We start from the raw sequence: 72,089 nt of genomic DNA, 5'->3' as shown, positions 1-72,089 counted from the left end.
CACTTCCACGCTGGCAAGTTGGAGATTTGCACCATGTCCTGCTTTGCCCCTACAAATACCAAAAAAAGCTCCACATTGGAGCTCAGTTAACTCTACAAAAGCAGTGAGCTATGCTTTAATCAGGGCTAAATACCCCTTTTTCCACTCTGCATACTGGTTTGGATTGGAAGCTCTTTGGAAAAATTTTTTGCTATGTTGCTAATATTAATTAAGTGAGGGCACAGATATCCTAGTAAGAGAAATCAAATGCAATTAAAAAGGAAACTGAACCACCCTTCAAGTAGGAATTTTTGTGAAAATATTGTGAATAATAATGGACTAAAAATCTGAACCCGTACAAATAATAGAAGGTATTTGCAATGCTGCATGAAAAAAGGATTTTTAATGTTTGAGAAACAGTTGTCCTATAAACATCAGACCAGAGCTGGTTGGTGCTTTTCCCTGGACAGGGAAACTCATAGGACGCTCTTGGTTTACTACGATGACTACGACTTCTGAATTCTGTGTTTTCCACTGCAGTGACCCCCAAATCCGTTGCAGCTTGAATGGCATTTCAAAATAAATCTTGTGGCTGAAGATATGGCTGAATGATTGCTTTATAATTGGGTTTGTTAATGCGTGTTAATAAGTTATCCCCCCGTACTGATGAAGGTGCAAACGGCGTGCTAGGAGGTTGCAATGCATGTTGTACGTGCTACTAGCCCAATGCAATCCTCAGTAAAATGGGTTCACTTAAACCCCTGCATCTCAGCCAAGGGAGTCGTAGCTAACAGTTAAGAGCTGTAAATTTTTGATTTGCAAACAGCATTGAAAATAACTGCCTTAAATAAATTTTCCCTCCATTTAAATTAAACAAGGCAAAAATCATTTCAAGTTTCTGAATATAGTATAGTATTTTAGTTATTTTTCCCCATGTCTTTTCTCCTTTATTCTTTCTCTTCTCCTTTCTCTCTCTGTTTTTCTCTTTTTTTCCAGTTATTTCCTACCACTATTAAAAAAAAAAAAAAACTGAAGGTTTCTTATACCTTCCCCCCCACCAAATAAAGTTTTCCTCACCCACGCGCATTATTTGTCTTTCCCCAAGTTTTTGCATTAAGGAAAAGAGTTGAGAAAGCAGAAAGATAGGGAAAAAAATGTTGCCGTCCCTAACCTGAGGATTTCACGTAGCCAAAATGTTGCTACATTTCAGTTTGAAGCACAATGACAATTGAAATTATATTGATTTTTTTCAAAGAAAGCAATAGTTTTTGAATTTTCAGTTCCAACTCCAAATAATTCAATTAAACTGTAATTTCTGATAAGAAGATTCATTTCAATTTGAAGTGATATGTTAGACTAAAATATATCATTTTAATTGAGATATCATATAACGTTTCCATTTTTTATATGCAACCTGGAAGAAAAAAAGACAATACTACCTCAAACTGTTGGTTTATTTGTCAGAGACCAACAGCTTACTTTTATTCTTGCAACTAGGTATACGTTGAAATTTAGGATATTGCTGTGAATCTATCAGTTTACTGTTACAAAGACACTGAGAAAAATAATCACGCGCTTTAGAAGACCTAAATCATGCAAAGAAAAAGATTTAATAATTTTTGGAAAATATACAGAAAAATGACTTCTTATAAGGGTCATCTTTTGATAAGGCTTGGTTGCTAGGAGACCATCATCAAAACTGGTTAGGGTAACAAATGTTTTATGTTAAATAAAAATGTTAATTAGTGTGCATATTTAACAAGTAATACATAAAGATATCAGATACCCATCGATGTAAAATATATTTGGAAAAAACAGGATGAAGTTAGAATTGGTAGTTGAAATCAAACAGCAGGTACATGGAGTCCTCTTTATTGGTCAAAATGTACCTAAAAAGCAGAAAAGAAAGAATTAATAGGGATCCTAACCCTCCATACAAAGCTCATTGTGCTTGTTGTAACATAGCTCCATTTACTTGTATCATTGTATGTTTTTTCTCCATTAAATGGCCCAAAAACCTTAAAGGCTTCAGTCGGTAAAAACTACAACTGCAGATTTTGATGGGCATATGAAGACTAGACCTACTCAAAATGGACTTTGGAAAGAGGAGACAGTGTATCATAGAAAAAAAAAAAGCCACATGAATTCTTATGCACGCTATGATGAGACGTCTTATGGATCTTGGTTCTGGGAACAGCACCCAAAATTGGCAAGGGCACCTGCAAAGCTACACAGAGGTTGCAGTTATGTCAACGGGCTGGGAGAAAATGACACCTAAAGTCTCATGTTCCAGTTGGGAGAGACGGCAGAACTGGGATGAAAGTAATCCGAGGACCCATCTTTCAGATCTAACGCAGATGAACGATTTAAAACCCTACTCAGTCCTTCAAAAATTAAATTCTCAGTGAAATTTTAATTTTCTGCCAAACCCGCGTAGGGACCAGGGCCTCTTACACCTTTCATGAATGGCAGTATATCCTGACATTTGAGCTTTACTCAATTATAATATTTCTATGTTTATTTACTAGGTATAAAGTTGCACTTTCTTTGGCAAATACAGAAAGAATATAGTTTATAAACAGCTACTTGGGCAGAAAAACTTTATATTTCATTCTCAGTGTCAGCTGCACCATTTTCAGGATAAAAAAACATACGGCTGGCAGATCTTAATACATATCTAGCAAAATTAGTAAAAATTTCCCAAATTCGTACTATGGAGAACAGTCCATTTTAATTAAAAATCCTATTCGAAAGATAGCTCAATTTTGTTCCAAAGTCTAAAGACTGTAAGACTTTTTTTTTACAAAAAAGCTTCTTTAGGCTTTAAAAATCTGCATAAAAATTAATCGTGCAAACAAATGTAAGTTTGCAATATTTGTAACACAAAGATTTCTGTCAGAAAAACACAGTTGGAAATAACATGCTGTTTGTCGTGTAATTGTTACTATTCACTAAAGCAGAAAAAGCAAGTGCAGAGAGCTAAAGAACTGACAGCCTAGTCATTTAAAACTACAGGTTGTCTCCTGGATGACAATAGTTTCCGAAGTACAGCCTAACCCATGCCGAGAAGTTGCTTGCTGGAAGCATATATAGGATAATATTTTAACACTTTAGTTGAATAGGCACTTTTTAATGTTTTTTCTAAAAAAATAAGGAAATATTACTCAGAAAATGTGGTAAATGCAGGAAAGGCGTATGATCTCTGTTTGGCTTTCTATTTCACAATATTTGCTTATGCACAAGTTCTCTGAGTTCTAGACTAATTATGGAAGTTGATTTAAAGCTCATAGTTGGGGAATGAAGAGCTGAATTTCCTGTTATGCTCCAGGAGGCTGAAACTGGCTATGTGAATTCATTTAATCTGCAGAAAAACAAAACCTATTGTCTAAGATGCGACTGCCTGTGTGGATAGCCTCCGTGCAGGGGTAAGTATTGCCCTAGTGACACTCACGTTCATGCTGCCCATTGTTAGACACACAATGAGATCTGCAAAATGCAAATATTTACACAGTGCAGGAAAGAAGATTCGTAATGGAGCTGTAAAGCAGTAGGGAGGAACTTAGGAGAGCTCAGTTCTTAGACCTCTATACTTGAAAAAAGCCATTTAATTTTTCTGGGCAATAGTTTACCACCTGAAAATGAGGATGATAATTCCTTTTTGTCTGACTGTTAAAATCTATGGCTAAAATAGTAGCATTTTTATCATAAGTTTACGGATGCAGGCAAAACAATGGTGTGCAGACGGCAGATGCAGCACATGTTTCTTAAGTATAGGTAGCAAGAAATACATCTACATTTTCATTAAACTGCCATAGATAGCCCTTATTTTTCATTTTTATCTTATTGGAATAAGAATACTTCATAAAATGAGATAGTTACGTTGACAATATTATGCCCTACAGTTTTGTATCAGTGTACACAGACTCTCAAGCTGAAGTTGTAGGCAAGTCTTGGGTGATTCAAAATGATTCTATTAAAATGACTGAGGATTAGATCTAGTGGAACAGTAGAGACTGAGTAGAATTAAAATTTCTTTGTTGTAGCTGGATAATTACTGACTGGAGCTGGGATACGCACAAAGACAGCCAGATTTCCCACTGTAACCCAAACAAAGCAAGCATCAGCAAGGGTGAGTTCATGTAGCTCAAAGAGACATCTGAAAAGATTTAACAAAACCTCAAACAGTAAACCAGAGCTTTATAAGTACAAGGAAATACTATCCCTTTGGTTGCAATGGAAAAAAAAAAACCAGTCCATTGAATATTGGAATTTTTCTTACTTTATGTTAACAAAGAACATGGTATTAACAAATCTCTAGAGATGAAGTAACAGCAACTCAATTTGAAGGTAAAACATAAGGTACATTAGATTTCAAGACCGTTTGCAGAGCCCTGTACAGTTTTGACCCAGCTACTACTACTGTTTTATGTATTTGCTCTTGCTTTTCTTTGCTCTTTGTTGCTTTTCTTTTCTCTTTTTCCATTTCCTTTTGTGTTTGAACCTCAGTAGTTACAGCCCTCACTTCATCCCCGAGGTCTCAGCACATCACAGTCCTCAGCCGAGGAATGGGGAATTGCTCCTGGTCTTCCATCACTGGCAAGTTACTTAGAGGATGCATGAGCCCACGTTCATCTCATCCAGCTTTAGGCACTTAGACTCCTGGTCGTGAGGCAGGTCCATGGCTTTGGTGCGTTAAATCATCATCTGAAGTTGCTGATCCCTTTCTGCTGACCATAGAGAAAGCTGAGGCTCCAACCTCAGGTATGCCAACTTGGATGATAGATCCAGTCTTTAGTGGTTTGCTCGTAGTTATATAGGTCATAGGTTCCTGATTATCATCTGTCTTTTATTCATGCATCACTTATCTATATTTTCCTTACATGCTGCAATAAAAGTAACACTTGCTTAGAGCTCCACAGGTGCTATCCATGTTTAATTCCATTGTTTTCTGTGTTTGAATCTTGACTACTGAAATTAATACATTTTTTAGCACTGACTTCAACGGCAGCAGGGTGAGATCCTATCCCTCCTCTGAACTTTTAGGCGCTACAAAAATAAGGGAATAATTAACAGTATAATAATAACGGAGGATAATTCTTTTCTGAACATGAGGGAGAGCAATATGCATCATCCCCTGAGCTTCATGAACTTTTATCTCTGGTATTAATAAAGCTTGGATTTGATGATAACCGCTTTTTCCTGTCAGCATTTGTGCAAATATTATTGCACCAGGCACAGGAAATTAGAGGGTGCGGTGAATTACAGACTTGGGCCCACTTGGGAGGTGCACAAGGACAGTTTTGCCTTTGTCATTCTTGTCTTCTTCACAGACTTAAATTCAAATTATGTCAGCCGTGCATATTACAGTGCTGTGCTGTGCAAACAGTGCAAAGTGAATCATATTTGTCACTTAATTAGGAAATGTTTCAAAAGCAAAGGATGTTTTTAATGGCTCTTTAGAGCCATACATGTGTATGTCCTTCTGACCAAAGAACTGAGAAATACTGTGTAACAAATATTTTCTTCTATGAAACATCAGATCTTACATCAAAGTAAAAGATGACTGACATGGTTTCACTTATTACAAGTATAGAAAAATATTTCTATATAATTAATTCTGAAAGTAAGGTTTATATCTGTTACTAAAGAACAGACGTTTGTTCCCAGCTTTATTCTATATATTTCTTTGCCTTCAGCTAGTAATCTTTCTTTGAAATACCATGGAAACAAGCAAATATGCCTCATTAAACTTTCCTTGCAGGGAAGAAGAGAAAAAAAAAAGCAGAAAAAGCAGAGAATTTTTAAATTGTGGAGCAGGAAAGAATAAAATAGAAAGGGTGATTAGATTGCTCTTCTTAATTCTTCTAGGTAAAGTAGGATAATTTTCTGGAAAAAAATCTTACCTTCTCTCTCTCTATTTGGACTGTTTTCCAGTTATATACTGTATGTTATTTTGCATTTTAGAGTCATGCTCATCACTGTAAGATATGAGTCATGACTAATATCCACCAGTCCCTTAGCATAGCTAAAATAACATTTTTATATATACATGGTTTTCTAAGAGATTTTTGTTGATTCTTGTAGAACAATATTCTCAAATGCAAACCTGGTATAAACTAACATGTAGCTGACAGCTTATAGATAGATACGTTTAGAAGTATTTCCTTCCTCTTGAAAAAGAGGGCCAGATTTCCAATGCGACTCCACTAAGGTCAGTCAAGCTATGCTGATATACACCAGCTAAGGACCCAGATCAGGAAAATTTATTAAAGCATAATTGTAACTATCCTCTCTAATAAGGGTTTGGAAATTGCTTTGTACTTAGAAGCAATTGCAGCTTTCAGCGATACACCCAGCTCTGCCTTCAGATGTCGTTGAGATCTTAATGAATTGGTTGTGGAAGATCCACACATCACTGTTAGTTAGAGTCCCCCGTCCACGTTTGCCCAATGTACGTCCGGTAGCCTTAACTAACGCAGCGTCTGTGAGGGACATGTCTTGAAATTAAACTCCGCTCTTTTGAACAGCCCCATAATCTTAAAGACAAACTTGGTAGCGAAAGGGGATATTGATTTGGCTGAGTTAGTATTTTGTACCCTGAAATCTACTTTAACAAAAGAAGGATCAATAAATGACTTTCTTAGATGTTTTTATTTAGCTGGCGGGCGGTGTAATTCATTTCCCAGCATGTTAATTTCTAGCAGTGCAAAGCCAAAGGCTCTCAAGATCCCTTTACACTGAGGCAGTCCAAAGCCAAGGGAGAAATAATGTGAGCGTGGATTCTGGTGGGATACTAGAAGCAGCCAGAGAACTGCACGTTTCCAGAGACTGAGAGCATGTACGGGTATATATTGAAAAACAAGCATTGCCAGCACGAGCCAGTTCCTACTGCAGCCCCTTGAACGCTTGCGTCTAGGCTGTGTCCCTGTTCACGACAACCCTGGACTACCCAGGCACTGTGCTTGATTTCACCACCCCCGTTAAAATGCCTATTTTTAAAATAACTATTTTATTTTAACCACGTTAAAAATAACATAACATGGCAGTTGTTATAAAATAACATGAGGTGTGAAGACAGCTCGCTGGGTGCGGAGGGCAAGGTGTACTTCCTGTGTCTGTGGCCTTCCTCCTGGTGTGGTTTAGCCCAGGAGAGGTGCCAGTTCATGGCAACCTGGCAGCTGGAGCTCTGCTGCAGCTGAACAAGATCTGGGCAGGGTTTTCCTATATATGCCCCGACATTTATATCCCTGAAGTAAATTCAAGCTACTAGGTCTGCATCGTTCAGTTACTGTATTGATCCCATGCCATTTCCAGAGGAATACAGTGTACGAGAGGGGCAGATTCAGCAAAATGTACTGACGAGCCAAATGTAGAATTTGACTTCCAATGAAGAGAGAAAGGCTTAAAAGAAAAGAAAGAAAAAAAAAAAAAAAAGAAAAACATCTCCCAGGAAGATTGGCAACGCAATAGCATTAACCTTGTGCCAAGAAAAGTGATAGATCCTCAGGCGATTGCCTATTCAAGCAAAAAAATAAGTCATGTCAAAAAAATATCCACACTTTGACAATCATTTGGTAAAGCATCTCAAGCTGTGCAGCCCTGCTCAAACTACAATACTAATAGGAGGGAAAGGCAATAATTGTCTAGGATTTCCTGCCATGTCATTGCCTTTTTGCTGACCCGCAAAATCCAAAATGCCAGTGTCTCCAGGAGGGAAACAAGTGCCCATAACAAGATCCTCGGTGGCCATAGACCAGCAGAACAGTGTGAGTACAGTACAGCCCTACCAATCATTAAAGATTTGGCTCAAGAAAAGATTTTTATGCAGAAAAAATATTCAGTGTTTATAATTCACCAGTGTCTTCAGTGAAGGTTATTCTTTTTGAAAGGCAAAGGTATTGTTCTGAAAATCTTAACGTTAGAATGAACTCTTGTGTTCTTCTAGATATCTGACTTCCTGTGTAACAAACATTACCTTATAAAGCCTGCATTTAATTTGAAGTTGAATTACAGTAAATCACTTAGAAGTCTTCCAGCCCTGAAGTGAAAATTTGAAGTGATGAAGATGAGGAGAGGCTGAGAGAGCTGGGACTGTTTAGCCTGGAGAAGAGGCTCCAAGGAATCTTATCCATGTATATAAATATCTGATGGGAGGGAATGAAAAAGACAGAACCAGGCTCCATTTGAAAACATTTTTTTATGTTCTAAGAGTGATTGAACACTGGAATGAGTTATGCAGAGAGATTGTGGAGTCTCCGTCCTTGGAGATACTGAAAATGCAACTGGACACAGCCCTGTACAACCTGCTGGAGCTGACCCTGCTTGAGTAGGGGGCTTGGACTAGATGATCTCCAGAGATCCCTTCCAATCATAATCATTCTCTGAATCTGTGATCCATGACATCTCCCTGTAATCTAATAACTAACAGCTATTAACAGCTAATTTACCCTCCAGAGTAAAAATCTGCATTTATTTCTTATTTAAATTTACCTTCTATTTCTAGCTATTGGTTCTTGGCTTATGTCTGGCCACTTGATTTAAGAGCTCTCTACTATCAGCTTTAGGTACTCTTAGATCAAGCCACCTGTTAACCTTCTCTTTCATAAACCGAAGGGTATTTCGAAAGTAAATACTCCATGTTCTCCTTTAAAATGGAAATTGAGCCCTTAATCTAGTCAATTTGCAGAGATGGATACTTTACTGTCCACTGTGAAAACTGTAATCTGTGTAGATTCTGACTACTGAACTCATATTTTTCATTTCCTTTTGCAGCTTGGAATGGAATCAATACAATAAAAAGCAGAAAAAACCTCAAATCCCAAACCCAACCTCAAACCAACATCCAACATGTTGGCAAGAAGCCAACAAACAGTGCTAGTTTTATGTTGTATTAGGTGTGCAAGAGTTTCTTTACAGTTCTGGCATGATATATAAATGACGTGAAAAGTGGTCAACACTAAAAAATTCCAATTTTAAGGGCACAGCATTTAGGTGACTCCCTCCCCCTCCTTTTTTGGTAAGGAATATACTGAGATTGTTACATGACTGCCTAAAATACTACAATTAGCCAGTATAGAGAGAAATAGCCAGTTTAATGGGAAAGAGACTTGATCAAAATTCAAAAAAGAATTTGCGATTGTTGGCAAATTGATTTGCTAAATTGTTACACTGAATACACCGTGCTCTAAGGCTACTCAAATCAATGGTGCTACGCAGCTTAAAAATGGAAAGAATTTAGCAATGCATCAAGGCAAGTAGATGACAGCGGATATTCTTTTAGGCTGTGCAGTAAATTTATCTGCCCATTTTTGTGAGACAGTCACAGTACTGGGCTTTTGTTGCATTTAAAGAGCTCAGGGCGTAAGCATTAATAAAGGCAAAGAAAAATATATGCTAAAAAAGCATTTATTTTTTGCTGAAATTTGTATTTAACTAGTTTTCAGAGCAGTGGGCTTCCTCTTGGCGAATCTGGAGTGCAGTGGTGAATGATGTTAGTTGTGGGAAGATGCAGAAGCCCAGCTGGCATGGAATAGCTTCTCTCCAAGTTCACCCCTACCTTTCTTGACCATATAACTTAGAATTCATCACATGGTCTGAAGTATGACAGTCCATGACATTGACAACAAATATTACTTCTTAAAGCAAAGTTTGATCACTTTCCTACATCTAACTGTCCATATCATTTCCGTCCTCTTAGTCTAATTTTTCTTTTTGTCTTCTACTATACTTAACCTTCATGTAACCTATTACATGACTCAACAAGAGTAACAATGAACAATTAAGTGGGATGCAATCACCTTGCTCACTATATCAGTATCTGTGGGCTTTTTTTTTTTTGCATCTGCTGCTATATCCTTTATCATTCAAATGTGGTAGAAGGGAATTTTGTTTGTTTATTTGCTATTGTCTATTGTTCATGCACCTGTATACTCAGATTTCTGAAAATAAAGTTTATGGTTGTTTTCTTAGCTTCTTTGTATATTAAAAAAAAAAAGTTCAAAAGATTATCTTTTCAGAATGGATAGAAGATATAAAAGTACAGCTGCTTAAGCAATTAGCAGAGCAGCATGACATTTGAAAGCCTAGAGCTATTGGAAGCTCACCTGGCTTTAGATGCCATCATAAACTCGGAGTTTTGTCCAGGTCAGTGGAAGGAACAAGAAAGACTGGAACAGAACCAGACTTTCTGGCAAGCTCCTCTGTTTTAAAAGAACCACTTTTAAGCCTTACGTACTCATAATAGTGCTATTTAAACATTCTGTGTGGGATTCAGCTCCAGGCTAAGAAATGAAAAGTTAGATGTCTATGTATTGCTCTTTAACTGTTAATAGGTGTCCTTATCTGCATCATTGTTGAAGCAGATCTAGCCAAAGCAGCCAACGGAGCCTTGGAAGATAAATATTCAGACGACCAGTTTTTGTGTGGTCTACTCTAGGGTGATCTAAACTGCACAGGGAGGCAGGACTACATTCTTCTGGGATGGCAGTTGGAGAGTAGAAAAGGATCCTGTAAGGAATTTTAAATGGCACACTCACGTAATGAAGACGATCACCGTCCCCATTCAGTTTGCTTCTTTCCTTGAGGAGCTTTCATTTGCTTAGCTTGCTTATCTAATTCCACCCAAGATAACAGATGATGTCCACAGCTGAAAACCTGAAAAATTTCATCATAAATCAATCAAGCAATAGTGAGAAAATAGTGGGTTTTGTTGTTGTTTTTGTTTTCCTTTGTTTTGTTTTTCCACTTTATGGACAGAGGAAAGGGATAAAGAACAATTAATGAACAGAGTCACCGAGGAGATTCCCAGTGTTGCTAGGAAGTGAAACGAGGTCTCTTGAAACTTGATCTCCTGTCTCAGCCACCAGCCCATATACTTCCCTAGACCTTTGATCAGCATCTCAGCAATAACAGCAATTAGACACCTAGGAAAAGCACAGAAATCACGTAATTAATCTCCGTAGAATTTTTACTGGGGAAGATATGGGGGAGAAGAAATAAGAAAAGAAAGATTATAAATGAAGGAAAGAAAGGCACAATAACTGAAAGTTTCAGGCAGTGGCTTAAGCTCGAGGGAACACAGGTTAAGTCACTGCTTGACCTAATTTGCAGTGACTTAAGGTGAAAAACTCTCCAGGCAAAGTGAATATTTGAATCTGACCTCCCCTGCTTTCAGGACTGACAAATTTGTATTTGGGGAGAAGATTTTGTGAAAATCTTGTTCTCATCCCACTGCAGAGCAAAAAAAAAAAAAAAAAGGGGGGGGAGGAGGTGACAGGGGACCTCAAATATTTTTGATAGCATCAAATTGTCATGCTCCATTCTCATCACCAGTGATGTGCTCTGCTACCAAAGAAGAGGTGAGTTTGCAGCAACTCCCACAAGTACTTATTCGGAAGCTCGTGCTAGGTCATCTACTGCTCTCAGCTACGGATACATTTTTCAGTGACAGCCAAACAAAGGTCACTTGTCAGAGCACAAGGGAGGGGGGTGATTGCTGGGCGTTGATTACAACTGTAATACAAATAAAGAATATTAATAGGCTGAATTTCATTCTGAGTCCTTTCCATGCAGCTCTGGAAAAAAAAAAAATCCACTAGATTGTGGAAGCGTTTCACTAATGGTTAATGAATATTTATTATTTTTTAAGAAGTAGGATGAAACTGTGTCAAGATGTTATACGGCCCTCAGTGTACATAGAGTTTACCCTTGCCTTTTCTCTCCCATCATCTGCGTCCATCAAGGTCTGAAAGAAACATTCCCTTGTTTTATTCTTGCTGCACAGAGGATGTGTATTCTGTTTGGAAATGCCTGGGAGAAAGTGTTACGTGTCCACACCTTGTGATAAACTTGAAGAAGAATCCCAAAGGTCTGTATATGGACCATCAGGGGTTGAGAATACTTGCAGATCACTACATGTAGTTAGGGGCACAAATGATCCTTGGGCCGTGGACAGCTTCAGAAATAACCCCAAGAAAATTATAAAATGACCAGAACACAGTCTCACAAATATTTGAGCAGGACCGGAGGAGTTGGCAACTTTGGATACCTTTGTCTGGAACTAATAAACTATCAAACCACCCTTTCCTCATTATTTAGAAACAGGTTTCAAACTTCTAGTGCCTCAATCTTTCCTGAGAATAGAATTATCTTCAATTGTCTGGATTGTGTCCTTATGTTGGATTTAAGATCTGATGATTTAGGGGGGAAAAATGAAATACAATAAAAAGGAGGGGGTATGCTTGTGCTAGCACAAACCTTTGTTTAAGTTTCGTTTTGATGTTTTGCGTGGAAAGAACTGAATCAGATGCTTTACATTGATTTTCCATGAGGTAAGTGCAAGGTGAATTTATCCCTTAGTATTTTTGTGTGTGCCTGTGTGCCGTTAGCATCCTTTTGTCTTAAAGGCAGAACAGACATGAGACTCACAAAAGATCTATTTTGCTATTGATCACACATTATTTAATCTTCTCTTTTTTAATAGTTCATAAAAGGTTAGTGCTTTTTTCCCCAATTTCCTTTAAAATCCTGTGTAGAAAAACCTGATTGAATTTTCCTCCTTGGGATTTCCATGAACGGGTTGAGTTTTCTTTAATTAAAATAGTAATGGAAGAGGCAGAAATAAATTTTCCAAGTTTCCCCTTTTGTAAACACCAGTTTATTAGATACTTCAAAAAAACCCACACTTTAGGTTCAACATTTTACTTTTCTATAACTGCCTCATGCAGTCATATCTATGACCCCTTAACAGCAACAAAAGTTCCTTTTGCAGGTTCCCCCCATCTATAAATGAAATCAGCCAACAATATAAATCCAAGCAGTGAAATGGCAAGGCCCAAAGCCGAGACAACTTAAATTCTTGAAGTGAATGAGTGAAAGTCAGCCTGGATACCCAGCTCTATTTGGACACCCTGTTCTAGGAGCTAGTCTCTACTCGCTTAGACATTGCAACTGCGATTCTTGGGGACCTACACATTTGACTGTCAGAGCCTGTATGTAATTACTGCTCATGCATGTTTCCTGATTTCACTCCACGGGGTTACTTACGTGACTAACTACTGTTTGCACAAGAATTTTAGTGGTTCAGACCATCAGCAGAGGTTGGCGTCTTTGTCATTTAATAGCATTAGATGACTTTTAATGCACTTAATGCACAGAGTGGTTTTTTTTATTTTGAGCCTTACATGGTTGCTCAGACATGAAGAACGGTATTGTACAAAGCAGCATCCTCCTCTTAGTATTCTATTGTATGTTTGTTCTTTAAGATCCAATCTCAGAGATTTACTGAAGCTGATGGTTTGTACTGTGCATCATAACATCCCTGGGTACCTTATATAGTTACAGAACAAAACACCAGTTTCAGAAAACTCCAGTGGGTCTTTTATAAATAGTGTCTACTTTTATTCGCAAATAAAAGGCTTCTGTATAAAATTGTATTGATGGAATGTGGAATCTTTCCCTACCGGCCTGCTTACATCTGTGACTGTCTCAATCTTAGAGGACAATGTAAGAAACTCACCAGTTTTTCATATAATTGTTATGGTCCTGAAATCACATCCGCTCGCCTCCACCTCTTACCTTTTCTTCCCTTCCTCCCTCCCCAAAGGCCAAAAAAAAGCTGTCTTCCCATATTAGCTTGATATTGAGGGCGCTTGCTGAGATTTGTCTTAAGTCTCTCTGAAGTCGGTGGAACTTTAGCACATGTTCAACAGATGTACTAAATTGCATTGTATGGGTTGGATCCAAAGCCTACTCATGTCAAGGGATTAAAACTGCAGTTGACCGCAGTGAGATTTGGATCAGGCTTTTTTAATGGAAAATGATTATGCACCTATACCTTTAAACATTTGTGATGAAAAGTATCAGCAAATAAAATTTTATGAATAGACTCCCACAAAACAAAAACGGCAAGAGCTGAAATACAAGGGCATATGGGCTTTCAAGTACTGTCACTCCATCAGCATTGTACAGTTTAAAGGCACCACATGTACTCAGTCTTCTGAGAGAGAGCACGGACAAGAAAACATTCTGATTCATTTTTTTCCGAGGGAGAGCGGTTTGATCTTGGAGCCAGATGATACTTGGGACCTTTTGCACAATGTTTTGCGTTCAACGTCTACTGCATTGATTTAATCCTTGCAAACCTTGTAAGAGAAGATTTTACACCTTTAATGTACTATGCATTCCTATTTAAAAACAAGGAAATTCCTATATGAAATTTTGCTGTATTTTAAGATAAAAGTAATTTAGATATTAATAAAGCTTAGTTCCTAGCATGCTTTTAAAAAATGTCTTAGTAGATCTCAAAGTGTTTTAGAGTAGAAGCGCTCATTTTGCAAGTTGAGAAGTAGAGAAGATAATGTCGACCAGCAGAAGAACTGGGAGTGGAGTTGAACCTTAGGAACCTTAGGAGGGGAGTTGAACCTAAGTGCTGAAAATACCCAGGAAGAATGTGGAGCTAAGTATTTGTAATAGGTATTTTATGGATGAGAATGCCCATAAGAAAAAAGGATTATCTCCACTGTTACCCACAAAGCAAACAGCGAGGATTTCGGGAGTGACATGAGCCATGTACTGGGAAGCCAATGTCACTGACAGAAGTCGCCTTCAGAACCATGGGGAAAAAAACCTGGTCAGGGATTTCTAAATACTCCACTAGAAATTTAATTTTTGATCAGTACCAGCTAAAGAATTTAGTTTGACTCTTAAATTTCCATGGGAAAAGACATGTTAATATGCCCAGTATTTATATTATGTGTTATTAAAAAAAATATAGACTTTTGCAGAGTTCATTACTCGAGCTGGTTACAATCTTAACTTTTACCCGATTTTCCTTTATTTGTTTTGTTTAACCTCGTTCCTGTTTAGAACAATTTTAATATAGCTCTGACAAATAGTAGGCAGTTAATGCACAAAGATGATACAGGACAGTTATTTTAATACAGTAGGAGTATTAATGAAGAAAGCCACATCTTAATGATATATAAATTTATTCAATACCTACAAAATATGATAATAAAAAAGATAGTGTTAGAAGCGTGTGTGCAATAGTCCCTGAAAGATTTTGTTAAAGTGCTGTGATGACATTTACAGGTACAATTATTGCAGATAAAGCTGAAAGAGATGAATAATGGTTGAAAACAATTTTTAAGTCTTTTAGGCAATTTCATGTAGTTAAAAAGTGGAAAGCTGTGTCGGTCAAATTTAATGCTTCTATAGAATTATTTGATATTCATTTACATTTCATGCTAGAGAATGCATGAACTGCCGTAATATCTTCATCTGCACCTTTTTTCAGTTTCTATTTTCTAATTTTTCATTCACTTTCTTTGTATTTTTTCCTGATGTCTGTGCTATATTACTTATTCTAGCAGCCTTCACTGTAAATTAATTAAAGGAACTGCTTATGACTAAATGCACATAAATACGGATCGCTTCTCCCTTTACAAAACAAGGTAAGTTTTTGTATTCACTACAGTATAAAATGTTAGTTTTTACTGTATATTATGAAAACTATTCAGAACATAACATAATCTTGAACTGCCTTTAGCAGTTTCCAACACCCACATCAATCTTGTATCATAAAAAAAATGACGGAATCAATATTGTGATGATAAACTGTAAAAAATTGCTTTTGTCTGGATTCAGTAGAAATCACAAGTGGTCTAATACAGCTTGGGAACACTAGAACCAGCTTCTTAAAATGAACAGGCTGTTTAAAAATAAAAGTACGTTTTGATTAGGTGGAGGTGATCTTGTGTTGTTTTTCGTTTCTAAACCAAACTTTTAATTCTCTTGCCCTTACAAGCACAGACTCCCCCTACTTCATCAAGATCATTTTTTCTTCTGTTTGGGTTCATTCTGATTTGTATCTGAGATACTACAGCTAATTCCCAGCCTAACACAAAATATCCTAGCAATATCCTGTAAGGAGATCCAGTACTGACTTTTCAGCACCTTCCAACAAATATTGACACCACCTGTGCCTAAAATGCAAGTAAGTGGATTTCCTCTCTGAAACTGAGAGGCTGATAAACAACTCTTTGGGAATACGGGATATGATTTGCCCGCTCCGAATCTACTGTAAAATATCACTAAATATGAGTTTTCCTTTTAGCCGTAAAAGACAAAAATAAAGGTAGCACCAGGAGTTGTATATTGAAGATGTTCATGATTCCTTAATGATGCACCAATGCAAAATTGTGAATGACCATGCTTGCAGTCTGCGATCTAGCCGTTAAACAGGTATAATGACCAGTGCCTGCAAAATGCTGGACCGTATGCTGAATGAAAGCTAATACTTTTTGGGATGCCCTAGGCAGCCAATAAGCATAATCAAGATATGGTTGTGGAGAGTACCCCATCAGCCATCAGGAGAGTGCTGGCATTTAAGATGAGTTATGCAGAACATATTGAAGGCAGAAGATATCTTTTATGCTTAGACATGCACCTTTGGCTGTTGGAAATCACAGAATCACAGAATCGTTTAGGTTGGATGGGACCTCTGGAGATCATCTAGTCCAACCTCCCTGCTCAAGCAGGGTCACCTACGTTGTGTTGCCCAGGATCACATCCAGGCGGGTTTTGAATATCTCCAGCGAAGGAGACTCCACTACCTCTCTGGGCCACCTGCTCCAACCCTCACAGTGAAGAAGTTTTTTCTCAGGTTCAGATGGAACTTCCTGTGGTTCAGTTTGTGCCCGTTGCCTCTTGTCCTGTTGCTGGGCACCATGGAGAAGAGGCTGGCCTCATCCTCTTGACACTCCCCCTTCACATACTTGTACACGTTGATGAGATCGCCTCTCAATCTTCTCTTCTCCAGGCTCAACAGGCCCAGCTCTCTCAGCCTTTCTCCATAGGAGAGATGCTCCAGTCCCCTCATCATCTTAGTAGCCCTTTGCTGGACACTTTCCAGTAGTGCCTTGTCTCTCTTGTACTGGGGAGCCTGGAACTGGACACAGTACTCCAGGTGAGGCCTCATCTGAGGCTGAGGAGAGGGGCAGGATCACCTCCCTCCACCTGCTGGCAACACTCTGCCTCATGCACCCCAGGAGACCACTGGCCTTCTTGGCCACAAGGGCACTTTACCAGCTCATGCTTAACTTGTTGTCCACCAGCACTCCCAGGTCCTTCTCTGCAGAGCTACTTTCCAGCAGGTCAACCCCCAGCCTGTACTGGTGCATGGGATTATTCCTGCCTAGGTGCAGGACCTTGCACTTGCCTTTGTTGAACTTCCTGAGGTTCCTCTCCGCCCACCTCTCCAGCCTGTCCAGGTCCCTCTGAATGGCAGCACAGTCTTCTGGTGTGTTAGCCTCTCCCCCCAGTTTAATATCATCAGCAAACTTGCTGAGGGTGCACTCTGTCCCTTCCTCCAGGTCATTGATGAATATATTGAACAAGACTGGACCCAGGACTGACCCCTGGGGGACACCACTAGCTACAGGCCTCCAACTGGACTCTGCGCCAACTGGACTCTGCGCCACTGACCACAACCCTCTGAGCTCGGCCATCCAGCCAGTTCTCAAGCCACCTCACCATCCACTCATCTAGCCCACACTTCCTGAGCTTACCTAGGAGGATGTGATGGGAGACAGTGTCAAAAGCCTTGCTGAAGTCCAGGTAGACAGCACCCACTGCTCTCCCCTCATCTACCAAGCCAGTCATTCCGTCATAGAAGGCTATCAGATTGGTCAAGCATGATTTCCCTCCAAAAAGAAGAAGCCTTCCTTCCTCCTATAGAATCAGTAAACAGTATTATTGCTGAAGACGTGGCATTCACAGCTCAATGCAAGGAGTGCTGGAGATGAGCAATGATATTGGTCCACATCTCCCTGCACTAGTGTCTCCGGATTAGCTCTGTTCTGGAACTGGCTCTGACCAAGAGCTGGCAGGACACAGGCAATATATGGAAATGTGGCTATTCTAATGATATACATCTGCAGAGAAACGCGCATCTTGGAACACCATGTTATCCATGCACTCTTAAGAGTGTCAACCAATACTATTGATCTATCCAGGCTACACACTGGCTAATAGCATATACTTGATTTTTGGAGGAGGAGAAAAGAACCTCCACAGAACAAACATACGGGGTAGAATTAATCTCTTACCTCTAGCTTTCAAAGAGTGATCTATCTAGTGTAAACTAGTCCTCTAATTGCCTTCTAAAGTTAACGTAAAGAGAAAATATATTGACATTTCCTATGTGACTCAGGACACATTATGCAATGTGAGACTGCTGAAACTGCTAGTTCGGTTATTTTCTGTTCAAATGACTTAGAAATTCTAGTTATCTTCATTCAAACAAAGACAATATGCAACAAACCCTTGTGTTTATTCTCTGAATGATTTACAATATTTGATTTGTACTGCTTTTGTTTTGCTACTAAGCCATTTAAAGAGAATTCATCTCCCCTAAGGTTAGATAGCTCTTTCATACACCTGAACTAGATGTCCAGACTTCATTTACTGTCCACACACAAAATCACACTTTTGGAGCATGTGTATATGGCATTATAGACACTTGCATTAGGACGAAATAAATTGCCCCCTAAAAAGAGCAGATCCTTCTCACTTGTTAGAAAAGAAGCATAAACATCTAGCTCAGATAGATGTAGATGGCCAAGGTTAGAAGGGATTAATCCTTCGCCTTAAGTTTGCCCTATGCAATGGTCTAGCTGTCATACTTTATGAACTGCTGACGTAACTTGCAATATGTGCAACCAACAGTAAAGAAGGGAAATGTGAAAACTTCGCTAAAGTCAATAAAGGGTGATGGAAGGAAATTATATTACTTACTTTTTAATAATAAGTGGCATTATGTGCTGACTCGTAACAGCTTTTTTAGGAATCAGTACAGTGTCAATTTTTCTTCTCTTCTTCCATAGAGCAGTTAACCTATGTGCAAACAAGGGATAATCTAAAACTCTACAGGGACCTTGTGGTTATTTTACTGCTTGCGTAGTCATGACAGCTTGTGCTCTGGCACTTGGGTATTAGCAAGGTTAAGACATTCTCTTTCGCAAGGGTAAATGCTGATGCCAGCAGCATGGAATCTGAGAAGTTTCAAAAGAAGTCTGTGATGATGACAAAACGAAGGCACCTTGGGTTAATATATTCAAGACAGTGAGCACTGTTTAGAGACCTGAGGAAACGTTTGCCATATTGTGCTGATCTTAGAAGGGCTGGTGGATCTCCAGGACCAAAATGGATTCAGCAGGCTTGCAAAGCTAGGTTTAAAATGTGGGCAGGAGGCGGTGAACCTTGAATTCTTAGTAAGGTCAGTGCAAAGTAGAATGCGCAGTAGAAAAACCCTCAGGAGAAACAAAAAATCATCTCCTATTCCCCAAAAGGAGCTTAAATTAGTTGAGATTAATAGCTTTTCAAACTGTGGAAGGAACCTGGATTGTTAAACCAGATGCCTAACTTTCAGAAGGATACAGTTGGATGAATTAAATACCATCCATGGTTGTGATATGAGAGATATGAGAATATGTTATAACTAATTCATAAAAACCACAGTTACTAATAGATACAATACAACGAAAGCAAATTCACATTCTGACATTAGGCCATAGACTTGCAACGTCTTACACACATCCTGAACTTTGCATACTATGAGTCTGTGTTGAAATCAAGAATGCTAAACTAGTGGAGACTATTCAAAATGAAGCTAAATACTTAGGGCAATCTATAAGGGATAAGAATTTGAAATTGTAATTGCTTACTGATGTGCATAATGTGACTGATGTGTCTAATTCCGGAGACCTAGTTGGGACAAATAACATTAATATTTATAAGCTTCTCATAGGTAGTGGTAGGTTCCACAAAGATTCTTGGATGCTGTGACACTCGGTGCTGCTCTGTCCGAGAATTAGCTGCCTAATGGATCCACAAAGTACCAAACAGCTTTTTACCATGTATGCAAATATACGGTGCCTGGTTCCAGAACTCCTGTTGGGTTGGTTGGACCTGACATGAATCTCCCAACAGCATTTAGTCACCTGAAAGTCAGCTATGTACCATCTTAGATCTCACCATGAATTTTTGTGGGATTGGGATATTGGAGAAGAAAGACTAATAAGAGAAAGATGAGGTAAAAAAGAACATTGTCTGTGGAAATGTACAGCTCCTCCAACAGGGCGTACATACATCTCTGTGCTCAGTAACGTTCTGAGAAGTATAAGGACACCCACGCTTTACGGAAGCTGCTGAAATCACTTCTATTTGCTTTTGGATGTGAAAGAATGGGTTCATTCCATGAAACTTATATGCCACAACAGTTAATGAAACGGTTCTTACAGATATGGATGGTCCATGCAGAAAGAACTTGTAAACAAATCTTTTCAAATTCTAAGAGCATGAAAAATAAAGACTCGTGACAAAAAGAGAGAAGAACAAAGTTTATCTGTGAGTGAAATACGTGCGGGTACTACCGCAAAGGAATTTAAATGTGTGTATAATGAGTATCTATACACGCACAAAAGTAGCTGTCACACGCTATATGGTATGCATAAAAGCTCCAACAAGTTGCATGGTATGAGGAATAGTTGCTTCTGGATCAGCGCACAGTCATTTAGTAGGCCTATCAAGCTGACAGTGAGTGTACTGGGCCTGATACACATGACTGCCCAAGAAGAGTGTCTCTGGATGTCAGCCTTGTGTGTACGTCAATGAAACAAGAGTACAGCAGAATCAAAACAAGTTAACAAACCAGCAGTGAGCTTGTTTCTGCTGCAATAACAGAACCATAGGCTAACCGAGGCTTTCTTTTTAAAACTTACAAGGCTATGTCCATGACCTTGGAATCACTGACCCACAGATGCTGGAGGCAGTGAGCATGAAAGAGTTTTTCCCCTCTCCCTCTTTATTATTTTTTTCCTTTCTGAATTTCTAGGTTTCTAGCATTCCGTTCTGAGGAGATTGAAACACTAGCTATTGTTCTCACTCAACCCCCTTGATAAATCCTCCTTTGTTTCCTTGTGTTGGTTAAACACCATTCAGGATCTGCTCTAATGAGCATTCTGTGGTAGTCACTTTTGATCATTTTAATGGTCTCTTTGAAGGCTGAGACTCATTTTATGTTCTAAATGTTCTGTATTTATCAAAAGATCGATTGTCTGCGATACCCTAGTTGTTTAATACATATCAGACACTCTAACTGTAACCAAAAATCTTCACTGGACCATTTTCATGATGGGCTGGAGAGCCAATGTTTAGTTTAGTTTGATTAGTACATAAATTCTCTAGAGAAAGAAATATGAATAGGTAATTTTAGGAAAAATGAGCCAAGAGCTTCTTCTTTCTCATATGCAAAGCCTTTCCTCCTGGCACAGTGGCAACCTAAGCCTGCCATTTGGTAGGGCTATTTGGGTGGAAGAACCTTCCCTCAAGAAACTGATATCTGCGAGGTTAATTTTTCCAATATCATTTTTAAAACAAATAATTTAATTTTCAGTGTTCACAGCTGTAAGTATACCTGGGGTAGATGTACCTGAACTAGCTGTAGACAAACGGTTTAATATAGTCAGCATGGAACTCAGTATGGACTAAGTGCCCAGAGCTCTTGATTTTGTGGACGCTGCAGTCAGCCCGCAAAGAATTTGAACTGCTGAAAGCATCAGGTTAGCCATTTTAGAACTACATCAGGGACTGAACTGCAGGTGCCACAGTGACCTCTGATTCAGCTGATATGTATTTCTAATGTGTTTCTCTCTTAAGAATGTGCTTTGCCTCTACTCACTGCCAAAATGCTCACAGTCCTTCCGGAAGCTCATTGTAAAAGCCAGAATTGTTCAAATCAAACCCTACTTTGGAATTTGATCTACTTAAATGCTTACAAGCTCAAGTTGAAAGTCTCTAAAATCGAAGTTCTGACAATACAGACATTGGCCCATTCTCCTCTATCTCTAGCTTAAATATATTTTAGAGGGTACAAACTCATTAAAAAAGAATGCTCTGTGTACATGTAATTTTAATTTTGAAAGCACATGGCAAACGCATAAGGCACCTTGTTCATATGGAAAACACTTTATTTTAAAGATCTATTATAGCACGTAAAATAGGAAGGATTATTATAAATTCAGACGGATAGACACAATCACAAATACATCTCCACATCTGCTCCATTTTCACAACTGAATTAAGGAACATTTTCCCCCCAATGAGTTTAATTAACTTTAAGAACAAGCTAAATTAGTTTAAAAGGCAATTAAAATGCAAGCATATAAATTGTAATTAAAACTGCATGCTGTTTATAGATATTTTTTCTAAATATTTAAAGAAGATATTTTCCAAATGGAAAAAAAAAAAAAGAAAGGACTACAGTTGGTGAATAACTCAGTTCAGAAAAATATGAAGAGCTCTTCCTAAACATGTAGAATTATTTTAAAAATCTAATTTGCTAGAGATGAAAATTACAGAATATTATGTCAGCGTCCTACTGGAAAATAATGATAGTTTGCTTCACAGATGTGCTATTGTGTCTTACGGTGAGATTGGCTCTGCTATTTCATTTATTGTGAGATTATCAGATTCATTCGGAGCTGTGGTACGTGGCAAGCTGGTGAGCCATGGTCAGGTTCCACTGACCTTTACTTCTTGCTGCACGTGATGGGGTCAGCTTTTCACATTGTGCATTTTTCTTTCTCTTCTATATCTTTATTTTCTCCCCTCAATCCGTGCTCATTATGGTGTGGAGTGGTTGCATCTTCTCTTCTGCCCGAATGCCTTTTTAGACTGTAAGTTCTGCAAGCTGGCGATTGCCTCTCGCTATTATTTGGAGTTTTCCTAGAATATTCGAAGCCTTGTCTCCGGTGGTGCCTTCAGGCACAACAGATAGGAACTGTTATGAACGGCAAATAGTGCTACGAGGCTGAGTCTACGTATGACAGAGCATGAATAATTGCATGAATATCCACGGTAAAAATATGGCACTGTGGGGATTTATACATATTTTCCTCACATATCACATAACTTTGGGGTTATATCTGGATAAGTAGTGGTGATCATGTAGTGTTGCAAACTAAAACACTATGTTATTTGTTCAGTTAGAGCTAAATTTTGATTCTAGCCAAGTCAAAAGGAAAATTCTTACTAAATGTATGCAGAGAGAATTTAAATGACTTGAAGGATTCACCAGCATTGTTCTTCAACTATAGCACAATTAAAAGAACTATATGTTTAATATATTTAATAAAGACAACATAAAAAGGTAGATTTTTAAAAGATAATTTTTGAATTCCAAGAATAAGTGTGAATAATTGAAACCTGATTTTGATTTTGTTTTTGTGTTTTGAAATAGAAAATGTGGAAATGCAGTCTCACCTAGACCTTGAGAAACTTCTGAAATAGATTTCTGACTGCAGTTACTTACTTTCAACCAAACCCATTTTGATGCTAGAATATGACTTTTATTGAAAGTCAGAAATTTGAGTTGTGAAAGTTCACCTAAAAATATATATCAAAGTTCCCAATTTTTACAGCTTCCAGTGATTAAAGTTCTTAAAGTGTAGGAGTTCTAAGAGACAGCTGAGACAGTTTAAAAATCTGTCATTTGTTACCTCTCAGAAGGATATATGAATATAAAGCGTAAGATAACAGCACAAAAGGGCTTTGTAACTGCCGATGAAACAAACCTGCCTATTTCATCAGAGATATAAATGTTAGATTTTTAAAAACGGATAGACAATGAGTGACTTGTTCTTCCTCTCTTCATATTGATAGATTTGAAGAGGTTGGCCTTGTTTCTGACTCAGGAGAAGCTTCTTGTTTGAGTTACATGATCAGAAAAGAGAAAACCTTTCCAGTGGAAAGATGGCTACTGACTATAACAGGAATAGTTGGATTTTTCAGCACAGGCCCTTTTCATAGCAGGGATACTTCATAAGAAGCGTATCGATTTCTATTTTCATCCAACGACCAATTTCCATTTACAACTATTTGCAAAGTGACGCAAGAATTCCCCTGGCTAGCCGTTTCACAGAAATCTGAAATACGCCGAACTGATTGCGATTATGCTCTGATTTAAGACTCATCTGCAGTTTGGGGAACTCTTCACCAGGCAGAATTTTGCATCTGGTCCATCTTTAAATAAAGCAGATCACGCAGGGCACACATGCAGACATCCAAGAAAGAAAGGTCCTGATTGCATTAGCTTATTCCTTGACAAGGAAGAGGATGGAATCAAGCACGTCTCAGCTGCCGTAGACTAGGGAAAAGCCAATATAGATTCAAGAAATAATGAAGCAGTGCCAATAACGTTATTTCATTTACGCTATGACAAAAGAGGAAAGAGGTCTTGCACTCAGGGAAACATTCTCGGTACTACCGCGTCAGAAAGAGACCTCTGCTGATTTCCAGATTTTTGGTTTACTCTACGCTTGGACAGAAGTATTATTGATAAGGTAATTGCCATTTTTCGAGGCATCAGATACTAGGTATTGTCCACAATAGTTAAACCAATAGACTGAATCTCTTGTAACATTTATTCTATAAAAAAATGCATCTTTCAGAATTAATTACCATAATTAAGTTGACAATAACGTATTGCTTTTGTTTATCATTAGTTCTCAGATGTGACGAAAGTCTTTGGAAAATATCCTTAGTTTAAAATCAGGCAGTTTGCTACCTTTCAAATGATGTTTTCCCGAGTGGTCTATTGAAATAGCTATTTTTCCATTAAAGGCAAGTTTTGAGAATTATGGAGTAAAAAAAAAAGAAAAAAAAGAAAAAATCAGGTGAAGAATTTTTTGGGAAAATAGATTACTTTCATATCTGTGAGGAAAATCAAAAACTAGTGTGTTTAGGCAGTTTCAGCTTCATTTTCTTTCTTTCCCAATTAATTTATTGGATGCCAGGATATCTGTCTTAACTTAGCCCATTCATTGAAGACCTGACTGGAGAGTAAGGATGAAATAATGGCTCTGTATTTCCAGAATGAGGAAAATGTCAAATGCTCCAAGGTTGCTCTCTGTAGTTATCAGAAATTCTTTGCTTATGAATTAGACTTATTTTTTAATGGGGACCTTTTTCACAGTGATCTTGTAATCGTGAAAATAAAAATATCCCCTTGACCTTCATCTGACAAAGTGAACGTTTCGAAGAAGACCTCAGAAAAGTGACATGAGCACACTTCTGCAATAGTAAGCATGTATACCATTCATAATTGAGAGAAAACTTGCATTTATTCAGAGCCTTATTTAGAATCTCATTATCTTCTTCTAGCCTTTGATAGCAGGGTCATGGGTTTCTAGAATACACTGTGAGTTTTAAAGTAAAATGCAAATTAACAATGTGCTTCCTCTTGCCATTGTCTGAACTTTATTCCTACAAGCACACCATAGCTGCCTAATGACTACTGTTCAATCTCCAGGAAAATTTTCATTCTGTACGAGTGTAAAGAGTTGAACCAAAAGGCCTAAATGGAAGTTATTTGGTGGAAAAACTCCCATCGATTCCTGTGAATTTCTGGAGTGTGATATACTGTACATATATCAAAGAAACTCACGGCAAGAGAAGACATATTGGCTCACTGTTGTGGTGCTTTTTGCTGAATTAAGACCTATGTGTCAATTATGTGTAAGAAATCCTTCTTCCCTTACAAAGCTTTAATTTATCAAGTGAAGTGGTTTTTCAAATTTGAAAATAAATTTGCTTTTCATTGAGAAGCTTTGAACTCAGTGCTAGGTTCAAAGCTTCTCAATAAAGAAGGACTCACTTGCCCAAAAACCTGTCTGTTATTTTCCAGCTGTGTCAGCTGGGGTGATAAGAAATATTATCTCTCAAGACTTATATGAAGTACAGTCAGAATGTCATACAGTGGGAAACTCGGAATCTCCATCTATTTAATTCTTCGAAGAGTAGATTACTTGCACTCTTCACACACACAGGGAAGATATTTCTTACAGTAAACAGCTCACTAATCTAGCATGCCAAGATCCAATAGCTGGAAGCTGCAACTAGACAGATTCCGATTAGAAATAAGACATCCTTTTTAGCAGTTAGGAGATATTGCATCAGCTTTCAAAGTACTTAAAATAGGTGGGATGAATCACACTCTGGAGATGCCTCTCTCTCTCTCTCCATTGGCTATTGAGAAACCCTTGATAACTAGGTTCGATGTCTAACTTTTAAATGAATACAGTTAGGTGAGTTCATTCTGAATTTATTAACCTGAGATAATATTCTGAATACTTCATTATTGTATAACAGTCACACTACATGGTGGTTTAGCTGCAGTACTTTGGAAAATTGCTCTGGAATATTTCAGTGGTTTTAATAACTGTGACAAGTTTTAGCAGAATTGAATGTCCAAAGTATTTAAACGCATCTGTATAATGAAAAGCATTCAGTTAGATATTGGGATTACATTCTTCATGATTTTTAAAATACTCTTCAGCTTACCTCTAGAGCAGGGCAGATCAGATTTCCTAAATCAAATCATCTGAATGCTATTTGCATGACTGATTTCTAAGAGCAGAAAATTGACAGAGAAAAGAGCATCAGTTATGCATTTAGTGCAGATTTGCTAACGAGAATGATGGTCACAGTATTTTCAGAACATGTACCATGGAAAGGTTGTTGATGCCTAGGAAATATATCTTGGCATACTGATTCTTTTCTTTGAATATATCTTTTTCAGGCATGAAGAGGGAGAAATGTCACTGAGGCTAAGCAAATATACATGGACAGCCTTGTGTGCACACCTGAGGACAAGTTCTCACAGGGTCTGGATGACCTCTAGCAAGTAATTTTGAGGGGAACTTAGGTTTGATCCTAAAACAGGGTGCAGATGCATACACCTATAACATGCTCTGTGACTGTAACTTATGTAGCTGAACCAAATCACCAACATTCACAAAAGCACTTTAACCTCAGTCTGATACTTCAACGTCTTTCAAATTAGACAGTCAAGGCAGCTAGAAAACAGAAATTTCATTACCAAGGGTTGCAATTCAGCTCTTTCTCTCCCAAAAGAGATTTCTTAACTATCAAGCTAAAAAGACAGACTCCTCACTATTTACTCACTTAATTGTTGTTGCTTCCTAGGTTGGCTTTATCCAAATTCTGTAGCTTCGTGTTTGGAAAAGTGCATTAGAAAATAGAAGATGTGTATTTGAGATTTTCTAAGTTTAAGGGTACTGGACCTCAGATTGAAATACGTGTAACATTCCTGGGAGAATTAACTATTTTACTGTCTATTAGACAAAGCAAGGATTCCACCGATGCCAGTGTGTAAAGGGAGTGAGATTTACTCGTGTAGTAAAGGAGGACTCCAAGCGAATGGAGATACTCAGGTTGACATTCACCTGATGAGATATAGATATCTACCATACTGATGCCCAAATCTGAGTGAGTTATATTGACATACCTTGAACGTAATTCACTTCTACCTAAGCTGTATATCTAAAATACATCAGATCAATCATACCTTAAATGTGACTCTTTATTTCTCCCAATTTTTGCAAGTAACAGGCTTGGAGCGTAGATATTTAAAACCAATGAGACAAATTTCTACCTTATTATCATACCTAAACTCTAGTAAGGAATGAGAAGTCAGATACGTGCCCTTTTAAGTGATTTTAAGCATCCTTTTCTCCAATCTTGGATTACTCTTTACTGTCTTTAGAGACAGTAAATTTTCTGTATTTATTATATTGGGAATCCATGCCTGCTGGTGAAACCTAGAATGTTATTCATACAGAAATATGAGTAAATATGAAACAGGCACATGCAATTTTGCAAACTACCCAGCTTTTTATATTCCTTACTCTAGGCATCTGGAATCACTTTCTGTGTCTGATTCCCTGATATTGCAAGTTGCAAACCTCAATCAGAGAATCTGAGTCTTCCCTTGTCTTGGTTCTCCACTCATTTTAAAAATATTCCACTCCATAATTAAAAATATTAAAATCACCTCTGCTGGTCTGGTCACTTTGGGCTGGATGCTCTTCTTACAGACACTGCCTCACAGATCATGTAGATAATCCCTCCCTTAAGTGATTATGGTTTCAGTTTTCTGCAATATAAGCGTAGAAAAGATTTTAAAGTTTTGAATTGATTAATAATTTGGTTTGCCTAAACAAGATGCTTGAAGGCAGCCTGCTTTTCAGAGAACAGGACTCCAGCACTTTTAAGACATCTAAAAAAATATAAATACTAAAAGCTATAAGTTTATTTTTAATATTTAAGTGCATGATATTAGAAAAAAACCTTTCTGTATGAACAGTAATGTATGCTAACTAAGTCTCAGAAGCCTCCTGAGATGCTGAAAGTACTTTATCTTTCAGCCATGTAATTTACCACAGAAGTTTGATGATGCATGATTTGGAATTTTTTATTATTGTATGATTTTACAGATAGCCCTTACATTTACATTAAAAGTCTGGTTGTTAAATGCAGAGGTAGACTTTTACAATCTCAGTGGTGAGGACCTGAGATGGATAGGAAGATGCTTCCATATGGTAAGCATTGCAGGTCTACCCAGAAGCCCAGTGACTTTGGTGTCATGGGGACTCTATAGGTTCAGGACGATGCATCCTGATTGAAATGTCATGTCAAGCTGTCCCTTCCTCTTACTTGACAGGAAGGACCACAGCTTCCCTAGGCTGCAAAAGCACTTTGCAGTATCGTGTACATATGTAAAGTAGTTTTAGATATAAGTCACCAGTACCACCACTGTGTGTCACAAGGAAAAGCTGCATTGTTTTTCCAAGAAAGAAAATATTTTATGAAAATGTATTAAACAGAGGCTTTCAATGGCCGAACAAGAGACAAATCACAGGGTACATCAAGATATAATTACATACTTATAGAGAAGTCTACCATGAAAAAGAGAGGTTTTATTGGGTTTTTTTTCTCTGAAAAATGAAAATGACAAGCTCAAATTATGAACTACACTGTGCACAATCGAGTGTGAGGAAATATCAGCTCACGAATCATTAACAGCCTCAGTTTCATGAACAGAGCATTATCAGCTCTGTGAGTCTGAACAAAACAATTGTCAGCTGCCACCCTTTCTCAACTAGACAATTAAAAATTTCATATTGCGCAAAGTGAAAAAGGGAGATCAACCTCAGCACGCCTCTCGCCTAGCAGAAGCAACATGTCCTTCAGCCTGCCGAAGTTCAGCCTCTTCCAGGGATCACACAAGAAGATAAGCATTAATATTCAAGGGAAGGTCTAGTTAGAGATCTGAGCATGGCCATGAGGATGTCTGGGTGCTTTCTGTCCTCTCGAGCAAGGTTATTCTGGACAAATCCTGCCCTTCTGATGATGTAAGAGGGAAAGGAACGGAGCAGAAGCAACATCTGCTTTGGACTCCTGCCAGCTTGGAGAACATGGAAGAAGGGCTGTGAGACAGATGGGACTCATTTTGCTGCTGTTTCAAAAAGAATACGTGTGTATTTTGGGAAAAAGTGTATTGGAGTCCTCATTACCTATGCTGATCAGCAGAAAAGATGAGCGTGCCCTCTAGCTGGCAAACCACACTCCTCCGTGGACATGCTGTATGAGCAAATGCATTTACAGTTGCAATCCTATTGTATTTTCTTGAAGAGATTCTCTTTCAGCTTTCCTGCTAGGGGAAAAAGGCTTTCGGTGCCACTTAATCCCCTAAAATATCACAGCGCTGCACCAAACAGGATTTAGCCCTCTACCTTACCACGTTCAAGTTTATCCATCTGTGAAATTAGTATAATAGCATTGTTCTGCCTCGCAGGGATATCGTGCGTCTGCCTGTTTCTAAAGTGATGCTCCAGGCATGTTTTGAAACGCTTTCTGTTTCAAAAGTGCTTTGTAGGCCTTGGACAAAAGAACGTGTTAACTCTGAGTAGCAAGGACGGTAGATTCCTACGCAGAACCGTATTAAAGGAGGATGATTTGGGAAAAGGGCTGGTAGGGAAACTCCGTTTTGATGCTGCACGGGGCCACAGTCCCAGCGGTGCTCTGTCCTCACACGTTGTGCAGCAGCATGATCTTTCACCGAGGAGGTCAGAGGGCTCTGCAGACCTTCCCCTCCTCTCGTGCAAAACCCATTGAAAATGGCTGTGGAATGGGATCGTTACGCTGAAGGAGGGAGGACAACTTTTTGGGCACCTGCCACTGGAGGGGACCATTTTAAAAAGCAATCACCCTTCAAGAAACCCCCCAAAAATCAAGCCAAAGAACATTTTTTCCAAGCTGAAAAATAGATTGGAACCTACCTGTCACTTAGTGAATTGATTCTCGGTATGAGTCAGCCTCATTTCCTGATAAGTGTTTTATATTACTAACGTTCAATTACACTGGCTGTTATTTAGGGTAGAATGAATGTTTATGCCTATGAAAGCTTACTGCAGTGAGCCCTTTGTTCTGAAGCTCCTGGAATATGAATAATGATACTAATAACACTAACATATTTAAAATCACAAGATGCATTTGTTCATTTGTTTTCCTTAGATCTCCGGTCTGCTCGCTGTTTCTCAAGAATTTCTCACTTTATGTCTTTTACCTAATGGAGCCCTATCCTTAGGGCAGGGCTGCTCTGCCGGCTGTTTTCATAATAACTAAGTTGCCTGACTGAGTTAGGACTGAGCAAGGAAGAGAGGGAGAGAAAAAACCAGCTGAAGTGGCCAGCTGAAAAAGACAGGAGAAAGCAGCAGAGGAAGATGTTTTTGTAACCGAGCTCTCCCTTGGGGCTACTCACGTAAAAGTGTTTCCTTCAGTTCTGCAAAACGGCGTCTATCTTTTTTGGACTGACGTTTCTGCTGATTTCAAGGTATTTATAGCATGCAGGCACTCTTTTTGATTCATTCTGTATTACTTATTGACACAGTAATGCTGATTTCCTTGGCATTGCCTGTAAAAGCAATCCTTAGGCTTCTTTTTCTGCATTGGGGAGCCCGTTATCAATAACCTCAGCCTCCGAGCAGTCAAGAGGAGCCCCCTTCTAGACAAGCTCTAGAAGATTTTCTAGCTCTAACCACAGAACTAATTTCCATTTATCCTCCTTCTATTTTTAAGTGTTAAGTTTTAAAATGTCAGTCTTTTTTTCTAGATGACAAGGAACAGAAGCTAATCTTTTACTAAATAAAAATCAATCCTTATGTAACAGGACTCCTGTATTATTAGAATAATAAAGCACCTATTGAGTTTCATGAATATCAGTAGCACCATATCCCTAAATTCATGCCCACTCACAGTTTAGGGTAATACTTTTAAGGAACCTAAAGTCTCTAATAGAATGAGTTCTATTTCAGACAACAATTAACAGATCATTTCTGGTTAGGAAAAAATTAGGGACCCACGCATTTGCTAAGGAGGCAGGACCTGAGGGGGCTTTTGGAAATTTCACTTGACAGGTGCATCCAGTTGTAAATATCTAACCACCTTTGAAAAATCTGACCCCATGTCATTTTTAAATGGCACTTTTATGGTTTTCACAACTTATGCTTGGCACCATATATTTTCAGCTTGATCATAACTTTATTCTACTTGGCTCCAAAGATTGCAGGCTAGCCCTCAACTTGGGTAGCAAAATCAATCAATTAGTGACCACTGAGTACCTAGCCTTAAATAGGTTGAAACAAATTTTGAGTGGCTTGTGCCCAGTTTCTAAGCCAGTTTTCCTCTTCATTGTACTATTTTGATATCAAGCTAAGCAAAGAAATGCTAGAGTCTCCAAATTGCCTTTTCACTTTGAGTGTTCAGTCCCCCCTTTTTTTTTTTTTTGGGTTGGCTTATTTGTTTAAAGATTTAAATGCAATTCGCAGCAAATAGTGCATATGCACATACCTAAGATAAGATACAGCTACTGACAGAAGTAGCACAGGTAGTCATAGCAATTTTACCTATTCAAATGTCTGTTAATTGGTCTTTCAAGGAAAGGCCATGAGAATTTCTAGCTCTTCCCTTAAGGCTTTATTGACATCACATCTATCTTGAGTGAATTTTTCCATACACTATTTTATCCTCAAAAAAATCTCAGGATAACCACTTTAGACTGTAGAGTAATTATTCAAAATATTGCTTTTATTTTACTTGGATTAGTGGTAAAGTCATATTTGCTGATTTGAAGTGCATTTAAAAGAAGATCTTTGAAACCAATTGTTTTTTGCCTGTAGGATCTGCATTAGTTAAATTTCATTTGCTCTCTGGGAAACCTGACAAATTCTCTCATTATATTTTTAACATCCCTTCACTCAAATTAAAATATAGTCCATTATATCTTCAGTACAGTAGAAATCCTCTAAGACTTGCACAAGTTTTAATTGAACCATTTTAGTAATATATCTAATGCCAGAAGAAATTTGTTTAAAGCAACAGACACTTTCTCAGCAGCAAAAATAACTGCTGAAAATATAAATTCTTGACTGTCCAATAGGGTCACTTTAAAAAGAGCTGCCTTCCGGGAGGTGGTTACTTCTGGATTTCTGAAAATTGTCTCCAAGGTATCTCAAGCTTAGGTCACAAATCTGGAAGCATCTGAACTGATTAGCAAGCGGTGACTATTAAAACTGCAACGTTTAAGTGACGTGTTTGAGCTCACATCCTAAATACACTGCAACAAAATCTGAAGCACCTAAAGAACGTACCGCATTTTCCTCTATGGTTCACTTCTTCCCACTTTCAGATGTTGATGGGTGCCTGTCATAGCTAGTCAGAAGAATTTGAGACGATCAAAAAAAGGGATGCTATCCTCCCATAATTTCCTCCTCAATTGCACAAAGCTGAAATAAACCCACCTTTTTTATGTCGTTTGAATGTTTTCTGAAATGCTTTAATTAATATATTTATCAGCCATACTATAAGAATCAATATGAAATGATAAATATTTCATCTACCCAAACCAGGCTTTCTGAAAACACTTTTTCCTTTAATTGATTCCTTAATGTTTTAGGAATATTTGTCAGGTTTGTAGCAAATGCTCATTTCAGATGAAATAATTGAAGAAAAAAATCATTTTTAGGCAACTGGCATATTTCCTGTGGGAAGGAAACAAGCACTCCAAGGAGTATTTTAGTTTCAAAGAATGCAATCGTCATTTCTTTAATACCATACATGAGATAATATTCATATATTCTGTCTTCATTTAAAAAAAATGCAGAGCAAAACAAAAATATCAAACATGCCCAGTACTACTGGACCTAACATAAGAAGAGAAATAACTTTTTGCCTTTTAGAGTCTTTCTCCGCAACCTCAAAAATACCGAGGATAAATAAAAATTTCTTTAAATGGAGGATCCCTTCTGGCAAATGTCGTATAAGGAAAAAACGGCCAAGTTTCCCAAGAGCTTTTATGAGCACAGCTGAGGAGCACCCAGCAGAGCAAACACGTGCATAGGAAAACCTGCTTTAAAATTCACCTATGCTTAATGCACACGTTGTTATAGCCTTTTTATAATCAGTGCTATCCACGTATCTTCAGCTTCCTCATGTCCTTCAAGGAACTCCTCAACTTTTTGACTTTAGTTTTTTTATTTATGACTTTTGTTCTACCCTTTTTTCCTACTCTCCTGTTCTCCCTGCTAACTAACCTCCAGGTATTTATACTTACTGCACTGTGAAATGAGGCAGTCCTGTTTCCAAGAACTGGGACACAGTGCGCTGGAACCACTATAAACAGTTCCTGAGCTGCAAAATGCTGAGCATTTACACACCTGCCTTCCAGGATGAACTCCATAGGGTGTGCTCTACATGGTATGTTGAGAGAGGCATGCATCTGCAAACAGCACTCGTTAGGATGACCTACCTAAGCAAGGCAGGAGAAAAATCTGAAGAGAGGGTAGTAACTTAAAGCCTTCAGCCTTGCTGCTTTCTAGATCTTCAGCAGCTGACTCTGGCCTGCAGGAAAGAATCCGTTTGGAATTTCCATTTCACAGGTGAGATCCATCTCACCTAACTTTAGACACATGAGAGTGATTTATCAAAATGTGTTAGTCACTCAGGGTCCCTAATCACAAATAAAGAAAAAAAAGGCAATTCCAAAGGCAATTTAGACAAGTGCTTGGAATAGCTGGAATGAATCACACTCTGGAAGTGCCTGTTTCTCCCCGTTCACAAGAGGAGGAGGCTGAATGACTGCTTTCAAGAGTCTCCATGCGAGCTAGTCACCCTTAACTCCCATAATAGACAATGGAGAAAAATAGACACTTTTCAAATGCAATTTATCTAAGCAAAAGTACACAGATGATTCATACCCTATGTGGGCCTATTTTTTGCCTTTGACTAAAAAGGAGCCTGGGGAGACGAGCTCAGACAAAGGTTCCTCAGCTGTAGGCATTTCATTCGTTTAATGAATCCCACGAGGATTCTTCCAAGAATCGGGCCCCCAGTTATTTTCTACATGATCACACAGGAAGCTTGTTCTTCAGCTAAATACGATATCCAGGTTTCCTGCATCCTAGAATAGTGTCTTGACACATTAAACATCCTTCTGTCTTCACTTTGCCTTGCTTTTCCTCAAGTCCTGCTGCTGCCAGCCAGCAGCGCTCTCTCGTTTCCACCCGTGTGAATCGTGCATGGTGAGCAGTTATACCGATTTCCTCCTCTACCCAACCATATTTCACATCCTGTCCCTAGTCTCCCTCACCCCCATTGCTCAACCCCTCTGTATCTTACTGTTTTAAAATAACCCAGGTCCTCTGGTCTATCTCATTTCCAGCTTTTGCTCTGTTTCCAGCAATTCTTCCTCCATATTTTTCTCCTACTACCCTCTTGCATCAATCATCATTAAGTCTCTGTGCTTCAGATTCCACGATCTGAAAATATAACGTGGATACAAGGAGATAGGGATTAACCTTATTTCCATACAGCATGCATCTCACAAATCTTCCAAAAAAGAGCTTGTCTCTATCTCTGACTGTGCAACACCCACACCATGGTTTCATTTAGGATAGGGATAGGATAGTAGAACTACTGAAACGTATCTCAAAGTTTATGATACAAGTAAACTCAAATAAATGTGTAAAACCTACATTTGCTGAAAACTGGCGTACCTCCTCCAAAGAGGAAAGATCATAGTTGGTTTAGCCAGATGAAAATTCAAGCATAAGCATCTCAGATAGAAATAAAAATGTCCTGAAACAGTCAAACTGTGACAGACATTTATTTCCTCTATTACGTACAGAATAATTTGTAGTTCTATATTTTCACTCATAGGTGGCGATAGAAAATTGATACATTATTTACCATGCTTTAGCTTAAAGATGCTCCACAGAGACTGGAGAAAGCATAATGAACCTTTCCAGACATTTAAAGTGATGGATTTTTCTTGTTTTGTGCACCAGGGCATTTGTAGAAGGTCATTTTAGATTGTGTCCGCACATCAAACATATCTGTGTGTACATCTCCTGGCAAATATGTAGAAAGAACATAGCCTTTAATCTATCTTTTCTCTTTCTTTCTCTTCTTCTCTCTTTTTTTCTTTCTGTATATCTGTCTGTCTCTGTCTTCCTTCCTTCCTATCTTTCCTTCATTCTTTTTTCTTTCCTTCTTTCCTTCTCTCTTTCTCTTCCTTCCTTCTCTCTCTCTTACTTTCTCTCACTTTCTTTCTCACTTTTTTGATTTGGTTTCCTCTCTCTATCTCTTTTTCTTTTCATTTCTTTCTTTTTTTCTTTTGTTCTCTTTCTCTCCTTCTCCGCCTGCCTGCCTCCCTCCTTCCTTCCATTCCTCCTTTTCTTTCTTCCTTCCATCCCTCCTTCCCCCTTGTAAAAAAGTCAGGAGTGCTAATTTAACAGTTTTATCCCTCTTGACTTTTTAGGAAATGGAACTAACCGAGCTCCTTGGCTGTATCGCTGTGTGTGCCTGCGCGCGGATGCTAATACCTTTTCTAATACTCCCTCTCCCATATGCATCAAAAGACACAAATGGTAGTTCCCAGCAACAATCCCAATATGTTCACTTTTCCTATTCACAGCAGTCAGAATGATGTAATAAAAAATAAGCTGCACTTTATGATAAATGCCTCGGGGTAAATGTAGCTCACATATGCCATTACGGTATCTCTTTGTTTTGTTCCTCAAAATATAAATGCTTTCATCTTGAAGTGCCTTCATATTAGCTCCAGCTCAGAAAAGAAATGGTAAAAATAATTCCACAAGAAAGACTCCTATAGCTTTGCCTGCTTTACTTAACAAGTGATCATATCGGAGTGCATTCCCTCTGCTTAGATCAGAGCATTTCACTTAGGCTAGAAATCAGAAGCATATGGTCAATGGACTACTTGGCCGTGACTGAAATACTGAGGTCAACTTGCCCTCTGAAACACTCATCTGACCCACTGGGAAAAATCTGTCTATACCACACCAAGGAAATTAGAAGGATTTCTCATTAAATACATGCAGTCATCAGTTCAGAGTGTTATTGGCGTGGTTAGCATAGACGTAAATGCACACGTTCATCCTACCTATCTTTTGTTATTTAACTGAGGTATGTAAGTTAGGGCAATAATTGCATCAGTCTCCTTCTGCAGACAATGGGTAGAGATAGGTATTTTAGGAGAGCAAGTTTGATCTGAGGTGGGCTAACTCAAGTTTTCAGCTGACCCAGCAGTTAGTTTTGGCTAAATATAGGGAACATACATCAAGGATTTACATTCCACAAACATAGTCTTGTAATAGGCAAAGCTTCTTTCAGCTACTTGAACTATCCTAGTTCCTACATTAATTTAAAGATAGGAACTTCATGTTGGTAAACCTGAAAAAAATCTGACAGACAAGTTACTCTGGCATCATATTTCCTATTGTGAACAATACAGAAAGCTCCATAATGAGCAGGGCCTAATAGACTCAGTCAAAACGATGAAGAAAATTATCTTCCCGACTTTAGCTGGCATCAAAGATTGAGCTGACCCAATTATTTTTGCCCTCAGTAAAACTGTTGGGCGGAAAGCTTTGTTTTGTTTTCGTTTCTTTCTTCCTGTAAAATATTGTGCAATGCCATTTCCAAATTGTGACCAAGATGACAAGAAAATTTTCCTACAGTGAACTTTGCTCTCCAGCATCTCTGGGAAACAAACAATTCCAGACGACAGTAAGGGAGTTATCTCAGCCCTCTGCGGCCGTCGCTTGCCCAGTCCAGCTGTTCCTTGGTCCTCAACTAGTTGTCAGACCAATTTTAGGACAGTTTAGTAAGTTTGGGACTGTTTTGATTTGTGCTGCGATCACGTGTTGCAAGAGCTCATGGGAAGATTATTTGCATGCATCTTGGTGCAAAGAGTACCAGTTCCAAGATAAAATAAAACATTTCTGGAGAAGCAGACAATACACAAATGCCTCCATACAGCAAAATGTGCATAAACTGTGCTCTCACTGGAGCTCATCAGCACAGTCCAGCTGGTTTTTGTTTACAGTGAGGGCAATGTTTTCTCTTACTGGAATAAGTACGGCCAGTCTTTTGCAACAAACACGAGAATTCTCAAGAGCTCTTTCAACAAATATTTAGAAGGTTATGGCGTGATAAAGGGTAAAGCTAGCACTAAGCTATGAATCTGAGGTTGAATTTCAGCTCCTCTGTTAAGAGCCAGGCTGATATTTTGATTTCTGCTTTTGGTGCATCTCTAGCAAATGCTGTGCTGTTCTGCAGATCGAGCTGTGAACACAATTAGCAATATTTTTTGCTCAGCTATCATATTCATCTTTCAAACTTATGAAAGGACAAATAATGAAAGTCTTAAGTGAACTCGTTATTCACTTATTAATAGTAATGTATTTTTTAATAAATAATTTTTATCTGTATTTTATCAAAACAGGGAATGGGGAATATTAATACTATATACCTGATCTATAATTTGAGCCATACTACTTACTCATTAGAACAAGAAGAGAAAAATAATTGAAAAGGGGAGGAGGACAAAGACAGAGAAAGTGAAAAGGCCAGTATAGAAATTGCGAAATTTTAATTACAATTTTCTTCTTTTTCCCCCTCAATGCTTTGTTCTTTTCCTTTTTCTCTTTCCTCATTTTGCTTCCTTACTATCCGGGAGAATGTGGATAGGGAAAAACAAATGTTTTCGTTTTTTCTGAAAGTAGTATCGTCTTTTCATAAATACAGAAGAAAAATAATATTTTTTAAAGAACAATAAAAATAAATTATTCTCAACAAAATGTAAATTCACAAAAAAAAAAAAGCCCACTTAATTGAAACATTTCAGCCAGCTTTCACATTTGTGGGCTTTGAATAGTGGAATATCTGAGTAAAACAAACATATAAGGGCTATGAAGATGCACAGATTTAAATTTATATTCATATATAAATTGTATATATATATAGTATTGGGGGAATTGTATATATATCTAGTATTTGGGGGAATAATTTGGTGACTTTTAAACTTTTTAATTAGTTCTGATTACTGCTGTTTGTCAAAATGATATTTTTGTACATCTCTGTACATCTTCACCACAGTATTTGTTAAAGAGATAATGTTAAAGAAACAGGATAAAGCATCCCCTTTCAGGGCTGTAGGAGTTCCTACGGAGGTGAGGGTAGCATCTTTCATAGGCTTCTTTGTTATTATGTGAAACTGTCTTGTTTCCGAGAACATCAGTCCTTCTTCTGAGATTAATGGGGCCCGGATAACATTCATCAGCAGCTGCAATCAGGAAGGTTCAGATCACAATATTGTCAAGTCTGAAGATTTCATCCTGACCATTACGTTATTTGTTCTTTTTTCTGAAAGCTCCTGCTTCTCAATTTTCATTCAAAAGCAACTAAGCTTCTTGGTCCTCCAGGATAAAGAGAAAATTTGGAAAATGTGAGTTTCTAGAGTCTCAAAAGGTCAAAGGTCAAGTTAGAAGGTTACAACCTTTCAGTAACACCCTGTACACCCACGTTTTTGATCTTTGAGGAATCTCTGAATTACTGGCTTAACAATACTGAACCTGTGAACTTCTTTCAGTTGTGAACAGATATTCAAACAGGTTAAGCTATTAATATCAGTGAGTCTAACATTCATTTGAAAGAAAACCCTCTAATGCAACTTTGATAATGTATATAATTTTTTGTTAAGATAAGAGGGGAAAGATAAAGAGCTGTTCCATGGATGTATTTATCTCACGTTCAATTAGAACATGTCCTTTCAAGGAAAGATTTTCTTCTCTGTACTGTAAAATAGGCCCGGATTCATCATTTTGAAAGAAGCCTTTTGGGATTCGTCCTATCTTCATTTTAACCCTGTAAAGTTTGTATTTCTTCCTTGACTTTCAAAAGATTGAATCCATATGTTCCAAAGTGTGTATACTTTAAGATACAGACTGTCAAAAAAAGAGGGGAAAATCCATGAAAACAATCTATGTAAATGTACAAATGTATGGGAAGCTTCCTAGCTATTTGGGAAAATGGATCATTAAATGACAACCAATTTGAACGGGTACGGAGTTTCTAAAGTGTCAACTCATAATGAAGTTAATTAGATATATGTGCCTCAACATTTTTGTGAATTGAACCCTTAGCAGCTTTTGGGGGATTTTAAGATCTGAGCCAGAATTTAGTATTTAATTTAATTTGATTGAAGTCAATGGAAAAACTCTGAGGGCCTTTTAAGCCAGGCGTGGGTACCTTTCCCTTGCTCTGAGTGAAATAGATTTCTCAAGCAACTAGTAAGCACCCCACATACGAGCACACTCTGTAATTGTGACCATGAGTCATATAAAATGAAATCTCAAGCTGTGTCTGGTCCATAAGATATAGATTCCCTGCTTCTGCTTTAGGAATTGATCAATGACAGAGTGAATTTATCGTGGAGCATTAAAAGAAGGTCTCTTACCATGGGTGGCTGAAATTAGACAGCTATCTCAAGGTCTCCATCTCCCTTTCCCCTTGGTACCACATTTACTGAAACAACAAGCTCTTCAGGGTAGAGGCTTCACCTTTTCAGACGTGTTGGCCTTTCCAAATTGAGTGTAAATGTGCAAATTTTTGAAGTGATAAAGCGCCTGCAATAACTATTAAAGTCAAAGGAATCTGGAGGAGCTCAGCATTTGTTTTAAATCTTCACTTGTGTTTAGGTTTCTCAGAATCAGGTGCAGTCTGAGGAACCCAAAGGGAGAATTTCAAAAGCACCTTTATTATAGTTAGGAGCACAACACCACCTCAGAAGTCAGTAGAATCTCTGCTTCTAAATTCCTGGGTGGTCTATAAAAAAAGAGAAAAAAAAGGAAAAAGAAAGAGAGAGAGAGAGAGAGAGAAGGCTGGGTTTCAAACATTTTGCCTTCAGAAATGCTGAAGGATATCACACTTTGATTTACTTACACTCAGTCAAAGAAAGGTGTTGATTAGCCCCAGAAAACATAGAGAAAAATGAAGGAGGGTCCTAAAAGGAATATGGTAAAGCCACAGAGGTAAAGACAGCTTTCAGGGCTTCGGTAACCACAGTCGATATATCTTGCTGCTAAGGGGCAGAAGAGTGAAGCAAGCTTAAAATGTAGGTGGGATAAGGAAAATAGAAAACTGAGCTGCTCACAAAAGGTGTTCCAATGACAGCTGAATGAATGCAAATGTCAACATCATATCTGAATTGCAGCAGAAACTTCTCCTGATCATGCTCAGTGCAGTCCCCAGCTCTGCATACATCTAGTTGGAAGCCAGTAGTTTAAGTATATCACCGTTGATTTATACCAGATATGGTCAATTACTGATGCTAAAGCCTTATTCACAGTTTAGCCCACAGCAAAATGTTAGAATTCATGCCCCCAGCATCACTGCAGTCAGGGCGGTCTTGGGTTGCTGTTATGTCAACATGATGAAAGTGTTGCAGATTTGCCTTTAGTACTGCTAAGTTACTCTAAAAAGCAGAGGATTTAACAAGAATGTAGAATTGCAACTCAGTGAGAAAGCATAGCATTTCCTTAAAAAAAAAAAAATCAACAATTTAATTTTTCCGAGCTCTGGAGCCTGGACAAGCTTAATTAAAATCAATAGAACATACTTTTTTATAAAATCTGCTTGTATAAAATAAAGCATCTTATAAAAGATGCTTGTTGTTAAGTAAAGAAAATTGTAAGGCGGCAAAAATTATGACAATAGTCTGAAAAATAAAGCTCTGTAGGTGGAACTAGAGGTACATAACTGAATAACTTGCTGCTGTGAGAAACGGGGTTAGGTACGGGATGGTAGCGGGGAGGAGCGTCAAAGACACAGTGGAAGGATAATGCCGGAAGTCAATGCAAAGTAATACCAGGAGATAATAGCTGCAGCCCATATTGTTCAAAGAGAAGGGAGTTAGGCATAGATATACTGTTGAAATTAAATTTCAGCTGAGTCTATCTTCTTTTCATTAGGGCTCTGATAGTTATTGCTTTTTCTGTTTACCCCTTTTTAGAAAAAATGCAATGTTTGACTTGATCGGAACTGAGATAATTTTTTTTTTGCTTTCTTGTTTAAAGTCAAACAAAAGGCTTGCCTTGTCTAGAAACACAATGTTTTCTTTTCAAATGAAGGCTTGAATCAGAAAAGGGAGAGTAGCTGAGTCCCTTCTTTCACTGATGTGCTCAGAGGTTAGATATTTTGGTTCACTTTCCCTCCTCATTGATCTGAATCAGCCTGTCCCTCCACTTAGGAAAATAGCTTGTCCGTTCAGTACAGCGTGCTGAAGTCACCTGCTCTCCATTCCTTTGTTGGTTTGAGCCGCTTGTAAAAATGACATTTTCAACGGACTCCAGGAAAAACTAGCAAACAAACGCACCTCCGTCATGCTGATGTCTGGGCTTCCCATGAGGAAGTCACATATATGTGTCACAGTTCCCATCCTAATTCATGTTTAATTACTTTAAATTACAGAGCAGAACAGTGTCCGCACTGAAATAACAGACTCCTTGGACAAGGTAAGTGGCCAAACCAAGAAATGCAATTCATCTGAGTAGGCCGATTACTGAGTCACAGATCCTTTGGATCAGGGTCATCAAGACAAGATGAGAGTGCATATTGCACTTTTTTAAGAAAACAGATGTTTCAGAGATGAGGAGAGCACAGAACTGGGAATCAAGGCTCAGCAGCAAGAAAAGGAAGAGAAGACGGTCTTAGCTACCGTGTAGCAAAAGTAGAGATCTACTGAGGTGTGAGCGTTGGGGTGGGGAACCCAGCTGGATGAACAAGCTCTGCAGGACTGCCCCAGGGTTTCCCCAGGCCACTCACAGAACAGGTGGACTAAGCCCTGGGCAGCCAGTTAATGTTTACTTTCAGCGCAAGACCATTACACCGCTAGAGAGGAGACAAGGAGGCATTGTTCTGATGTGGGAAGAGCTGGACCAGCGAGGTGCAGAGGTTGGATGATTTTTTCAAGAGAAACTTAGCAACAAAGGAGTTGGGAACCAGTTGACTTGGATTATGAAATAAAGCGTTGAGTCGGGAAGGAAGGACAGAGAAGTGAGGCAATAGTCTTAATTACCGGCGAGACTGAATTTACTGTTAACAGATATACTATAGACGTCATATACATCGTAACTCTGATTTCAAAATTCACAGATTGTTCGTTGCTGCATGTTGACTCTGCAGCGTTGAAACCCAGGACACATGAAATCTGAATCCAGCAGGTCTAGGAATTGAGAAGGCTTTCAAAGATGCATGCCTCTCCTTTTTGCAAGGGGAAAAACTGTCATCCTCTCCGAAAACATCAAATGAGAGAAGAGTGCCTAAGGTAAGACAATCTTATTCAGATTAATTCATCTCCTCGTAGATAATGGAGCTAAAGTTAGCTTGAATTTTACATTGTTTCAGAGATCACCATAGACTTGCAGATCTATAAAACTACTTTTTATTGCCAAGCTCATCTTGAGATACTTCAGATGGGTTACTCTGAGAAATTTCAATACCTATATTGACATGACCAAACACAAAAGTCCCAGAACAGTTTACCTGCAAGTGTCTACACATCTGCTAAGAGTCTAAGCTCCTGAAACAGTAAAAGGAGATATAATTAAGGCAGTCAGTGGATTCTAGAACTCAGTTAATTTGCCTAAACAAACAAATATTTTGCCATTTGATGATCCCTAGGGTATTCCGCTTGGCTCATAGTTGCTGTTGCAAAAGGACTTGAATCTCCTGCAGGATCTGTGCCACGCCTATCTGGTCTATGCAAATGTCTCAAATGTTTTAAGATGTCTCCCTCTCTGAGATTACATCTGTATTTCTCAAATTCTCAGCTCACCCTAAAGAAGTTATCTAGGGCAGCATCCAGTTGCCCTATGTCATTTTAGATTCTGAGGAATGTCTCGCTTGGTTTCTGGCCGCTTCTTCACAAGGGTGTTGTCTCCCCAAAATCCTATGTCACACATGCCAGTCCTGTTCAAATACCTAAGGCATTTCAAAATGACCTAGATATTTTAACATCAGAAAATTTAAACAGTTGGATTCTACACTGAATGGTTGGTGAGCTAAATAGCTTTCTGGATACAAAGTCTGTTGATTGTACATATCAGGAAGTTATACATTTAGATCACATGTAGACACCCAAATTTAGATATTTTAATCTTAATTGGGATCCCACCCTGGGAGTCACTGATGAATCATTAGCATTGTATATGTAAACTTTAGCATGCTGACTACCAGAAAAAATCCTTTTCATTCCCTTTTCCGGCAAAGATCATGTTTCTGACAAATTGATCTCTGCGAAGAATGCAGATTTTGAAGCATAAAGGCTAAAAAAAAAAAAGGTTCATACAGCACATCATGAATTTCTTAGCAACAGTAGTGGACATATATTGCAGGTCAAGGGAATCTTGTAGCCAAAGTTCCTCTGAAGCAGCCCATTGCATTCCTGGCGATGGATGGCAAACCGGTCTATGTTAGGAAACTGTTTATCAGTCCTACTTGTTTGCACCTTGTCTTAGAGCAAAGCACCCTAATCAAAAATGTGCATTTTTTTCTGGAATGCCAAATTGCATAAGTTTGCTCTATAACCATCTGCCAATGCAAAGCTCCTTTGCCTCTGGCAATACCCATTGCATTATCTAGACACTTTCAATGAGTACCCAACACATCGTTCACAGATGGACACTTTCCCTCTTCTTTCAAATATACTTAGCAGATACTGAAGAAATGAATCCTGGATCTATCACTAGTTCTTTCTAGCTACACGTCGGTGTCAAATGTCCATTACAGATGAAGCTGTCAAACAATCTAGCTGAAGTCAACTATTAACTTGTAAATCAAAGCCAATGTTTTGGGTTCAGGTCAGGGCATGGAGCTGGAAGCATTCGCTAGCACTGATGTATTTGTCCCCGTGTCAGAGGTCAGAAAGTAAACACCTATACTCATCTACTGAACCATTTGGAAATGTTGACCCTGAGACACTACTACCCCATATGAGAAATTAGGGTCAACAACTTTACTTTTCCGGCACAATGACATTCCTTACAGTCTATCTAAAATTAGATTCAGCAAAAGACACTACTGTTCTGGGGGCTACTCTTAATCTATAGAATGAACTTGTTCATAGACCATCACAAGCAACTTTGCAAATACTCAGCGAACAAGATACCTTTCTTTAACAGTACCTTTTGGAAAACAAGAATTTAATAGCAGAAACAAAACTGAAACTCTACAAAAACAAAATACTTCCCTGTACATTCTTTTTCTTCTCTGTAGGAGATGAGAAGACAAAAACATCCTGACCATGAAAAGAAATCAGATAAAGACCTCGATAGAATAGAATAGAATCTATTTGGACTTGGATTGATATAGGAATGAGAGTCTGAATTTGAGGGATAGCTGTGGTCTTGGAACAAATTATGAAAGAGGACATTATTGGAAGAAGGACGCAAGTAGCTTTCAAAGAGAGCTTTGTAATATTTGGAAGAATAAAAGAATCATTCGATACTTAACCAAAATGAATTGAGCTTCCCATCCTTTTGAGGTTTGTCTGTCTCTAGCCTTAGTTACTGTGAAATTCCTTGACAACAGTAATAAAGCATTTACACTGAGAGTCTTGACTTGTGCCCACCTGGAACATTCTTCTTCTATTGACTTAGAAAGCTTTGGGGGCAAAAATTGTGTGAAGCAATGAGCCTATTCAAATTTAGACAAAGGGATAAAGCATACAATACTAGAGACATATTTTCCCTTTGCCTATAAAATGTTTCAAGTGAAAACTGCTTCTTTCAACACTGCAGACCTTGTGGGAAATGACCTGTACACTGGATAAGTTGACAGGCACAGTAGGGGATTTCATTACACCTCAGAATTTGACTGGCACAACCAGCTCTCTCTGGCTCTCTGTAACCCCTGGCAAGTGCTCGGAATTGAATCTGTAAATGTTAATCAATATTTCAGGCCTATTAAATAAAGAAAGGCATTGTGGAAATCAAAGCACTAACAGCTAGCATGGTGCTATACAATGACTTCCAGGCCATCAAAAACCTTGTAGGGAGCAAAAGAGCAAATATTTTAATAAAACAATTACCTCCACAGTTTCAAACCTGCAGAAGAATGTTACATCTCCAGCGCTCTCACGCTAACTTAATTTTCATTTCAAACAGGTCAGTGAACAGGAGCAATTCAATACAGATATTCAATGAGTCATTAAAAAGCTATCCTAAATCTTTGGGAAAGGAGAAGACCATCATGTGTTTAAAACATCTGCAAATACGTCACTTTCTTCTCAAAGACGAAATGGGCCAGAACTACACCCAACACCTAAGGGAGTTTCACCACTGATTTCAGCTGATACAGGCACTGAGTGAGATTCACGGGTAGGGTTAGCATAGCTTTAGATATCCACAGCATAAGCAGCTGTGGTTGAGCTGGTGGCTTGAGGCTCACTTTGCAGAGAAATGAGAACTTTTAGGGTGCAATTTGTTTTGTGCTAAAGCCAATGGCTAGAATAAGTCAAATGAATTGCACCTTAATGGCTCCTGGTCTCTGAAGTGATGACAAAGAGAGCCACAGGTAGCCAAAGCAAGTGAGCAACAGATATGTAAAGTTAGGTGACGTGAGTCACTGTGTACCTATCTGTCTAGTGGTGCATAGACGTAAATCAGGCTGCAAAAGGCAAGTGTCCCTGTGCTGTCCCCTGGCTAGTGTGAAAAAGGGTAACACTGGAATTTACTACTTTAGCATAAAAGTTAGAGGCTTTTGACTCTATTAGAAAAGGCTCTGGGTTTAAACTAGAACTACACAAAGCATAAAGCAAAAATGTTAAATATTTAAACAATTTTAAAGTATTTCCCTATGATGAAGTTTGAAATGGATCTATATCAAAAACCCACTAAATGGAAAAAAAAAAAGATTTTTAATTCTTCCTCAATAAAAAACAAAACAAAAATCCAAGTGTCCAGCCACAAGGTAGCAACTTGCTGCAGTATGAAGTAGCAACCCTTGGATCCTTTACATTCCCAGTAGATGTGGGAGCTAGATGCAGCTATAGCTGAGACAAGATACTGTTCGTTGTACTCTGCCTCTGAGAAAAGAAACAGTCTCCAATTTGCTCCAGAATTTAGGGAGAACCAGGAACTGTGACCAAATACTAAGGCAAGTTATAGGTAATAGCAAGTGTTCGATGTGCTGCGGAGCAAACTGTCTCTGGCAATAGTAAATTTTCATTTTTCTGCAAGGTCACCACTGAGAAAAGTTGAGAACAAGTGGAGAAAATTTGATATTCTGTCAAAATTGCTCTAAAAAATTGATACTGCTGGAAATTTTTAGAAGGTGATGTGGTTGCTGCGTACATCCCATTATGAGCAGAAGACAAGAGAAAGCTAACATGTCTTTGCTGCTATTATTTTGAAAGGGAATATGCTAAAAAGGAAGAATGCTGTTCTTATGTTTTGATGCAATGAGAAAAGCAGAGCCATTGGTGACTGCTGGACATCTTGTGTACCTGCTGGATACCTCTGCCATGCTGTCTCTGGTAACAGTTTCATCGTAAACTTGTTAAGAATTTCCTTGGTTGACTACCCAGAGCAGCATGAGAAAGTGCTAAAAATCCTCTTATGTCCTACTTATCCAAGAAAAAATTTCTAAAGTTGAATTTTATGGTAGATCTTGTTCCGTTCCTGGGAATGGCCCTAGTGAAAGCAGTTATTGTGTTCAGTGAGTTTTGGGGCATTTCTTGAAGGTGGAAAGAAATGTCAAGGTTTGCTCAAAAGGTCTGCAAAACTCAAGTAGTGATTTTTTGAAGGCAAGAGAGTTTCTGTCTGTCTATTTGCCTCTGAAATGTTGCATGTGCCTGAGGCTTTGAGCCATCTTACACCTTAGAGAAGCTGATTCTCCAGGAAGTATAGCCAAGGCCTTTGGCGAATGTGAGAGGGTCATTCACAGTTGCTGGTCACAACCAGTGGTCAGGAATGTAGCTCATAGGACATTGCACTGGTCATCTAATCCACTAGCTCCTCCAAACATGCTGTTTACCCCAGGCCCTGGGATGTTATGGCCATGCTAATCCGTCCTTGAAGGAATGTGAAGCTGTGGAAAGCCACAGACACTGACAGAATGGGAGATCCATACTGGAGATCTCTACAGGGGCTGTGGTCGCATTCATAGGAGCCCTGCAAACCTCCTGCCTCTGAGCCTACGCACAGCCAAAGGGTCAGAGAGAGATAGATGACATACTCTTCCCTGTCACTGTCCTCAGCCTCTGACACTCTTAGGGAAACATAAATCCTAATCATTTTCTTTCATTTCATTCTCATATTCTCTCTCCCTTGTTAAATAAAACACCTGTTATTTACAGTTCTCATCAGCCTGCTCCCAATCTAATGAGACTGCAGAAAGTTTGCTTGCAAACTCCCACTCCTTCTGTCAGCTTGATTGTCTGGGGATGCCTTGTGAAGCTATTCATGCTCTATCACCGCCTCCTGCTTCTTCACTTTCTTTCCCCTCTCCTTAGCTGAGGCATGTGCTTGCCTGTCATCTTCCCTCAAGTCATTCCTGCTGGGCTGTGTAAGATACAAAAACCTACAGAGGTACATTTAATTTACTAGTGTTATAACACAGACCTTCCCCCATCATGTTTCAACTATCCCCCTGTAATTTGAGGATGTCTCATACTCTCTCAGTGACAGAGCAAGTTCTCCTACGGTGCTCTGGTTTTCGTTTGTCCCTGGGTCCGGATGAAAGGCAGGAGGGCTGGAAAAGGTAGCTTTAATCTCCAGTAAACATAAAAAGAGTTAAGGGCTGTAAAATCAGAGCAGATCGTGCAGCCTAGAGCATTAACAGAATATGTCTTCAAGAGGACAGAGACGTTGATGATGCCTTCTGTGAAGGCTACATAAAATGTTCTCTAAGGAAACCTATTGAAGAAAGTGCCATGAGGACGCGTACTGAAAAGCTAGCACAACAGACGGTAGCCGAGGCTGGATTTAATATACAGACTGTACTGTAAAAAAGTCATGACTCTGGACTCCAACTTAGGAACCTGGTGAAGATGTCAGTGATTATCAAAACTATTACAGACTGACAGCGTGTGCTTACAAGTCTTGTGCTTACATGCTGTCTATGACGCACATCTCTGTCACAGACATCCCCAAGACCCACAAAATCATCGATCAACTCTTGAGTACACTGTTTCCTGTAGTCTTTGGGAAGATCTGCACTGTGAGTGGTAACACTACTACAGGCTAGGGATGGCACCAAAGTAGTCATGGCTCTAACGTGCTTGAAGTGAGTGTTTCTTGAGGAGACTGAGTAAGCAGCTGGTAACATTGGTGCTAGTGGAGTAACGCTTCCTCAGCAAGGCTTAAAGAACTAACTATGGCAGCCAGAAGAAATGGGCTGTTGGAAAAATTACTCCCAGGACTGGCGTTACTATTCCAACAAACGCCATTGCAGCACAAAAGACTCAGCTTACTGCACGCTGTTGTAAGGTCCACCTGCAACCTTTCCTAGCTCTGACTGTGCTCAGCTCCTCTTGTCTGCCGTATTCTTGTTTCTACTTCCCTGCCGCTCCATCTCCAGGCCTTATTGCTTGTGCCAAGGTGGTCTGCATCCCAGTGCCTGACCTGGTCTGGGATACTGGCCTCAAACTCACTCTCTGTCTTTATTCCCTCTGCTCCTTTCCTATCGAATGCAAAAGCGTGGTTGTATAAAGCAGGTACTTTTATTTTTTTTTAAATCACTTTCCCCTTAGTTCACAAATCTTTCTTTTGAGCTGTTCGGGGAAGTCTGACACGGTCTGAGTGTTGCTACAGAAGCAGACTTGTCTGGATGAGTGAGACAGAGGTACCTAACCCAGGCAGTATCAGTCGCAAAACAGCCTGGGTAGAGTACCATTTTTCACAGAACATGAGTCTACTGTGCTTGGACAGACGAGAAAATAGAGGCACACATCTGTAGCTACCCAAGAGCTAGCTATCATTTGTTTTTAAGGAAAAACCTTTTTGGTTTTATGGAAAGATAGGCAGGCTTGTGAAATGGATGAGGTGAGCTGTAGTGCATAAGGGCTGTCAAATCTGGTCATATGAACCAGGCCTGGTTGCCCACGTTCCTCCTCGGTTTCAAATGTGCACAATGTTCTTCCTACCTTCACCAGTCCAACTATTGAAAGGGGCACATTATAAAACAGACACTGTCCTCCGTTTCAGGGATGGGTGCAGAACAGGAATGACCTACTGTAAGATTTAAAAAGTGTCTGCAATACTTACCTGGATATCTGTTTTGACAAATGTTTGGCTCTAGATCCTAATTCACTCATATAAATTAGGATAAGACCATGAAGTCAGACTAACATCCGTGTGACCCTGGAAAAAGTTAACCGAGGAACAGGTTTTCTGTGCAGGCTAAGGCTATGCTAAGGAGGCCTGAAAAATGTAAAGTCTAATTTTTGTAGCTTTACAATGTTTATACGATGCAATGTTTAGGCTGAAGAAGGTGTGCTGTTGTGTCCATTCCTGATTTCTTCATAAATTCTGTCATGTTTGATCCTTGTACGAACCTTCTTGCAAAGTAAGCTTTAGCAGCCTAATAAGGTGATTACATAAAATATAAAATTTTCTACTGTCTTCAGAAGGACGGTCTGTAAAAAGGCAGGCTGGAAGGAACGGAGGCAAATTAGGCAGCACAGTAGATGTTTTAGCTAGGAATGCAGATGTATAGGAGCAGAGTGCAAGCCCTGGGATTTCTCTGAGCATTTTGCAAAGCAGAGCTAGTTTCGTATGCCACAGCCTAGTATTCACTGCTCAGATTTGAAATTTTTTCTTGATTTCATCCTGCATTAACATATATGAGCCAAAAGACAGTTCTTTCTGTATTTTATACGTCTAGTACCAAACAGATAGAAAAAAAAACCTCAAAACAATAAAAAAACCCTTCCTAGCTTGTTCTAGCAGTCTGAATCCTAACATTTACTGATCAACTAAATCACATGTTGGTGACCAAAACTTCAGCAGGAAATGAATCAACTAATTGATACTCAAAGTCTCTTCTGTTTCCCGGCTCTCCAAATAACATTTCTGGCAGCTCTGTTCATGACCGTCCCCAGGCCTTTCTCTGTTGCTTGGCTTAATCTTCCACAAACATAGAAATATACTTCATAATAGTTATAGTCATTTAAATCGTAATAGAAGTGGGAACTTAAGGCAGGACCCCAATCCTGTTGATGCACGCTGAAGGGCAATGAGATCTGAAGCAAGTGACAGGTAGCTAACGGTAAGGTATTTCCCCATCCGTACATTTATACAAATATTAGAAAGAATAATAACTGCAGGATACAATGTTATAGCGCCAAAATATCCTTTAAAAAAACCCAGAAATATAAGAGTCAGAATAGTTACATGCACTCCACTTTAACATGTTGAATATTGAGCCTGGGACAAGGGCTATATGGATTAAAGCATATTATTAAAAAGTTATTTCATCATTATGGGCATGAGCTTCCTTCTTTTAGGAAGACAGATTTTTTTTATTATTTTTGCTTCAAAACGCTGCTGAGTGAAACTCATATAATGACACCGACTGTCAAACTTATCACGTCTCAATTATATTAACACCTTCTTTTGAAGTTCCTAACATGTAAAATGCAATTTACTATAAAAGGTTTCAACACCTACTGAAAGGAACTCAAGAGTAGAGAAATGCTGCATTTCAGCATATGCTTTGGAGAGTTCAGGAGGTTTTTCCATTGCTGCTTAAAAATCTTATATGCTGGGGAAATAGGTAGTGTTCTCTTCTGCCATAATCACACACACAAAAAAAAAAAAAGGAAAAAAAATCGCTGTTTATTTGAGAGGCTTACAAATGCCCAAATGTAAAGTGGATGATGATCCTAGAAATCAGCAAAGCGGGTCAGTCAGACAGCAGTAAATCAGCCTTAACTCAAATTTAATACCAAACCTTGGTTATGTGTGGTTCAAATTCAAACTCACCGTATGAACTCTGATTCCTCTCTTCCTTTTGACCCTGCAAAACGGAATGAACTCTGCTGAAATGAAAAGGGAAAACCTCTTTGCACAACTGGCACATGTGAGGGAAAATGCTATGGGGACTTTTTCCCTGAATTTTGAAGCCTAAACTGTTTTATGTCACCTTTTTGCTGGAGCTAACATGTAAGGTCTTGTCAACACATAAAACTGACATTTCAGCTGTCGACTACATCGTTGAACAGTGTAGCTGAAACGATAACACCTCTGTACATGACTTATTGGGATATAACTCATTCATCTCTGGAAAGAAGAAAAAGCCTTATTAATGTTCTCATTTGATACTAATATAACTGATATCAAGCACACGGCCATATCATCATAAACATGGCTTTGTTCCAGATTTACATATTTCAATAAAAAGTCAGACCCCTCTCTGAAATAAACTTCTCAGCATAAAATCCATATTTACAATAGGCCATTAACTATTATTTAGGTCATCGATAGGCAACTTTTCAATATTCTTTTTCGTTAGCTCCATAGCATTTTGCAGGACTAAATTATCCCACACAAATATACTCCTCTTTCTGCAGCTACCCCTCATCTCATAGGCAAAAGCTTTATGCTCTTCCATTTCTAGATTCTTAACCTTACATTTGACAAGGAAGTCTGATTTTCAGGGAGATGGAAACGCTTAGTAGTGTAAAGGCTTCTTTGAGAGTCACTCCACGTTGGACACCCAGAATAACCCGAAGGTATTCATATCCCAGAAACATTTTGGAAATTTTAACTCTAAGCTTTAGGCAACAAATTGCACAAAACTCGTTTCGGAGAAGCTGCTTCCGACAGTTTCTACCTGGAAGTGATGACTCTGCAATTGAAATGGAAGCTCTTTGAAAGCTGTTCTTCCTCGTCTTAGGTACAAATGAACTATTCATTTATGACTGAAGAAGCGTTTTCCTGTTCAGCTATTTTTTTTTTTTTTTATAGTTAAGTTATAAATAACTATTCTAACAAAGCCTTAGGCTTCTGAGCTCCAGATAAGGCTGAATGCACTTTATGAGAAGCAGAACATCTTGGGACGAAACGCCTAAAACGGTAATAACAGAGAGGAGTGGATTATGTAATCCGGACGCAAGTAAGTCTCTCTCCCCCTTCATATCGCTGTCCGTTGGATTCTACATGGAGCACAAAGCACAGCATGCATTCAAAAGAAGCTCTAATGTGTCGTCGTCACCACCTTGTGCTGCATTATTTACTACTGCTATGCAAGATTTCTGTAGGGAAAATTTCACAACTGAGAGAGACCTTGCTTTATTGTAGGGAAAAGTAGTGTGATTTTTGTTTCCAAAGAGCAATGAAACCAAGAGAGTGACATTTTCCCCTCCAATTATGGCCATGAGTTTGGTGCGTTTTTTTCCCTTTCCACTGTTCATCAAATGAGGAGATGAAGATTAAAACTGCTGAACTGATAAAGGCGAAGTCTGCCTTCATGTAAAGCCATGATTTGACTCTCCTAAACAAGCAGTCAGTTCTTCACAAACATAGGGTAACCCTGAGCTCTCAATGTAATTCTGTAGTCCAGGGATATCCACTAATTTGTACTGAAAACAAAAAGCAAAACAAAACAAACCATCCTTAACAGTTGTCACCCATTGTAAATATGTGTTACCCTGGCTTTGAAAAATATCTCTAAATAACAAATTTAGCCCGTGTTTCCAAACATGTGCCTCCAACTTCAACAACTAAATGCGTATTTAGACATCTGAATAAATGATAGTAGTTCTCAGAAGCTGCATGAGTACCTCTGACTGGTAGAAGGAAGCAAAAGACATTATTTACTATTTTCAAAATCAGCAGAAATGGATGCATTCTCTTTTCCTGGGTTTTCACTATGCTTTTGCACATGAAGTTATAGGTATTTACTGAAAAAAAAGTATAATTACAAGAGGTTTTACAGTATGCTGATGGACACATAACTTAGGAAATTCAATAGATACAGACATCCACATGAGTAGACAACGAATAGCAAAGGCAGGAATTACTGCCAGTCCTGGTGGAGTTAGTCTTGTCCTGACCATTTCCAACTTTGTTACTTTTCCCTCTAATCTGCATTCAGCTGGGACATAGATAGCTATTTTCCTACACAGTTGTGCCTGAAGTTCAGCACCCAGGAAAATTTGAACGGAAAATGAATAGTTAATTTAGGGGTATGCAGTCCTGCAAATCATGTAGGATGAACTGTGTTTGTAGGCAGCAAAATCCTAACTTAATTTCATTTAGGGGGACTTGATCTATTCATTATGCAGACATGTGGCAAGTTGTCCCTAAAGAAAGTCAGTTATGCACAAAGATTATGCCTTTGAAGAACGCATGTGTAACAGATTCCTTCAATAATAGGTACAATGGACGTGGCGGTTCCCCAGACTGCTTGAGAAGTGTGGCTAGTTTGTGCATATTCCAGAAAGATGGTCAAAGCAGAGTGAAGTGGTTCAGAAATTCCCTATAAGAGTGGGATGTCCTCAGATGTCTTCCAGACAAAATTTCTAGGAGAAAAGGTTAGACGTGTCCAGGATGTAGCTTTAGGTCACACTAACGCTAATCCTGTCCATCCTTGAGGCTGGCTTTACATCCTCCGCTAAACTCTGTGTTTTCCCAGCTAGTTCCCCAGACCCGAGCTGGCTAGCCTACATAAATCTATTTAGCTATAAATCTATAATCTAGAAATCTGTAATCATAATAGCACTAGCCTATATTACTGTGAAAAACCTGTGATGTACGTGTTTCACAAAGGGACCCAGTCTCTGATGATTTAGTGTCTGGCTTTTCTGTCACCCTGCTGGGATGGTTCACCTGTGTGTAGGGAGGCCCACCAGCGTGTTTTCTAGGCTTTTCACCAGGGAAATAAAAGACAGCATTCTGGCAGCCCATGCACAAAACACTGTGCAGACATTAATTAACAAGCGAGGGATGATGAACAAGTGGTGAAAGTTTCGATGCTGCTGTCTTGCCTTGAAAACCTGAGCAGAGAGGCCCATCCTTCTATGGACCAGCCAACTATAAATGCCAACCAGGAGCAGCCTGACAGCGTTCAGACTCGAAGTCTGCAGTCAAACTGTCAGCGGCATCTAATTAGCGGAGTTCTAGATCAAGAATAAAATGTGTTTGACTCTTTATAAATACGATGTGTAAAAACGTTACATAATGACATGCTGCTGCTCTACATCCCCCTTAATGTTTTGACAAGGGGCGTCAAGTGGTGAAAAATTGCAAAGCGCCGAAGTATTACTGTGACTGCAGGCTAGGGGCTGAATTCTCCATTTCAATTCCTTGCAAGTCGAGATCCAGAAATGGGCCAGGGAGATAAGTGAAGGTTGTTCAGTTTAATGAGCTGTTAGGATCAGTTTTCCTTCCTTCCTTCCTTCCTTCCTTCCTTCTTTCTTTCTTTCTTTCTTTCTTTCTTTCTTTCTATCTATTTTGGCAAGGACTGGAATTTGTATAACGCGTTAGAGAGTTGATTGCTGGAAGAGAAAGTGTGGTGTCCTGACAGAGGGAGCTGAATTCTCTCCACGGAAGATTGAAGTCCCGAGCTGCTTCTGCAGGAGATCCTCTGTGTTTCTAGGCCAGTTGTTGGAAATAAAAATTTCTATGGTTGGCCATTAAATGTGTGTTTCGCATTTTCTGGGTCCTCAGCACAGGATCCGGGGGAAATCTGATATGCAGAAAGGCAAAGAACTCACAAGAAAAAATTTATCAGACTCGTTCCTTCAACGAAACAATGAAATGGTGGAAATAGATGCATTTGTTAGTTTTTTTTGTTTGTTATTTCCATGAAAAATTAAGCCTTAAATACCTCATTAATCAATGGGAGTCTGAATTTACCCCCGCTAACTTTGATCACTTATTAGAGTTAGGAGCATAGGTTTCTTAGGCTGTGCTGGTAGCTGATGCAGAGAAATACCCACTTAAAATCTGCAGAGGATCTGCAGTTTTCTGCAATCTGTGTTATTCTGCAGAAGATCCTGTTTCCTTCCATTGATTGTGGAGAGACTCTGAAGTTAGTAGCTTCCTGACCTGAGTAACACAGTTACGTAACTAGAATAAGTGGGGTAAATCCAGGTCAACCATTGTCTCACCTTCTCCTTCTCTAAAATGGGAATAATTTAATCTTTTTGTCTAACAGAACGGTTATGCATAAAAACTCAATAATCTTTGTGAAACCCATGGATGTTACAAAAGACAAGCAGCATGGAAATGCTGGGAAGAAATCAATCATTCTGTCTTCAGAGCAAAGTGTGAATATCGTACAGTAAATAAAGCTTGAGAACACTGAATGACATGGAAAAACAAAGTATTGCCTGGCTGTTCATTAATAGCGAACTGCCCATCCTGTTCTCTAAATGAGGCTGGGACCTTGCAGAAAAGTAACACACGTAGTCAAAATAAAAGAGGCAGGAGAGACAAGCTGAGATTTTATTTTCCGTAACGCTCGAATGGTTGGCTTTGTAATCATGAATTTGGTTAAAAGGTTTTTTTGGTTTTGTATGATTATTTGTATATATAAGATATATTTACTTTTTCTACAGTTATATTTATTTCATCATGAAATACCTACTGATGAGTTGTTGGGAAATATAACTGATGCAAGAATATTAATACACTAGTAAGTTAGCTATTATAGACACATGCCAACAGTGAAATGCAGGTGGCTACGTATATGGAATATAAATGGCAGCTAATGCAGCACGAGAGCACAGAGCGGCTAACTAAAATTACCTAACTGTTACAAATAGGTCTCCACAGCTATAAAGCAAGGATCTGAATCTTTTCTCATTTACACAAGTTTTATGTTTAGGGAGCTCCTAATTTACACAGATGTCAGAGAAAAGAGAATCAGCCCAATTATAGCCTGAATTTATTATGCCATCACATTAGCCAATTTAGCTATTGCAGTGATGACCACATCATTAACATCTTTTCGGGACAGCAATAACGGAGTCATTTTTATTGCTGTAATTAATAGTGATGACAATGAAACAAGCAATATATGTACTTGACTCACATGTATTGCAAGTAGGTACTGCAAATGGAAGTAACTTCTGACCTTTTTTTTTTGTTGTTGTTATTTTAAGTTACGCAAGCTCTTGGTTGCTATAGTTATTTCAGGTAATTCCAAGGCAATTAATGCTGAAATATATGTAAAAAAATATTCAAAATTATCCTCAAAATAAATTTCAGCCATAACATGAAAATCTTTCATGAGTCACAGACAAGTAACGCTGTCATCTGTCTTAGATAAAGCATCTAGCTATTAAAGATACAGTGTTCCCTAAGGAATCTCGTGATAGAATAATAGAAATATCAAAAAGAAAAAAATATCTCAAACCTTCATTTTGGGATAATCCCCAAAGAAAAAAAATCCTTCATCTGCAAAATATTATCTAGCAAAAGAGTGGATCAATTGAAGGGCTGTGCTTTTGTCTTACTCTAAAAATAAAGGAAGTTGGAGGCAGACTTCAGTGGTGATAATTTACTTTTATAACATAAATCATAGATCATCTGTGCCTTACTTCTCTTGTCTCTCACAGAAAAGAGAGACACTTTTAGGATATATTGTAAAGATTATTATTTCTCTCACAAATTGGAAGTAAATTTGCAGTTACGCAATTTAAAATAAGATAAAAAATCCATGATTTAGAGACCAGAAAAGACTTCTCAAATAGGTCATCATGCCAGTTTCCACGGCATTACAGAATTGCCCAGTACGGACCATCGTGGAAGGCAAAGCTTTATCCAGGTCAGAATTAAATAACCCAAAGGATTACTCGCCAACACACATGTGCATTCATAAACACATGCAAACCCCCAATTTAGTCAGAAGACTTGCTGATCTATCTGATCTACTAGGCAGGATATTCAGTCTGACCCTTTCAAATTACTTCCCATTCAAACAGCATCCACTGATTCCTGTCCTTAACGCTACTGTCATTTATTTCACTTTAAGAGCTTCCTCCAGCTTCCAGGAGCGGCAACCTGCTCTGATCCTTGGTCGATGTCTTTCATGCGAATGCATTGTGAAACATTACAGATATTTAATAATACCAAAAAGATGGACCTCATCCAAAGCTGATGAAGACTGACATAGCTCTGATGAAAGTCAGTTAGCTACATCGTGTTGCATGACTCAAGGCTCAGAAATGAAAACCTAGTTTTTGCAAGAAGATCTACAAAGAAGAGGATTTTTTTTAGCTGTACAGGGCCAATGCCTAATTTGATGAAATAAAGCAATCAAATTTATCTAGTGAGATTACTTCCCTAAAAACCCTGAAAGAAGCTTATAGGGCATAGTTTCTCTACATTTGTTTCCCTTTCATATCCGTTGGCAACTGATCATTTTAAAATGGAAACTCCAATATGTTTGAGAAGAAAATTTGTAAACCTCTCTGCAGTCTTTACTGTGCTTTCCTGTCAGATAAACTCTATGTATAGAAAGTATTTGGAACCACATTTCTCTAGCAAAAGAGCAGGCATTAATGGCAATGATTTGAGTAGCACCGAGCTACTAACTGGAATTTGGAGGGGGAAGCAAAGCTACCATCCCTATTTATAGGAAAATTCCATTCTAAGCATAAATGTCTCTTACATTTTTAAACTATTTTATCACTTTTTTTCAGACTTTGCCTTTTACTATCCTGGCGTAACTTTTTGCAGCAGAGGGGAGTTTATTCACATCTTTTTTGACGGAACAGAAACCATCTGGATTTGGTTAAGAATTTGTTAGGATGCCCACAAAGCAGAGAGGAGTGTTGCAATTGCAGCTCCGTGTAAAACCTTTCCTCTGGTCTGAAACGCCTTACCTCTGTGGCTGTCAGACAATTTGTGCTCTCTGAAAATCTGTGCCTGCTGTTTTGATTTACTTATTTTGTTTTTTTCTTCCGTCAGAAAAGGTGAGCCAAACAAAACTGCTGAGGAAAGAGATAGGAAGAGCAAGGTCATAGTACAAGGCCAATGAAAAAAATCAATGCCTTTAAATAGATCAGGAAAAAATAATTAGGCATTTCCAGAGAGCTAATTAAAATTAATACAAATTTGCACAAAATATGTGAAAAAGATCACTGTTTTAGGTGCCGGGTTTCAAAATTCCCTGTTTATCAGCTAGGCCTGTGCTCACCATCTCCTTTCCAATCTACCAAACTGCCTCCCTAAGAGGTTTGGCATAGCATAATGCTTTAAAATGTACATAATGTTTTATCTATATATGATTTAAATGAAATTATGTCCATCACAAATGATCCAGCTGCTATAACAGGGTTTTATGTTTGTCATAAATTTTTAACATGTAAGAAAATGAATCAAAATGTACCTCCCCTATGGTCATTAAATAATAACTCTACATTGTCTATCATACTTAGGTATCCTATTTTAAAACTTTATGAAGAAAAGGGATGTAATTAGGTTGATGGATATTTTTGATGAGGGAATAGTAATGTCTTTTTCAATGATAATGCAAAAGGATGAAATTCCATCTAGTCATTTTGCTGACTTTATTACTCAGGCACTACACGAATGCAGTTTTGGGGAATGAACTGAAGGAGACTCAACTGAGTATTTTTTGGGGGGAAAAAAGGTGATTAATATAGTGGCGAGAGGTAAAGGCACATCTGATGTGCAGAACCTCAAACACTTCCCCATGTTGGGGTGAAGAGAAATGTAAGCAGAGTTTGCAAAAAAAGGACTGAAATGTATAAATTGTCTCTCTCCTTGTACTAACCACCCCAAAGATCTGTTTTTTAATGGTTTCAAGGAATAGGATTTGAGGGCAGTGTATCACTACTGTCTGGTTATCCTTTAAGTGCTATACAATAGATTGCAATGAGGTGGACTCATCTAATCTAACGTTGACACCTAAATGTTGCAGAGGGTTGGAGGGCCACACATCCTTAAATTTCTTTGAAAACCCATTGAATTTCCATGACCCTCGAATATGCCATTTGCAAAACAGGGAAATACTCCTTTATTTTCAGTGTGATAACTTCATGACTGCTTCTAAGGTGCCCTAATGTAGAACTGTGGGGCCTCATTAGAAAATGTAGGTGGAGCTTGCGGGGTTAGAAAGAGCAAGGTAGACACCATGCCACCTTTCTGGGAAGTTATATGCTTCCCACGAGGTTCAGAATCAAATCCATTGCCCATCCTCAGCGGACAGATGGTGAAGGAATTCACTGGGTGTCTTTCTCTATTTGCAAAGGCATTTATACCTGTGAAAGCTGGGGATTAAATGCAGCTGTTCTCCATCAAGAGTGTTTTATACATGGAAGCACCGATAGAAAAGGTATCTCAATTTGCTGAGCAATGGAGGATCCAGCCAGTTAAGTGTACATTGAGTTCCTAATAAACCGAACCCTTTCTTTGCTCAGGTGTGTTTTTATCTGTAGAGGTGGGAGTGAAGAACCGAGTCAAAAAATACAAGTTTTTTTATGCTTTAAGTAACGCAGTTATTTGATTTTCACACAGTTTACGCATTGTTCCAAATTAAATAGAAAGAATAAATAGGATCAGTTATGTGCAGAAGAAGGCACAAACGACCAGGCCTCAAAAATAATCTTTCTCCACTGAAATTAGCAGGAGATTTTCTGCCATCATTGTTGTTCAGTCACCTGAAACTTTTGAAATTCTCACCCTGAAAGTGAGAGAGGCTTGGGCAATATCAATTTTTTTAAAGACATATCTAAGTGACTAAACATAGGACTGATCTAGTGTTTAAAAACTTGAGATGCAAGTCTAAGCAGGCCATCAGAGCTCTCTTTGTAGTCAGTGAAGACAGATAGGCCTCTAGGAGACATTTCAGCTTAAAGCAGGTAACCAAGATCAGATGAATCACCGTTTATATGTATATATATATATATATGCATATATATTTAAATATTGTTATAAATGGAATACAGATGTATTAGAAAATTGTACTTCTTTCTCAGCATGAGAGCATTGCTGTCTTTCTCAGCATGAAGGTAACTGAAAAGTCTCACTCAAAGCCATCGGACATTTTTTGTATGTCTGCTTCATTTATTTAAAAAATGGAGGAAAAATTATACTAAATAGGTACGAAATGAAATTTAAGGAGGTAATGTCCTGAAGAGCAAAAATGTGTAACTTGAGACCCTAGGCAAATTTTTATTCTTAGGGGCAGAAGAAAGTAAAATAGGAATATGTGTGTATCCATTGAACACCTACTCAGCTACCCTAAAACTATAGAATCCATGCTGGAATTATATACAATACGCAGTGCATTGCCGTTTGTAGGGTTATTACTATGATAGCTTTGAAAACCAAGGTTAATTTTTATTTTGCAGTTTTTTAAAGGTCAGGTTGCCTGTTACACAAATCAAAGAGTTGTTTTTAGACAATCATTTTTTTCTCAAGGCAGGATTGCGAAGTTTATTAATTAACTAACTAATTATAGTTAATAGATTATTTGGATGTTCATAGTTAAAGCTGATATTGCAAGAAAGTTTCTCAGAAATTCTCCTGTAAATTAAGAACTCCAGTGAAGAAACATCACCTTACCACTACAAGCTGGATACACTCTGACGGTACGAACGGATATAATTATTTTAACTCTACAGAAGTTGTCCCTTTGAAGTCGTCATGATTAGCAAAGAAAATGATAAGTTTAATCACAAAGCGTTGAGACAATATACCTAAAACAACAGGTTGTATGTGGACTCTTTATGATGTATAAATGTCATATGGTTTCCATATGAGAGCAGTTGTGACCTCACCCCAATTGGAGACTCTTTTAGGGCCATATCCTTGAGCTTGATTAAATGAATGTGGTATTTTTGTGGAAAGAGAGCTTAAGCCTGCCCTAAGCTGGCAGCCGGAAGTGCACTGACAAGGCAGTCCTTGGTGTGCATCCACTGTGACCGATTTAAGCCCCAATTCCTCTTCCTTATGAAGTTTCTTCTGGTATGGCCAAGACTGACAACATAACTTCACAACACATACTAGATGACCCATCATTCAGCAGCTTGTATGAGGTCTCCATTTTTTATGATCCACAGAGGGTGAAAATCTTCTATAAAACATACCTACCAAACATGGCCGTTTACCAAAAATGAGGTCCTTATTTCAGTATCAGCCATGCTAGCACATTCACATTAACACGGGTGGGTAACAGTAGATCCCAGGAACCCTTCCTAGCTAAATAAAAGCTGTAGTTTGTGGTCAGGAATTACTGAGTTTAAAAGCTGCTGGCAAGTTATTCTTGATGAAGTTTTAGCATATACAGACTGAATAACCAAACATCAGGGTTTATACAACCACAGTTTGTCCTCGTGCCTCAAATAACTTGGGATTGACCAACTGGTCAATATTTTGAGGTCTCAAAATATGAAACTCCATGGAAAAAAGGGGTAGCAGAGAGGGGCTCAGTTCCAGCCAAAGCAGAAATTCATCAGCTCTCCTTTCTGATCAGCCTCGTGGCTCAACCACTTGAGTTTCTGAGGGTTCACTCAGCACCATCGGAGAGCGAAGGACCTTTGTGCGGCTGGTGGCTGGGAGCAATGGCAGGGAGTGAGGGACTCTGGGAATGCGTGAGGACCTTGGAGGTACTGCAAAAAAGGTGAAGGTATACTGCAATGTCTCCACAGAGAAGTGGAGAGAGATGGGACACAAAATTGTGGGGAATCAGGCCTCATTAGTGTCACTGCACAAAGAATAGCTTGTTTTACCTTGAGAGAGACGCTGAGAGAAAAATGCTTCAGCTTTGTAGTGCAGGATTATTAGCAACGTCCTAAAATATACCAATTTGTCCAATTTTTATTTTCAGTTCCACTGATGTGCTTCGTGGACCTATTTCTAATTTGCAGTGGGGTAAGTAATAGCCGAATCTAAACTTCTCTGAGATCATGAGGAAAAAAGAGGTTTTTTCCCTGCATTTTTCTTATCCAATAGATTCTAATTATGACCCTTGACTACTTTGTAATGAAGTCCATGCAATTCTCCAGAGCAACCTGACCAGTGTAATAACATTGGGCTTTAATTTATATGTATTTTCTTTGGAGAACAGAATTGCTTTGGGGATTTTGTTACCCTTCTGCCATCAACTTTTTATATATAAGCATGTACAATTAAAAGTTTAAACAAAACCTGCATTTAATATTTTGAAAGCATTTTGGAACTCATTCTTTTAATGATAAACAGCTGAAAATGGGAAAATCCATGATGATTTAACTGGGACACAATTTGAAAAGAAAGAAAAAAATCAAAGTCGAACTATGTTATGTAAATTCACAATGCATATGTCTTTCAGCTAGACTTTGGCGTGCTAGCTCACTGACTTTGAATTTGAGAAGCTGCATTGGAGTTTCAAGCCTTTGGGGAACTTGTCTATATCTGAAAATAGTGTATTTTTCATAACAATATTCAAAACGGCACTTTACTCTTATATACCATAAAGCATTATATATTGCTGCCAATACCTGAACTAATTACTCCTCACTATACTCCTGTGCAACAGGACACTGTTTTTTGACAACATTTCCTCTCATCTTAATGTACCAAACAGAACTACTGGGAAAAACATCAGAAGGCATTATTCAGCTGAAATAATTGATTATAAAAAGAGGAAGCAGATATCAGCATTTCTCTTCCTTTCATTATCCATTTTTCTGTGCCAACATTCAATAAGATTAAAAATATTTCCTTTAAACCCAAAAGAAGTGAAAAAAACAAACAGATAAAAGTCATATTTTCTTGATAACTACATAAAATTGTTTTTGATTCCTTGGTTCAGGAATTAAGAATTTCAGTGAGTTTGTCCAATTTTTAATTTTGACTAGTTCACCTTTAACTGGAGATCCCAAGGATTCCTCTCTGCGGATTCCTTTCTGCTTTAGGCTGTGCTCTGACACAGTTGCAGCAGTAGCACAGATGACTATTACCACCTTGGGAACATTTTTATTCCAAACAAACATTCAGTGAAACAAATTAGAAGGAATTAAACTGAAAATTTATGAAAATTGCAAAGGACCCTTCCCTGACATGAGGAACAGGCTCAGTCTAATTCCTCACTTAACATTTCTTATTAGGCTTCGCTGTGCGTCTCTAGCATGTGTCAAGTGTGAAGAGAGGAGATTTACAATTTGGGACTGCAAGTGTAAACCATAAGCCTCGCTAGATCCTTGAATGTACTTGTGATTAAAGCACTAAATTGGATGCTCTGGCAACCCACGTTTGACTTCCAGGTCCATCATTAATTTTCAGTCACTCACTGATTAACTCAGTTCTCAGGTCATCTGTAAGGACTAAATAAGTTCCCCTCAACATTTACGTCCTGGAAAATCTCCTGGCACCCATTTTTCACTGCAGAGTTCCCAGCACGGCTGGCAGTGTCTGTGCCATCCCCAAAGCTGCCATCACCTCGGCAGGGCTCAGCACATCGTTGACAGTCTCAAGGTCAGTCTGTCCAAGACCTATCAACCAGGTCTTCCTTCATTTCATGTCTCTCGGGGCCTCATGTGATGGACACGCTCAGAAGGTACATGACGCACAGTGATGAAGATGAATTTCTGCACAAAACAGAGCAGTCAGGCGTTTTGCTGTGACACCACAGCAGGAGGAGGGAGTGACACCTGCCTTCACAGAGGATGCAGAAGGACGTGCAAGACTCAAGGCAGAGAACAAGGGAGAACTTGAGTCATGTGGGTCACATCCTGGAGCGGGAAACCCCTAGTTCCTGCTCCAGGGCCTGTTTAAGCATTTTGCCCAAAATGTGCTTGCTGTAACATAAAGACAGATGCTGGATCAGGAACCAAAACCAAGGATCCCTCATCACCCAGCTGAACTACCCACAGCTCTCTGCCATGGCCTCTGTCTCTCTGAACTCATATATTCTTCTGCTCATTAAGTTACATTACCAGCAGGTACCAGAGACGCGGATCCCGTGGGACCCTGCTGTGCTGGGGGACAGTAGGTGGGCCCAGAGGGATTATTTCACATTCAGCTCTTGCATTTAGCGACTTCAGTTTGCTTTAGCTATTACTTGATGCAGTGCTTTTGTAAAGTTTGGGGTATTGTGCGGATGCAGAGAGAAAGTTTTCTCTCACCAAGGAAATGTTTTCAATATCCTGCCATTATTATCTGAAATGATTCAGAGAGAAAAGCTTGTCTCACCCCTGCTTCATAACAACTTTGATGCTGAAGAAGGGACTTGTTGAAAATACCTAATTAAAGAGAGCAGAAAAGGGCAATGAATGAATTATCCCTCTAGTTTTATGAAGTCAAAAAATAATCAGTTCCAAATTGGGAAGTTCTCTTTTGTATAATTTTATAATTATAGTGGAGACTTACAGCAGCCTGCCCCTGGCATCAACTTTGTCTGCTATTTCATCACTTACACTTTAACGCTGTCTTTTCCTTTCTGTGCTAAGCAGGCAGGGATATTTCTTAATTTGGAAGACAGTCAGCATAAGTTGGTAAGAGGGCAGCAGCGAAGTTTTCAGAACTAGTAAGTATCTATGCATTGTCTAGGCGCTATGGTGCCTGAATGATACTTTCGAGCTCTTTGCTTTGGAACGGATGTTTTTGTGTGGTTTTACTAAGCAACTCAACCCAAAGGACAAAGGTGGCTTCAGAGGAGCTATTATGCTCTGTTCCAGTGTAAAAAGTCTTTTTGCCTCCGTGTTGGCTGCATGTGCAAGTGCACAAACACACATACAAAACACCTGCATGAGACTGCGTGGCTCCTCTTCCAACCTTCAGTCAGCTTTGCTCCCTTCCCCGTGTTGATCTCCAGCCTCAGATCCCTACCTTATAATTACAGGTTTCAACATTTGGACCTCAAATCCACGTCTCCTTGGCCAACTGTTCACACTCAGCGCAGTACCTACTGCCTCCCTCCAACACGAGTGCTAGGCTCTTGGTGTCCTGGACTTGACTCTGCCCCCAGCACAAAAAGGGCAAGTCTTGACTCTGTGTGAGGCCATTTGGAGCAGAGATGGCTGGAGAAGTGAGATCTGATGCTAATTGCAGACAAAAGTCACTGCCGGTCCTATAGTGCTCACTGTCTATATATAGGTGCTTACTGCAGAGGAGGGAAGGATGTTCCCGCAGAAAGCTGAGAGTTGCCACTGCATGCCACTTTGAAGTATCTTATACACCACTCATCTTTGGTACTAATCTGAGTTAATAACTAAGTGATTTACAAGGTCTTATTAATATGACAGACTAAAGTGACTGACAGAGCTGTTACAGTCAAATTAAACATTTAACTTTTTGGCAAATAGCTAACCAGGACTGTATACACTAAGCAGCAGAAACATCTTCTAAAGAGGTATAGTTGGATGCTACCGGTACTGCTCTGTCAAAAATCTCTCTGTAGATCTCTCGCATTTCTGCAGTGCAGTGGACCATATGTTGATCCAGAAGGACTGCACCAAGTTGTGCCGCTGGAATAAATTATAAATATTTAAAAAATTAGTGAACGTATACCAGATGCATTAATCCAACTGTGAAACAGTTCTGTCCTGTAAACAAAGCTCACTTTTTATCATTAAATGACCATAAAATGGATTTAAATCATCAGCCAAAAGCAATTCAGAAAATAACTCTCATTTTCGAAGTGTGCTCACCAAATGAGATGCTTTGCCCATACACACAACCAGGTTAAGCAGGGGCAAATATGTATGAGCTGAATGTTATTTGTATTATGGTAAAACTTGGAGCTGTTTTGAGATCAAGACCCCTTTATTTGAATAACAAGAAAGTCTCCACCTTGGAGAATTTACAGATCAAACAGATAAGTTTTCAAAAAAGAAAAAAAAAAAAAGGGAATGTCTTTTGAATCGGGGAAAGCAGCTGCATTGAAAATATGGAGTGACCTTTGCATGGTTCACAGTTGTCTGGCAGGAGAGCTGGGAATGCAGTTCCAAGGCTCCTAAATTTCCAATCCAGTATCCTGTCATCCAGAACATAAATATTAGTATTACTACCATACCAGCAATCTATTATTACCATTTGTTTATTGCAGCGCACAGACTGTGAAAGGGACTTTCCAAAGAAATTTGTACAGTGGAATTTTGGTCCTGAAGCAAAGCCGCAGGCAGAGGCAAAAGGTCTGTCTCCCGTGCGACCCCGCTCGCTCCTCCGCCGGTCCTCCTCCACAGTCATTCTGTGGGAAGCAGATGGGATAAGGGTGAGATGGTTTAATCAGACACTCAAATAATTGGTCTACACTACCAGTCCAAATGTTTTAAAAAATCTCAATTAGTTACATCCAAAAAAAAAAATCACTTTTTAAATTACGACCATGTCTGAATTCTTTGAACTTGTCATGCGCTGACATGCTTGCCACATGCTCAGCTAGGAGTTATTTGTGTGTTCATTCTTTTCTACCATGAGGTCCAGAAAACGATTATATAAATGTAAGCTAAATTCAGATTCAAGGACCTAAAGTTTAATGAAAGATAATAAAATATTGTCAATATTGTCATATAACTAGGAAAAATGGCACTGCTGAAACTTCTGGGGTGGTATTTAGCATGCTCACTGAGACAGTTGGGTGTTGAAATGCACTTTTCTATATGTGAGCTAGCTGTTTCAGCTCTCATTACAGTCTCTGGACATCTGTTTAATGCAGTCAGTGGATACTGGAAAGCTGTTCAGCCGTGCGCTATGAATGTCTGCTTTGGGGTGAAGCGAATTGGTTTCTAGACGCTGTATTGACTAGACCTCCGTTAAAGCAGGAGGTTAGACACCTAGCAGGTGCATAGACACCTGAATGGCGACAGGCAGTGTTAGACATCTTTATCCATAAACTTAATCCCACCTCACCTGCCAAAACGTACTCCAAGCTGTGCACATAACTCACCCGCACAAGTATGGGGAAGGGGAAATTGATAACGATGGGAAATTGAGATGTTCAGAGGTGATCAAGACGGCCTAAGTCATTTGCAAAATCAAAACATACATAGTTTCTACCATTTCTTCTAATTCCTAGTATCACTGAGGAACGACTGTGGAAATGGGGAATGTGTTGTGTTTAATCTGGTTTGAGCTTTATCAACAGCAGGCTTAATTAAGATCCGGCGACGGAGTCCCTCACTGGAAGCGATATAGCAGTCAGAAGGAGCACAGTTTGGCACTCCTGAATGAATGTGTCAATCTGGCGCCTTCCTGTGCACAACAGAAACACGTTTATCCTGGAGATAACTGAGTGGTAATAAAATGGAGCCCAATATGCTTTGAAGGGTGCTTTCTGGAGTCAAAACATATTTGTTTTATTACTGTTTGTAAAGAATTATGAAAATCTACAGAAATGGTGCTAAAATAGTTGTGCATTTTGTAGGGATTAGTGATTAATTTTGAACTTCCTGGCTCTTCCCTGTTAGGCATCATTTTAAACATACATTTAAGTGATTAATTAATTACCATAATCTCAGCATCCATACATCACTTTGCTATGCGTTGATCTGATCAATTTTACGCTCTGAAGTAAATTACACCTATTCCTAAACAACACTTTTAATACGTGTTAAGAATAAGGGACTGACACTATTCCAATTTTTACTTCTACATACTAATTATATTTGTTCAGCTCGAGTTTGAATGGCTGTCTATGATTAAAAGATGAATTACTCCCGGATATTTTGGGGGCGGGATGGGAGGGAAGGGAGTGGGAACAAAGGGGAGTTACAAAAGGAGAATCTGATAAACAGCGAGACTAAATTCCCCGCGTCTTTTCAAAGGGCTGAACCCAGAAGGTGTCTTGCTGGACCAGACGGAGCTCAACGGGTAGCATGGGTTCCTGCCTGCTGCATTTGGTGTTGCTGCGCAGACAGAAGAAGCAGGCACCATCCACCGAATAATGACACCAGCGGATGAATTTAGCAAGCAGAGAAACTGTGGCTGCTTCGAAGCGACAGGGCGGACACAGCTCCTTTCTCGCACTTAACCCAGCGTTTCCATCTCTTCCTCTCTGCAGCTGGCTGAGCAGACACGCTCCCGAGTTTCCTTCCAGGTGCTTTCCTTATGAGCTCTGCCGTGACCAAGAAACGCTCACACTGCTGGTCGAGCCCGCAGCTCTGCTCTAACGGGCTCCTGAGATGGCCAGCTGACCCCAGCACTCCTGCAATTTCTTATGCCCAGCATGTCCAGAGCTGAGCAGCCAACAGAGGTTAAAACCAGAATAGTAGAAAGATTTGTGAATACTGCCGGACAAAACGCAAAATCCAAAAAAAAAAAACAAAAAAAAAACAAACCCCACAGGTCAGCCTTGACTTTACATTTGAAATCAGGAGAATCCTTAAGCACGGGAATCTTGCAGAATATGTCTCAGTCCTGGAATGAAAATAGTGGCTGATTTTATATGGGTTACAGCGCCAGTACTGGTTTTCTATAAATAACTCACAGTTGTCATTTGAATTACAGTCTTCTGCAAATAAGGGGGCTGCAGGCATACCCAGAAGCCTGTTAACAAGGAGATGACAAGCTTCAGGCATCTAATTGCTTTAGCTCATCACCAGTAAGACACTAGCAGCCCTACAGCTAATCTAACCAGCAATTGACTGGAAATTGAATGTAGACCGGGAGAGCTATATCACTGACTTCAAAAGCCTGTCCACTTCCAAAAAGAAACCTCAACCCTCTGTCTATCTGTTCAGCCAGCTGCTATGCAAGAAAGCCAATAGCTTTTATGAATTTTCTTAGCACTTTTTCCTTAGCACCTGATGTCTGCAGAGAGCAGTCCAAGTATATGAAGCTAATTGCATTTCCAAATGTGATGCAGTCACAGATAATTAAAAAATCTTCTAAAACCAAAGCAAAACCATCCCCAGAGCTCAGCCTCCAATTTGGTGAAGCAGAATAAGGTAACAGGACCATGGATGTATAATCTAATGTTTTGCTGTGTTATAGTGGCTCTAGCAAGGTGCACTGCATAACCGCTGAGGTTATGTAACTGTGTCATGCAGGATTGACATTTCAAGGCATGTGCTCTTTTTTTGTGCTCCTTTCTTTTTTTTTTTTTTTCAGAGGAGCTCTCTAAAACATTATCCTGAAGCTACGGATCTTAAGAACTGATTTAATCTTTCTTCTTGCCCAGATGCGTTAGAGATTCTGTGAAGCCAAAAAGGGGAGGACATGGGACAAGGAGAAAGGGCAAATAACTTTCTTATTTTCATGTACTGATGGAGGAGAGCCAAGTCCACAACTTCAGCCCTGTCTGTTGTCAGGCCTTGTTACTACCCTGCTGGGTTTTCTCCCCACCAGTGTGCCCTGCCCAGCGGAGCTGGTAGGGCAGGGAAGGAAGGCAAAGACAACTCTGCAGAGGGAGGTTGTGTGCCTGTTCCCCACCAAACCGTGGGAGCCAGCCTGCTTCTGCTTCCCCTGCAACTGGGAAACCACGGAGGAGTTACAATGCTTATGCACATATCCAGTTCTAGTTCTGTGTTTAACATAGTTCCATCACTTAGGAGGTCAAACCCATGCGCAGACTTCCTGGTGTGCCATGGATGTTGTGGTTTGCAAAATGAGAGCCAGGAATCCTGGTGAAAGCAAGTAACATGAGATGCTTTATGACGGGTTTTTCACATGGCCTAAAGAAACCATTCTTTTGTTTCGGATATCTTGACAGGCTGGGAACTCCATAATGCGGATGCAAATTTAATTTAGGTGCCTCCAGGGCTAGGCAGCACTGGAAAATAGACTGTGCTCTGTAGGATCTGGGCACCTGCATTCTGCCCAAGTGTCTATTCTATGCTTCCAAGTAGGTGCTGCAATGCTCCCCTCTCTCTCAGCTGAAGTATGACATGTATCACTAGATAAATCACATGGCATGAGCTAGTTTCCACAACTGGATGTGGGCAGATATAGCACAGTCAGGTATGCACTCACGTTTCTGATGTGGGAGGTGTAAATGACATGGATGCGGCTTCAGAAGTGGCTCTCCAAAAATATCGCCACTGTGATATTCTTATGTGAGCAGAAAGGTAGAAAGAGAGAGGCACAGAGTGGTGAGGGCATGTTCCGAACAAATTTATTCATGACCTGCTTGTGCTCTCTTGTGAATGTCATTGGGATTACTTAGGGAACTACTATATCACTCAGAGAAGTACTGCCCTACTCCTTGCCAGTGTTTTAATGCAATAGTATCCTCATGCCCAAAGCATTTGGTGCTGAAAATGTTACCTGATTTGAAAGTTTTGAAGATAAATCTTGCAGATAAACTATCATGAAGATAAATCTTGCAAGTTCCCTTTTACCCGGAGTAGGAATTTCCTTCAGTCTAATCCCACTGTCCTGGAAATCGCCTCCCTCCATAGTCATTTAATGCTTTCCTCGTTTCCTGCTGTAAGTATGAGATTGGGCAGCAGTATACTAAGCACATGTCCAAATTAAAGCACGTAAGTTGTCCTGCTGAAATGAAATGGACTTTTCAAACCCTTCATGCTATGTGCTTTACTCGCCCTGAACCATGAAGGTGTTAGGACTACTTACAAGCATAAGCATTTGCAGGATCATTCTCTTAGTCCGCATCTTCCTAGCACCAGCTTTCTCACAAAAAGCCGCTTATTTGATGTGCTATTTTCCTACCACTGCACTATCCTGAAAGCTCAGGGAAATTATGCTACAAACTCATTAAAATCCTTTGTTGCTTTCAGTGACCACATAAGCCTTGCTCTCTATTCACAGTGCGGAGCTAAAATGGTAAACATTCTGCTTCAAAGAAATTAAGATATGTAAACACATTCATTCCCATCACCAGGCTTAGCCTGTGAACCCAAAGAACATTTCTACATCAATAGGACTGCACAGTTGTATGCTTTTCTTTCCAGCAGCACAAACTTCGGTTCTATCATTTTCATCATTCTCAAATACACGCAGATATCCAGCACAATGCATTTGGCACACTACGCTGCTTAGAGAACCATTGTTAGTTTCCACTCCGAGCAACTGCAGCTTTTTATAAAAATGGAAGGACACTATAGAAACCGGCAAATGTTTAGAAACAATGGCTACGGTCAAAAAGACTTTGAGATATATATATAAAAAAATCTTATATTTAGCAAATGATTCACTTGCTGGCAGAAAAGTCTCAGAGACCTAAGAAAGCAAGAACCATTCTTTCTTTCTAGTAGGCTTCAATGGACAAAAAAAGAAAAGCTTCCTTCAGGATTTTTAAGTTGCTAATACGAAGTGTTTGAATGTCCATTGTAATTTGAACAAATGTCTTATTGTCTAAATAAAACAGACTTCACAAGAAACTCTTCCTCTAACATGGATTTTTCAGGTACTGAAGGTGTTTTTTTTGCTCTTCTTGGCTGTATGTGTTGTCCTTCTTTTAATATTAATACTGACACTTCTCCATTAACCCTTTAGGGGCTTGTGACACTGGATACAAAGACTCCATAATTACTATTCCTGTAACTCCACTTGAAGATTTTCACCAAGGCTGAAACTTCTTGTATTAGATACTGTACAGACACAGGAAAAAAAAACAGTCCTTACCCCAGAGAACATAATATTTGAAAAGACAAAGCTGGCAAAGCTGGCAAAGAAAGAACAAAGACATAAATAGATTTGTCCAAGATCATAAAACTGTGTGTGCGTGTTTGTTTTTTTTTTTTAAGGGGAACTGAGGTCAAACACAGGTCTATTGACTTTCAATTAGTTTCTCATCTACTGCTTCATAATCCCATGTAATTAACCTCCATCCATTTCCAAATGTTTACAGTCTCAGGTCACATTCATCCAATTGGTTTCAAATGGTGGGTTGTACCTTAAGAAACTATAGCCTGTAATGCCTCGAAAAACTATCAAAGGAAAGCAAAATCAAAGAAATATTGGACCATT

The 72,089-nt window shown here is 39.0% G+C and overlaps 1 long non-coding RNA gene across 1 annotated transcript; it reads left to right on the top strand.

Annotated features, from left to right (window-relative positions):
* Positions 1–30,610: 30,610 nt before the first annotated feature.
* On the top strand, positions 30,611–66,644 carry LOC104149415 (uncharacterized). Its single transcript, XR_695329.2, has 5 exons — positions 30,611–30,733; positions 41,731–41,774; positions 42,415–42,586; positions 62,068–62,111; positions 66,268–66,644. It is a non-coding gene; the product is annotated as an uncharacterized lncRNA (long non-coding RNA).
* The last annotated feature ends 5,445 nt before the right edge of the window (positions 66,645–72,089 follow it).

Source organism: Struthio camelus, chromosome 1 (genome assembly GCF_040807025.1).
Source record: "Struthio camelus isolate bStrCam1 chromosome 1, bStrCam1.hap1, whole genome shotgun sequence".
Lineage (NCBI taxonomy): Eukaryota > Metazoa > Chordata > Aves > Struthioniformes > Struthionidae > Struthio > Struthio camelus.
This window is presented reverse-complemented; position numbering and strand designations above follow the sequence as displayed.